Source organism: Salvelinus sp. IW2-2015, linkage group LG20 (assembly GCF_002910315.2).
Source record: "Salvelinus sp. IW2-2015 linkage group LG20, ASM291031v2, whole genome shotgun sequence".
NCBI lineage: Eukaryota > Metazoa > Chordata > Actinopteri > Salmoniformes > Salmonidae > Salvelinus > Salvelinus sp. IW2-2015.
Window position 1 is genome coordinate 21,279,239 of NC_036860.1, and position 54,104 is coordinate 21,333,342.

The 54,104-nt window shown below is 42.9% G+C and overlaps 2 protein-coding genes across 3 annotated transcripts in view; one reads left to right on the plus strand and one right to left on the minus strand.

The window, feature by feature from the left end:
* Positions 1-5,452, minus strand: part of ublcp1 (ubiquitin-like domain containing CTD phosphatase 1) — a 12,076-nt gene extending 6,624 nt beyond the window's left edge. The window contains exons 1-9 of one of the 2 annotated variants that reach the window (XM_024013734.2): positions 5,262-5,452; positions 4,548-4,723; positions 4,191-4,282; positions 3,993-4,078; positions 3,711-3,826; positions 3,413-3,511; positions 3,288-3,325; positions 2,720-2,818; positions 2,492-2,608 (exon numbers count right to left, since the gene is read on the minus strand). In XM_024013734.2, coding sequence (XP_023869502.1) covers positions 2,492-2,608; positions 2,720-2,818; positions 3,288-3,325; positions 3,413-3,511; positions 3,711-3,826; positions 3,993-4,078; positions 4,191-4,282; positions 4,548-4,701 — 801 coding nt within the window. In that variant the 5' untranslated portion in view covers positions 4,702-4,723; positions 5,262-5,452. Of the gene's footprint in view, positions 1-2,491; positions 2,609-2,719; positions 2,819-3,287; positions 3,326-3,412; positions 3,512-3,710; positions 3,827-3,992; positions 4,079-4,190; positions 4,283-4,547; positions 4,728-5,261 lie in introns of both variants that reach the window. The other variant, XM_024013733.2, reaches the window with a different exon arrangement.
* Positions 5,453-14,387: 8,935 nt separating this feature from the next.
* LOC111980511 (RING finger protein 145) lies at positions 14,388-42,690 on the plus strand. The gene is made up of 11 exons (XM_024011257.3): positions 14,388-14,564; positions 22,903-23,119; positions 30,086-30,194; positions 30,546-30,637; positions 36,727-36,962; positions 37,181-37,356; positions 37,617-37,757; positions 37,946-38,128; positions 38,729-38,876; positions 39,506-39,862; positions 40,319-42,690. The coding sequence occupies exons 2-11, from the start codon at positions 22,936-22,938 to the stop codon at positions 40,796-40,798; spliced, it is 2,106 nt and encodes a 701-aa protein (XP_023867025.1). The 5' UTR covers positions 14,388-14,564; positions 22,903-22,935; the 3' UTR covers positions 40,799-42,690.
* Positions 42,691-54,104: the final 11,414 nt, after the last annotated feature.

Below are 54,104 nucleotides of genomic sequence, written 5' to 3' on the forward strand. Positions count from 1 at the left end.
CRCAATTCTGTTTAATGTAAACAGCGAGAAGAACAGATTAGTTCACCCCTTTCGTAACATTTACAATGCGTTCTAAAGCCAAAACAGTGTTATTCAGTTGTGACGTAATATATATATTTTTTTACAAAATCGACAGATAAATATTGGGATATTATTTGACGATATATTGTATCGTTTTGACAATAATTGCAAAATTATTTTTGCACTAGTTGACTGTTCCTGCACCAGAAATGTTTGCTAATTTATAAACTGAAATATTACATTTRCATAAGTATTCAGACTCTTTACTCAGTACTTTGTTGAAGCACCTTTGGCAGCAATTACAGCATCGATTCTGGCACATGTGTATTTAGGGAGTTTCTCCCATTATTCTCTGCAGAGCCTCTTAAGCTCTGTCTGGTTGGATGGGGAGCGTTGCTGCACAGCTATTTTCAGGTCTCTCCAGAGATGTCCGTTCGGTTCAAGTCCGGGCTCTGGCTGGGACACTCAAGGACATTCAGAGACTGCATTGTCTTGGCTGTGTGTTTGGGGTCGTTGTCCTGTTGGAAGGTGAACCTTTGCTCCAGTCTGAGGACCTGAGCACTCTGGAGAAGGTTTTCATCAAGGATCTCTGTACTTTTCTCCATTCRGCTTTCCATTTAGCTTTGACTAGTCTCCCAGTCCCTGCCGCTAAAAAACATCCCCACGGCATGTTGCCACCACCACGTTTCACTGTAGGGATGGTGCCAGGTTTCCTCCAGATGTGACGCTTGGCATTCAGGCCAAATAGTTCAATCTTGGTTTCATCAGACCAGAGAATCTTGTTTTTAGATGCCTTTTGGCAAACTCCAAGCGAGCTGCCATGTGCCTTTTACTGAGGAGTGGCTTCCGTCTGGTAACTCTACCATAAAGSCCTGATTTGTGGAGTGCTGCAGAGATGGTTGTCTTTCTGGAAGGTTCTCCCATCTCTACAGAGGAACTGTAGAGCTCTGTCAGAGTGACCATCGGGTTCTTGGTTATGTCCCTGACCAAGGCACTTCTCCCCTGATTGATCAGTTTGGCCGGGCAGCCAACTTTAGGAAGAGTCTTGGTAGTTCCAAACTTTTTCCATTTAAGAATGATGGAGGCCACTGTGTTCTTGGGGACCTTCAAAGCTGCAGACATGTTTTGGTACCCTTCCCTAGATCTGTTCCTCGACACAATGCTGTCTCGGAGCTCTATGGACAATTCCTTCGASCTCATGGCTTGGTTTTTGCTCTAACATGCACTGTCAACTGTGGGATCTTATATAGACAGGTGTGTGCCTTTCCAAATCCTGTCCAATCAATTGAATTGACCACAGGTGGACTCCAATCACGTTGTAGAAACATCTCAAGGATGATTAATGGAAACAGGATGCACTCAATTTTGAATCTCATAATAAAGGGTCTGAATACTTATGTAAATAAGGTATATATTTTATTARTATTAAACCATTTGCACAAATTTCTAAAAGCCGGTTATTGCYTTCTCATTATGGGGTATTGTGTGTAGATTGAGGATTTTTTTGTTTTATTTAATCCATTTTATAATAAGGCTGTAACATAACAAAATGTGGAAAAAGTCAAGGGGTCTGAATACTTTACGAAGGCACTGTAGAATTGTAAGAATCCMAATACATAAGTATTGTGATAATATTGTATCATGAGGTCCCTGGCAAGTCCCAGCCCTAATATTCAGTATTTCTGGACATTTTTGGTAACAGGGGGTGCAGAACCCCCTTCCACCCTCCCGCTCGGGGGATCCGGGGGTAATTTTATTGTAGAACAAAACAGTCAGCTCTAGTGACTTTCAGATAGCATATTAAAACACATAAGCCATGCCAAAATGTTAAATGTTTCRAATTACCGTAAGTTTGCTTTAAAACTGCAACGTTTTCACTCAGCCTCATGGGGGGGGAAAAAATAGAATAGCATGAGCTTAGCTATAAAACTTCACTCTCTGCCCCATGGCAAAATATGTAGGATTACTAGAAGTTAACAGTTTTGTCTGACCTTTGAGAGGGGGGGACTTGACTAGTTCAGTACTGAGACTTGACTAGGTGAGGTCTGAGGAKGAATGGTGAAGTTCCTAATATSTATTCCGCACCCGTGACTGGCGTTGTCTTGAGGACGGGTGCATTGTGTTTTGTGCGCAGGCATGTTTGGCTGCCACAGTGGCACATAGAGCTAAATAACCTATAGAACGGTGTTCAAAGTAGTGAGCAATGATTTTGCCACGGCRCACCGCCACAGCTAAATGCATGCAGCGGATACACTTATTTTAAACTGGCTATAGAACTGATTGATGACAATAGCTGGTTCTTAGCAACATGTAGAGCTAGAAAAACAAATCATTATGCAGTGGGCTGGACTTTCCATACTTCGAATGGTAATAAATGCCAGTCTCCAATACGTGCCCGTCTCCAACAACCGCGGTTGAAGCAAATAAACACCCGGTCTATTAAATGAATGGACGTTTTACCATAACTTACCTTCAGTCCGTTCTGTGGGTTCATGAGGAAATTTCTGCCAATGTCGTCGAACATGATGGTGTTCCTCTTGCTGTAGAACTCACTGTACTTGCCCCATATCACCCCGAGAGGCTTCACCTGAAACACACCCAACATGACAGACTAACTGGAGACAGAGTTACATCAGGCGAATGGGACATGAATCAGTGGGATTTATGAGGTTGCATGCGCCAATGTAGGACGACTCACYTCCACTACACCCCTCTTAGGTGTGTGCACTGTGATCATGGCTGCACTGTCCAGCATGAAGGTGATCTTGTAGTTAGGGTTGTCTGTCACTCCCAGCTCCTGAGAAACCAGAGGGCACGGTGAGACAGTCACATACGCAACAACAGGAAGGCAACATCTGATCTGATGCTCTACACTACAGGTCAACACTACATTAAATCACTGATCCTCAATTTGCATAGTCTCCTCAATGGAGGTTTACATGCTGTGAAAACTATTTTTGGGGAAACATTCTGGCCAAGAAGTGTCAACACGTTAAAGGAAATATTCAAAAATGTTCTGCTTCATTTTCATCATCTGCAGTACCACCTCAAAAATCAACTCRTGAAAATTGCGCGTTTCTGTGTTTTGTAGTAAAAAATGTGGAAACATTTATCTTCCTCTATTTTTTTTACTACAAAACATAGAAACTTGCCATTTTCACATATGGTGATGATGGGGTGATGCTGGAGATGAATTTGAACATTTTGGGRAATTCCCTTTCACTGAGAAAAATACAAAAATCAACATTTCAGAAGGGAATACATACTTTCATTTTAGCATCAATCCACTTCATACTCGTGGCAGCTAGAACAAGAAAACTAATTAGGGCGAGTTAACTTGAACTTTCCATTTACTTTTCCAAAATCGAAAAACAAGGAGTTTGGTACTTACACCAAATTACAATGTCATAGTCTTCAAACGCAGAGGTCAAGAACTCATGGAGAAAGGGCCTCATGAGCTCTTGACCTGTCTCTGCACATGACTTGTGATCTGGAATGAAACAAATCACAGAGGAAAACACTCAAAAGTTTGAAGAACAGCAGGACAAGGGTTTAAAATCTTTCAATAATGATCAGAATTCTTAAACAAAATCAACAACAAAAAATGCACATTTTGAAATTGTGTAATTATGCATTTAACCAGGAAAAACAGCATTTCCCACGGCAGTTTTAATAGTCTTCCTACACACCAAACAATGTGTAGTCCACATCTAGTACTAGCAGCCTCTTTCCTTCCCTGGGTGGGTTCATCTCCTCCACTTTGTAGTCTTTGACACGGCGGGCTATCTTGGCCAAGTTCTCCTCTCTAAAGCAGCAAAGCGCATGGCATACAGTTAAAATAAGACATTGAACCGACTATGAGACATCTTAGAAAACTTACCATAGTGTCAAGCAACGTTTGAGCCAAATCAATTATTTGTATTACTGGAGCTACACTATAAATTTGTTGTCTCTGCAAAGTCCTACTATACCTGTTCTCTACTTCAATCACCTCTTCTTCWATGTCAAAGTCATTGACAACGTCATCATTCTCCGGGGGAGGTGCTAAAACGTCTTCCTTCGCAGCACAAAACACAAAGTGATTGAGTGTTACAAAGTCTTTGACATGCTAAATATAGGACATTGCTTCTGGTAAACGTCTGTCTGGGGTGGATGGAAGAGGAACCCACCAGACTCTCCTCTCTGCTGCCCATCATCATGATCTTGGTATTGGGTTTCAGCTTCAGTGAGCCCAGCTTCACGTCATCCTCTGCTGGTTTACCTGGGACAGAGAGAGAAATATTAACACACAATGACTCAGCTGTCAAGACAACGCAGACAGATGGAGAAGTCCACAATGGTGACATTTCCTAAATTCACACGTTCCACTTGCAACTAGCGATGGGAGTTTAGACGACACCGGGGTCTTCCAAGTCGAGAATGAATAAGGTATTGCCGTGCTTACGGCGAAATAGCAGCCTGTTATCGACGGCTATCACAGCGAATGACGAGAGACGTTTGAGTCCAGTCCATCAGCTAGGTCTTACCTTTTACTTTTAATCCTAGGAGTTTCTGTCTCTCTGGAAGAACCCCAGTCAGGGACTTGATAGACTGCTTGAGGTCCAGCACAGTGTCCTCTTCAGAGAGTGTACTGATGGAGTAGTCCTGTCCACCCCATTTAATGATTACAGACACAGACATGCTGGCGAAAACCTCAGACAGGCTACCTGCAYGAGAGCAGAATGAAAGCCATCAGCTAACGTTAGCTAGCTACCTACCTACATCTAGACACCATGACAGGATAGCAATCTAATGGAAATTGAATGCTTCCTTTACTTTGCCATGAAAATAAGTGATAAATGAAGTTTAATAAAGCTTCCATGTGTTAGCTAGCTATATTTGGCCATCCCTAACCTAAATAGCGAACTAGGTTATCTAGCAGAAATGAATCAGTACAGTACCTTTGTAGTTGCAACATTCAGCCCATTCCATGCAGTAAGTAAGCTAGACGTTAGCTAGGTAGCTTGCAATTAGCCGCAACACTCAGACAAAATCTGATTAAATGATGATTGTAAAAACGCACATACATGACTAACAAGCTGGCAGTAGTAACAAAACACAGCATTCGTGTCTCTCATTCATCCAGCTCCAGCTAGCCACTCAAGCTAGCTAGCAAGCTAATTCAAGGGCCTGCCATACATGGACTGTTGTTAGCTAGGCTATTTGTAGAATAGCAAAGACAATCAGATGCGTATTCATACCTAAAAATTGCGCTGTGTCACAAAACCCTTCGTTTATGTGGTGTACAGGAACACGTACTAGCTACGATGGGGAATAAATTAATAAAGTAGGTGATTTCTGAAAACTCATTCAGCGTTGATTAATCAGCAATTCTTCCTTTCTCCCAATGATGCCCGGCCCGGTTTGTGACCAAGCACGCTTGGTTTGCACCTTCCTGTGAGTGTTGTACTACTAAAATACCGACAGATGGAGACAACTAGCAAGGGGTCTTCTTCTGCTTCGGTGGGGTTTAACGGCGGGTGGAATCAAATATAATGTTGCATTACCGCCACCAACTGGACTGGAGTATAAATCACTATACTTTGAAATACAAATTAAAGGACTAACCCTACACCCATTAAAACCCAACACACATTCTACTATTTTAACCCTATCTGATCCTACATCAGGCCAATGGCCTGGGAGGACAGGACACTACCATTCAACACCCCTGTAACTCTTCTGCAGTATAATCTCGGAATCTCGGAATCTTGCAGCTACCACCACGACACCTATTTTCTGTGATTTATGTTSCATTCCTGTAGTACAGTTGATAACCTTACTGAAGCACATTTCATTTGTAGGCCTATCACTCTGTACTGGAAAAAGTCTACTACTCACATAAGCATTTTAGGATCCCTCAACCTTGATCCATCTTCCTCTACTTTCTTCACTGCCTCAGCACATGACACCTTCTGTACAACACTGACCCTGTCAACCTCAACCTGCCTCTCTCGCACCGGACACTTCCGATCCCCAGCAATATGGGCACCCMTACAGTTAACACAAATACCACTTCTTTCACTGATTCTACACATCCCTTTGTCCCATGCCCTCCTGCACACTTCTCACATTTTGGAATCTCCCTCCTACACACTGCTGCATTATGATCATTGGCACCTGAAACATCGTAGTGGATTCGGCACAAAAGCTTGTACGGGATAACTGATATATCCTAACATTACTTTGTCGGGTAACGACTCTGCATCAAAACTCAAAAGAACAGACAATGACTCTTCTGTTTCACCACTCTTGCCACCAGGTATGCGTTGCACCAAACAGCGGGCGTCACAGACACCGGGAGATAACAGGAGTTTCACCCCATTGTCATGATCAGTGGTTCCAAGTTTGTATCATAAGATTTTTGACAAGCTGATCATAGCGAAAAATAAAATACATTGCAAATAGGCTTGCGATAACTCCTGATAAAGTTGGGTAGCTACTAGCTGATATTCAGAGCTTAAATAGCCAAATTAATTAGTCACAGGAATCAAGTCTAATAAAGCCAATGCAATGGCCTTTTTTTACAAACGGTGGGCCTACCACATGGATGGGCATTCAAAAAATTCCATTACGGCCAACATGGTAGGCTACACCCCAGTAAGCACGAGCCAACGTCTTTTTGACGTCTTTTTTTGGTCCTGTCCTGACATCGTTTTTTGGTGTTTTACAAACGGTAGGCTTACCACATAGATGAGCATTCATAAAATAACATTTCAGGCACCACTGTAGGCTACACCTCAGTAAGCACGGACCGACGCAGACTCCTTTTGTACGTCATTTTTTKATGCAGTTCCGTACCGGCCTTGATTTCCACATCCACGGATATTGGTTTTTGGTCCGGTCCAGACCAAATCTGAACCAATGATAGATGTCTATGTTTGGTTCAGATTTTGTCCGGTCTGGACCAGCCTTGATTTTGCACAAACATAGATGACATAAATGACTTATTTTCAACTTTTATTCAGAAACCCAAAATTTGCCTGATTTCAAAATCTGGAAAATACATATTTCAAACGTCTGTAAAATACGTATTTTCAACAGCAGGAATAAAAAAAAAATTCAACTTTCGAAAACAAACCTGATTTCAAYATATGGTAAATACCTTTTCACCTTTCATTCAGAACCTGTCATGCATACTCCCACTCCCCCGCTCCGGCGCTCGACGTCACCGGTCTACTAACCACAGGCCCTGGCAACCATCATTACGCACACCTGCTCCCCATCATTACTCACAACTGGACATCATTATTTCCGTATTACTCTCCCTTTATTTAGCCCTCAGTAGCCATCAGTCACTCGGTAGTATTGTTTCAATTCACACTGTACACTTCTCATGTTTTGTTTATCTGTATTTCTCATTATTAAACTCATCTTCTGCACCTGCTTTCTGACTCCCGGCGTATACATAACTGAACCTAAACGGAACCTAACTTCAACGTCTGGGGAAAAAAGTATTTTAGATGTCTTTTCTACGTAAGTTTTGCGCGGGGGGGGCGTCATTTTTTGGTCTCGCCAATGGCGGCAGAATGGCAAGGACCTGTATTAACTAGATCACTAACTCTAAATATAATACCCACTGCTAGTAGCCATGTATTCATCAAACAGTAAATATAATGTTTTTTAAAAACGTTGCAGTTGTAGGCTAATACCTAGACCTATGGGCCTATTCCCTCGCTCAACTCCATATCTCAAAGCCATACCAAATATCTTGGTTGTAAAATAGTTGCTATTGAGAGTTGAGAAATTGAAATTACAACTACAGAAATCTGAAACCCTCGCCTCTTTGACAGGGATGAGGGGACTAAGCTTCCAACGCTGTGTTCTTCCCACAATTGCATTTTGAAATGTTATACGATCAGAATGCATTTTTCTCAGGAGCGCATGGGGGTGAGAGGAGAGTGTCTAACTCATCACAGCAGCAGACCCCAGCAAAGCAGACACGTTCATTACAGGAATCATGAGGATAATGCACTAAATTTACTGTTTGAACAAATCATGGTTTTAGCCGCCCAAAAAATAGGATGTTTGAGTGAGGTGACAATATAGAATGTGCTCTTACTAAGTTTATCGGTACCAACTTTCCATTTTTTAATATCCATGATCTTGGCTGTCACTAACTGATGACAGTCAGAAAGGGTCTCTTTTCTGATGTTGCATTTGACTTTGAATGGGAGTTTGTGTGACAGAAAACCATGCTGACCCATCTTGGTAGGGGGGCTAAACGTTGCCCACTGAACATTGCCCAATCAGCCAAAAGCTCATTATATATCTGATGGCCAAATCTGCCCCTGAGACAAACAGTGAATAATTTGTGAAATACCATGTTTATTGTCCTGATTCCTAAGTTCTCAAAACAATAACTCTCTGAGCAAGGAGTTCTCTTTTATAATAAAGAGGAGCTGCTGCGCATGGTCAATAGATGCTTCATCACTATGGAGCAGCTACTGCCAGCTAGCTAGTGAGAGAGACATTTTTGGAGTGAAAGGGCAGCTGGCGAGATGACGCAAGGCAGAAAGAAGGGTGCTAGGTACAAACCGCACAAACCTACGTCGGCGAAATACAAGCCGAGTACTTTGTCTTTTGAAAATGACATGTTCCTCTCCTAAAAACCCAGAGGAGTCGATGGATAGTGAAATCACAGAAATTGAAAATGACAAAAGTAAATCAAATCAAATCGTATTTGTCACATACGCCGAATACAACAGGTGTAGACCTTACAGTGAAATGCTTACTTACAAGAAAAATAAGTGTTAATTAAAAAAAATAGATAATAAAAAATAACAAATAATTAAAGAGCTGCAGTAAAATAACAGTAGAGAGGCTATATACAGGGGGTACCAGTACAGAGTCAATGTGCGGAGGCACAGGTTAGTTGAGGTAATTGAGGTAATATGTACATTAATCAAATGTATTTATAAAGCCCTTTCTACATCAGCCGATGTCACAAAGTGCTATACAGAAACCCAGCCTAAAACCCCAAACAGCAAGGAATGCAGATGTAGAAGCACGGTGGGTAGGAAAAACTCCCTAGAAAAGCCAGAACATAGGAAGAAACCTAGAGAGGAACCAGGCTCTGAAGGGTGGCCAGTCCTCTTCTGGCTGTGCCGAGTGGAGATTATAACAGTACATGGCCAAGATGTTCAAACGTTCATAGACGACCAGCAGGGTCAAATAATAATAATCACAGTGGTTGTAGAGGGTGCAACAGGTCAGCACCTCAGGTTTAAATGTCAGTTGGCTTTTCATAGCCTGTCATTCAGAGTTAGAGACAGCAGGTGCGGGAGAGAGAGAGAGTTGAAAACAGCAGGTCCGGGACAAGGTAGCACGTCCGGTGAACAGGTCAGGGTTCCATAGCCGCAGGCAGAACAGTTGGAAACTGGAGCAGCAGCACGACCAGGTGGACTGGGGACAGCAAGGAGTCATCAGGCCAAGTAGTCCTGAGGCATGGTCCTAGGGTTCAGGTTCTCCGAGAGAAAGAAGCGAGAAAGAAGAAAGAGAGAGAGATAAAGAGAGAATTAGAGGGAGCATACTTAAATTCACACAGGACACCGGATAAGACAGGTGAAATACTCCAGATATAAACAGACTGAGCCTAGCCCCCCGACACATAAACTATTGCAGCATAATTACTGGAGGCTGAGACAGGAGATGTCGGGAGAGACAGTGGCCCCGTCCGACCCAACTCACCCCCCGACAGCGCCCAGGCAGGATATAACCCCACCCACTTTGCCAAAGCACAGCCCCCACACCACTAGAGGGATATCTTCAAACCACCAACTTMCTACCCTGAGACAAGGCCGAGTATAGCCCACAAAGATCTCCCCCAYGGCACGAACTCGAGGTGGGGTGCCAACCYCGACAGGAAGATCACATCASTGACTCAACCCACTCAAGTGAYGCGCCAGKGACTCAGACCCCGTAATAGGGTAAAMGGCAGAAAATCCCAGTGGAGAGAGGGGAACCRGCCAGGCAGAGACAGCAATGSTGGTYCGTCGCTCCAGTGCCTTTCCGTTCACCTTGACATCCCTGGGCCAGACTACACTCAATCATAGGACYTACAGAMGAGATAAGTCTTCAATAAAGACTTAAAGGTCAAGACCGAGTCTGCGTCTCTCACATGGATAGGCAGACCATTCCRTAAAAATGTAGCTCTATAGGAGAAARCCCTGCATCCAGCTGTTTGCTTAGAAATTCTAGGGACAATAAGGAGGCCTGCGTCTTGTGACCGTAGCGTACTTGTAGGTATGTACGGCAGGACCAAATCGGAAAGATAGGTAGGAGCAAGCCCATGTAATGCTTTGTAGGTTAGCCTTAAAACCTTGAAATCAGCCCTAGCCTTAGCAGGAAACCAGAGTAGAGAGGCTAGCACTGGAGTAATATGATCAAATGTTTTGGTTCTAGTCAAGATTCTAGCAGCCGTGTTTAGCACTAACTGAATTTTATTTAGTGCTTTATCTGGGAAGCCGGAAAGTAGAGCATTGCAATAGTCTAATCTAGAAGTGACAAAAGATAAAATGTATACATTTTTCTGCATAATTTTTGGACATAAAGTTTCAGATTTTTGTAACATTATGTAGATGGGAAAAAGCTGGATATGTTCGTCAAAAGAGAGATCAGGGTCCAGAGTAACGCCGAGGTCGTTCACAGTTTTATTTGAGATGACTGTACAACMATCAAGATTAATTGTCAGATCCAACAGAAGATCTCTTTGTTTCTTGGGACCTAGCACAAACATCTCTCTTTTGTCCGAGTTTAAAAGTAAACAATTTGCCGCCATCCAATTCCTTATGTCTGAAACAGAGGCTTCCTGTGGACAAACCTGTGGACAAACCATCCACAGAGAYAAACTGATATCTTTCCGACAGATAAGATCTAAACCAGAACTTGTCCRTGTAGACCAATTTGGGWTTCCAATCTCTCCAAAAGAATGTAGTGATCGATGGTATTAAAAGCAGCACTAAGGTTTAGGAGGACGAGGACAGATGCAGAGCCTTGGTCTGACGCCATTAAAAGGTCATTCACCACCTTCACGAGTGCAGTCTCAGTGCTATGATGGGGTCTAAAACCAGACTGAAGCGCTTCGTATACATTGTTTGTCTTCAGGAAGGCAGTGAGTTGCTGGGCAACAGCTTTTTCAAAAATGTTGAGAGGAATGGGAGATTCGATATAGGCCAATAGTTTTTAATATTTTCTGGGACAAGGTTTGGCTTTTTCAAGAGAGGGTTTATTACTGCCACTTTTAGTGAGTTTGGTACACATCCGGTGGATAGGGAGCCTTTTATTATGTTCAACATAGGAGGGCTAAGCACAGGAAGCAGCTCTTTCAGTAGTTTAGTTGGAATAGTGTCCAGTATGCAGCTTGAAGGTTTTGAGGCCATGACTATTTTCATCATTGTGTCAACAGATATACTGTAGTATTAAAAAATGTGAGTGTCTCCCTTTATTCTGGGTCCTGGCAGTGTTGTGCAGACTCAGGACAACTGAGCTTTGGAGAAATACGCAGATTTAAAGAGGAGTCCATAATTTGCTTTCTAATGATCATGATGTTTTCGTAAAAAAAGTTCATGAATTTATCACTGCTTAAGTTAAAGCCATCCTCTCTTGGGGAATGCAGCTTTTTAGTTAGCTTGCAACAGTATCAAAAAGAAATTTTTGATTGTTCTTATTCTCCTCAATTAAGTTGGAAAAATAGGATGATTGAGCAGCAGTGAGGGCTCTTCGATACTGCACGGAAGACTTCCAGTTTGGTGTAGCACCATTTCCGTTCCAATTTTCTGGAAGCCTGCTTCAGGGCTCGGGTATTTTCTATATACCAGGGAGCTAGTTTCTTATGACAAATGTTTTTTGTTTTTAGCTGTGCGACTGCATCTAGGGTTTACGCAAGGTTACATTTAGTTCCACAGTTAGGTGGTTAACCGATTRTTGTACTCTGACGTCCTTTGGTAGGTGGAGGAAGTCTGGAAGGGCATCTAAGAATCTTTGGGTTGTCCGAGAATTTATAGCACGGCTTTTGATGATCCTTGGTTGGGGTCTGAGCAGATAATTTGTTGCGATTGCAAACGTAATAAAATGGTGGTCCGATAGTCCAGGATTATGAGGAAAAACATTAAGATCCACAATATTTATTCCACGGGACAAAACTATGACTGTGGCAGTGAGTAGGTCCGGAGACATGTTGGACAAAACCCACTGAGTCGATGACAGCTCCGAAAGCCTTTTGGAGTGGGTCTGTGGACTTTTCCATGTGAATATTAAAGTCACCAAACATTGGAATATTATCTACCATGACTACAAGGTCCGATAGGAATTCAGGGAACTCAGYGAGGAACGCTGTATATGGCCTAGGAGGCCTGTAAACAGTAGCTATAAAAAGTGATTGAGTAGGCTGCATAGATTTCATGGCTAGAAGCTGAAAATGTGAAAACTCAGTCTTTTTTTGGGGGGGTAAATTGAAATTTGGTATCGTAAATGTTAGCAACACCTCCGCCTTTGCGGGATGCTCGCGGTATATGGCCACTAGTGTAACCAGGAGGAGAGGCCTCATTTAACACAGTAAATTAATCTTGTTTAAGCCATGTTCCAGTCAGGCCAATCACATCAAGATTATGATCAGTGATTAGTTAATTAACTATAACTGCCTTGGAAGTGAGGGATCTAACATCAAGTAGCCCTATTTTGAGATAATGATATCACAATCTCTTTCAATAATGACAGGAATGGAGGAGGTCTTTATTCCAGTAAGATTGCTAAAGCAAACACTGCCATGTTTAGTTTTGCCCAACCTAGATTGAGGCACAGACACGGTCTCAATAGGGATAGCTGAGCTGACTACACTGACTGTGCTAGTGGCAGACCCCACTAAACTGGCAGGCTGGCTAACAACCTGCTGCCTGACCTGTACCCTATCTCATTGCGGAGCTAGAGGAGTTAGAACCCTGTCTATGTTCAAAGATAAAATGAGAGCACCCCTCCAGCTAGGATGGAGTCCGTCACTCCTCCACAGGCCAGGCTTGGTCCTGTTTGTGGGTGAGTCCCAGAAAGATGGCCTATCTACAAATTCTATCTTTTGGGAGGGGCAGAAAACAGTTTTTAACCAGCTATTGAGCTGTAGAGCTCATCACTCCTAACTGGGAGGGGGCCAGAGACAATTACTCGATGCCAACACATCTTTCTAGCTGATTTACACGCTGAAGCTGTGTTTCGTTTGGTGACCTCTGACTGTTTCATCCTAACATCGTTGGTGCCGACGTGGATAACAATATCCCTATACTCTCTACAGTCGACAGTTTTAGCCTTAGCCAGCACCATCTTCAGATTAGCCTTAACGTCGGTAGCCCTGCCCCCAGGTAAACAGTGTATTATCGCTGGATGATTATTTTTAAGTCTAATACTGCGGGGTAATGGAGTCGCCAATGACAAGGGTTTTCCATTTGTCAGAGCTAATGGTGRGAGGCTTCGGCGTCTCAGACCCCGTAACGGGTGGAGAAACCTGAGAWGGCTCGGCCTCTGACTCGTTACTTAATGAGCGACACCGGTTGAGCATTCTTACAGCCTTTCCTTCCAGAAGCCATGAGAAAATTGTCCAGTTGTGAAATTAGACTGTGCGAGGGGTTTATACTACTATATGTASTTATTGGTGACACAGACGCTGTTTCATCATTYCCTACACTTAAATTACCCTTGCCTAACGATTGCGTCTGAAGTTGGGCTTGCAKCACGGTTATCCTCGCCATAAAACGCTCGTTTTCCTGTATATTATGAGTACAGCGACTACAATTAGAAGGCATAATGTTTGGGCACGAAGGCACTTACAGGGTATTTCACAAATCCCAAATACATTTGAGAAGGGAGACTCTTCTTAAAAAAAACTATAGAATGGAAGGAGAGGGATTCTTCACTCCATCGACCATGCGGGTTAGTCGGTGTGCACAAACCACTTGATCCATTTCATTACTTACAGTACCAGTCAAAAGTTTGGACACACCTACTCACTCAAGGGTTTTGCTGCCAGTCAACGATGTGTTAAAAGGTGGATTTTGTGGTGTTCATTGCCACAGTTATAAATGGTATGGTTCAAATGTCAAAGAAGTAAAAGAAACTACATTATTGTGATTGCGGCATACATGTTTTKGGGACTTCAGGAGTTTACATCGGAAGACTTGCAAAGGGTACGGCACCATAAGACTGCTCGCCCTCCCAGGCTCTCCAGATCTGTTTTACTTTTTTAACAGAAAAGTAGTTTGATTCAGCTTATTTATTTACACTCACACCGGCTCCGTTTTCATCCCTCACAGTAGGTGGCGGCATGCACACTAAATTGTGCGAACTCCAATATACCATAGAATAAGGAAAAGAAGCGGCGGCAGCAGAAGACTCGATCCATGGTGGAAATCCCATCGTTTCAACCGTTAACTCGGGAGAAGACGAGTTAAAATGGTTGATATTCGACCGGAGAAGCATCCTCAAACTCACTTTAACGTCGTGAACGTCGTTCTTGCAATGTAGGTTCTTTGTTTTTCCGTGGGGYAATGTTGATAACGCGAACTTGGCTACTCAGCTAGCTTGCTAGCTAACCTGGATTGTTTTGACTCTCGAGGGACTAGCTAGCTAGCCAAGTACCTAGCATTAGTTATTTAGCTGGCTGGTTAGCGACACAATACATGCAGTTCTGCGATAAGGCGTAGCTAGCTAGCAATATTTCTAGCCAGCTGTTGCTAGATTMATTTAAGTCGTGAGCAGCTGTTGATCTCGTGCTTTATTTTTTAGTTAGCTAAACTATGYATGGTGGTCGTTTCAATTATTAAAAACATCAGGTAACGTTACTGCTAACGTTACATTGRTGTAGGCGGGTCATCAATGCAGTTTTTCGCCCGTCCCGACTCTGCTCATCTGCGTTGCTAACATACGTGATGCATAGCTAGTTAGCTAAACCACTGACTTTTAGCATCTTGTCTCGTTTTACGACCCTACAAATGTACGTAGTTGTAGTTTGGTACGTCTTGGAATATGAGATTGAGAATGTGACAATTCATCACCCTTCTTGCAGGGCACAACTAATTACGGTTAGCTAGCCGCTGCTAACGTTCGTTTGGCGAGGTTACTAAAGTTCATGTCATAAACGCTCGGAGCCCAACAAGCCATTAATATAGTGTAACTAGCTAGATGTCGGGCTAGACTTCAATACCTGTGCTAACTTAACCCTCAACATGAGGGTGATCCGGTGCCTGTATAACCATAGTTCACACCATTTCGGTTATGTAATCATATTGCGAATTGGTCTTGTTAGCTAACGTTACGTTTCTCCAGTCATCATGGGAATTGCAGATGAATGTGAATTACAAAGTGATRTAGCTAGAAAATTGTACGCTTGGTACAGTGGACCTTTATGTTTCATAATTGCATGTTCAAAAGGCCATCTGAAAATGAGGGCCAGGTGGATGGGATCTGAGGTCGTATGAATCAGTTCTATATGTAATTCAATGGATGGGATATCCACTCCATCAGTGTCTGCCTGCAAATRGAGGMCCGCACAGCCTCTCTGACCCATAKCAGAATGTGTAGGATTGCAGGAAATTACTCTAAATCAAAAGTATCCTTGCTGTCAAGAGGGGAGAAAACAACATTTTAACTTTGGGCTCTCAAAAGGCTCTGACTGCATAAACCACTGYGGCCTGCTTRAGTTCAGATTTTGTGTGGCCCCCACCCTCATCAAAGTTTCCCATCCCTCTTATAGGGTGTCCACCTACTCTGCCCAGAGTGGGTGAAAACGCACTTTGGTGATAAAATTTCACCTTATGTTATAAAATACATTTTTACCAAGACAAATATCAATTATTCGTGTTCTGAATCGTTCAGTGGGGTCTCTAACATTTTGTTAACATTCTATCCAAGAAGTTGGATTTCGTAACCTAATCCATCTGACAAGCTCTGACGTAGCAGTGCAGGTTTCTCGTAACAACTTTTGAGGATTTTACATTTTGTGGTCATCGTCTTCAAAGCAAAATTAGCATGAGTTGAATTAAATGTAAAAGGTTTTGAAAAATAAAAAGCTTGGTATACGCCAGTGGAGGCTGCTGAGGGGAGGACGGTGGAAYGTAGCGAATGGAATGGCATCAAACCCATAAAACCATGTTTGATGTTGATACCGTTCCACTTATTCCTTTCCATCCATTACCAAGTGCCCGTCCTCCCAAATTAAGGTGCTAYTAACCTCCTGTGGTATGTGCTCTGTTGACATTTCAGAGATATGCTTGTTTTTGTGAGAAATCTTTGAATTATTATTTTTTTTTTTATTAATATGAAAAGGATATACTAAAATATGAAAAGACGCCATGTCTCAAAATCAATATCAATCTTACCTCTATATTGTTTAATGTCCTGCGATTCGAGAAGAAAGATGAGTTCAACGGGAAAGTGAACATGTTAGGTAGCCAGTAACCTTAATTCTTGTGCAGAATCCAGCCTAGCTGGCGTGATTCTATAAAAAAAAATCCACTTTTTCTCTGGCCTCTATTGATTTAGTCACCCTAATTCTGTCTATCTTACAAGGGTAAAAACACCAATCATTTTTGAACGGATTATGATAGAGACATGTGGTTTGAGCCTTTGGTTTTCTTTATAGKATTATCTACACAATTAACATACTTTTACCCATTTGTCAAAAGCTGCATTTTTGATTGGGTGCTAGTTATTAGCATGTTTTTCACATGGTAGGTTAAATATAACCAACCTGTCTTACAGATCATGTGAAAGGGCAAAGGCAAGCATCATGACCATACACCACCTAACTAACTCATCAATATGGCATGAATGCTTACAGTATTTCAGGTCGATGCAGGTACAAGTTGGGATGCTTGGCTGTGTGGCAAATAGATACAATTCCACTCTTAAACGTAGCAATGTATTTTTCTTTTTTTTAATATCAGCTAATTACTTTACTACGTCTTCGATCGACACAGGTTTTTTTTTCTTCCTTCATTGCGACTAGGACATCCAGCCCCTTTTTACGTTATGGTCTCATGACACATTTAATCTTGCATTATGGAAATTGCCCTAGAAATACCGACCCAGAGATMATTTTATTGCTATTTTGCATGTCTAACTCTTTTACCATGTAACTCTGTTACGGGACATCTGTTTGGATTATCTCTATTTTCATTATGAAATATTGCATCAAATGTTATAGGGATGTTAATGGGTATCCATTAATCGGTTAGCTGCCGAAAATACATTTGACCGGTCATGCTGTCGGTCTATAGGTTAATTTGCATAATGTGGTGGAATTMAATTAAGCGGAATAGCCTATCACCTGTCAGACAGCGTGAGAGCACCTCAGAAAGCTGCTACTGGAGTGAAACGTGCTTTTACAAGCCCAGTCGTTGCGCAATAAAGAGGTCAGTGGAGCGCAAACAGTAGGGAATAGATGGATGTGGTATTTTTTATTTTATTTAACTAGGCAAGTCAGTTAAGAACAAATTTGTATTTACAATGAACGGATTGGCTCACATTCAACAAATTTGATGTAACAAAGTTAATATTTGTCAAATCTGTCATGATTGATGTATTGTAACAGGCCCAAAATGTGGTTACTAAAGTTCGATTTCGGGAATATATTTGGCTGTTTTCGCTGCATAACATTTAGAAGTTGTCCTTTTTCAGGTTTAGAAGAAGTGACTGCTAAATGCCGTTCGTATAAGCTGGTAGTATAGTTGGCATACAGAAATCGGTGGTGTGGTAGTCCGTCATTTTTAACTGTAATGCAGTTGATTGATGACGATAACATCAACATTTACTGTGGTTGACATCCATACAAGCATTATACTTAAGGCTCGGGTGGGTGTGGTATATTGGCCATAAACCACAAACCCATGACGTGCCTTATAGCTATTATAAACCGGTTAAGTTTATTAAAACAGTAAAAGCAAATGTTTCATCATACCTGTGGTATACAGTCTGGCTGAAAGCTGTGGTATATCAATCAGAATTCAGGGCTCGAACCACCCAGTTTATAATCCTATTTTWTTTTACCTCAACATATACTGAACAAAAATATAAACGCAACAATTTCAACAATTTTACTGAGTTACAGTTCAAATAAGGAAGTCAGTCAATTGAAATKAATTTGTTAGGCCCTAATCTATRGATTTCACATGACTGGGCAAGGGTGCAGCCATGTGTGGGCCTGGGAGGGAATAGGTCCACCCAGTTGGGAGCCAGGCCCACCCACTGTAGAGCGAGGCCCAGCCAATCGGAATAAGTTTTTCCCCACAAAAGGGCTTTATTACAAACAGAAATTCTCATCAGCACCCCCTCAGACGATGCCGCAGGTGAAGAAGCCAGATGTGGGATGGTCCTGGGATGGCGTGGTTACACGTGATCTGCGGTTGTGAGGCTGGTTGGCTGTACTGCCAAATTAGAAATGAACATTAAATTCTCTGGCAACAGCTCTGGTGGACATTCCTACAGTCAGCATGCCAATTGCACACTCCCTCAACTTGAGACATCTGTGGTGTTGTCAAAACTGCACATTTTAGTGGCCTTTTGTCCCYGTCACAAGGTGCGTGTAATCATGCWGTTTAATCTGCTTCTTGATATGCCACACCTGTCATGTGTATGGATTATTTTAGCAAAGGAGAAATGCTCACTAACAGGGATATAARCAAAATTGTGCTCCAAATTTGAGAGAAATAMGCTTTTTGTGYRTATGGAACAWTTCTGGGATCTTTTATTTCAGCTCATGRAACACATGGGAGCAACACTTTACATGTTGCATTTTATATTTTTGTTCMGTATAGTTTKAAATACRCAAACAATAGCCAAAATTAGGCAAATTTTGTCAGGGKGGCAACGAGGAGACTYGTGATCTTTCCCCCACGGAATCTTTCCCCCATGCGTTTCCATGKTATTTYCATTGTTTTGGTCGAGTTTCATTGACCTCTTTGCCAAATCTATTGCGCAACAAATAACAATTCTAAATGCRATCGAGTGTTAACTTTTTWAAATTGTGGCCATAAAAAYAGTTATCAGTCTTGCCATAGATTTTCAAGTAGATTTARGTCAAAACTGTAACTTGGCCTCTCAGGAACATTCACTGTCTTCTTGGTAAGCAACTCCAGTGTAGATTTGGCCTTGTGTTTTAGATTATTGTYCTGCTGAAAGGTGAATTCATCTCCCAGTGTCTGGTGGAAAGCAGACTGAAYCAGGTTCTCCTCTAGGATTTTGCCAGTGCTTAGCTCTATTCTGTAATTKTTTTATCCTGAAAAAATCCACAGTCCTGAACGATTGCAAGGRTACCCATWACATGGTACAGTCACCACTAGCTTGAAAATTATGGAGCGTGGTACTCTGTAATGTGTTTGGAGCTAATCCAATACAACACAATTATTTATTTTTTTGGTACAAAAAGTGAATTGCTTTACCACATTTGTAGCATTTTTACTTTTTTACTTACTGCATGTTTTGGAATATTTTTATTCTGTACAAGCGTTCTTCTTTTCACTCCGTCATTAAGGTTAGTATTGTGGAGTAACTACAATGCTGTTGACCCATCCTCAGTTTTCTCCTATCACAGCCATTAAACTTTGTAACTGTTTTAAAGTCAACAATGACCTCATGGGGAAATCCCTGASCACTTTCCTTCCTCTCCGTCAACTGAGTTAGGAAGGACGCCTGTATCTTTAGTGACGACTGGGTGTGTTGATACACAAAGTTTAATGAATGACTTCCCCATACACAAAGGGATATTCAATGTCTGCTTAGATTGTGAGGCATTGGAAAACCTCCCTGGTCTTTGTGGTTGAATCTGTGTTTGAAATTCACTGCTCAACTGAGGAACCTTACAGATATTTTTATGTGGAGATGTAGTCATTCAAAATTTATGTTAAACACTTATTGCACACAGTGAGTCCATGCAGATATATTTTTACATGTACCTTTATTTAACTAGTTAAGCCAGTTACAAACAAATTTCGTATTTACAATGACTACTTACCCCGGCCAAACCCTAACCCGGACAATGCTGGGCCAATTGTAAGCCGCCCTATGGGACTCCCAATCACAGCCGGTTGTGGTACAGCCTGAAATCGAACCAGGGTCTGTAGTGACACCTCTAGCACTGAGATGCAGTGCCTTAGTCCGCTGCGCCACTTGGGAGCCCATGTGACTTGTTAAGCAAAGTTTTACTCCTGAACTTATTTTATGCTTGCCATAACAAAGGGGTTGAATACTTATTGACTCAAGACATTTCAGCGTTTCATTTTTTATTCATTTGTAAAAAATAAAATAATAATAATAATAAAAATTAAAAAAAGAAACTCTAAGCATCATTCCACTTTGACATTATGCCGGGGCGGCAGGTAGCCTAGTGGTTAGAGCGTTGGACTGGTAACCGAAAGATTGCAAGATCAAATCCCCGAGCTGACAAGGTAAAAATCTGTCATTCTGCCCCTGAACAAGGCAGTTAACCCACTGTTCCTAGGCTGTCATTGAAAATAAGAATTTGTTCATAACTGACTGGCCACATTCAATTGAGAATAGTCTGATGGGTGAGAATATTATCAAGTGCTTGTCAAATTATAAATCAGAGACTGATGAAGTGTGTGCAGCCTGCGCAAGAAACAGCAGAGCGCATGGATTTCATGCAACTTTTTTTCAAATCCTCATTTGTTGTTCATGCAGCCTTAGCCTAAATGTATTGATTTATAATAGATTCTAAGGTTTGTATCACAGCCAAAGTTGCATAAATAACTCTAAATTAACCATATAGGAGGACCTGTTTCAAATGGTCACTTTGTTAATCACTAAACACAGAATAAACACATGTATGCACTCCCTTGTAAATCGTTTGGGGGAAAATATCAATTGTATTCTTACTATAAATCTATACTATAAATCTTGTCTGCTAAATKAACTAGTGTAGCCCACAGCTGTATGGCATARCCAGATCAGGGCCTAACAAGGAAGACTCAGAATATGCTATTATGTTCTTCTGAAATAGGCTACATTTTCTTCATATAATGTTTGTGTGCATTTTACATTTAATGTACTTTTCACTGCATTTGATACATTCAATAACATGATAAGAATATTCCTTAAAATGTGAGACAAATAAGTGGTTTGAGTGAGAGGAATAACTGGTATCTCCAAGTGGCCACACACCTCCAAAGTGTGCACAGTTCCTACGTAATTTCAATGCACATTTGACTTAAAGACGAGTCTTCAACTATACAGTGCTTTTTTTAAGCTCTCCTTAGCTGTGCCATTAAGGAACTAGAGTAATCACACTTTTAGTTGTTTGGGACACAGCCCTGTATCCCCGCCATCAAACAATTACTGTTGTTTACACAATCATAAAACGTGGCCATTTTAAATCGCTTTCTGGGTCATGTGGGCATCATTTGAAAGCTTGTTCAATTGCCAACGTGACAGCTAAGTTATAAAATACGATCTTRCGGTGTGAGACTTTCACAAGTCTATTCAGAGAAATGGGATTGTAAATTTGTGCATTCAGGTGTGTGTTCTGTTGTGAATTTTCATCACAATAGACAAACCGGGCTCGTTTTGTTCAAAACAACCCAGGGTATGACGCCATGTCATCTTGTAAATATACATCAAAAACGTTGACACTGTATATGACATGCGTTTTATGATATGGAAATGTGAAGTACACATTTGGAATCTCGGGTGTTTGGCTGCTTGTATGACATCAAAGCGGTATTTATTGTAATCCTCAACATTTTATCTTTCAAAATACATAGTCCTTTTAATTTACAGCATTTCCCTAACTCGGGACAACAAAAAGTGACAAAGTTGCCCAATTAGCAGGAACGATGGGGGCAACTTCTTGTCGCGTGCGGTGCTCATGTTCAGCATGGCTATCCGTCTTCCCATACAGCGCTGTCAAGCTCGGAGCCTGAGCTTTGATGTAATTTTTAGCATATTACTGTACAGCCACTGCGTTCCAATTTAGGCGCTTATCAGTGCCCAAATCGGACATTTTCAACCCGTATGTATATGGGTACTTGGCCCTGATTTGTACTGTTAAATTTTTTTTGATAATAATTTGTGGAAGTGTGCATCCTTTACTGGGTGACCTTGCCCTGCTGCTACTGTGGTATAATTATTCTGCTGCTCAATCACTTTAACCCTGATTACACAACTGTAACCAGTATCACTTTCATTGATTGGTATGGATATTGACCTTTATTATATTAGGGTTGGGAATTGCCAGGGACCTCGCGATACAATATTATCACGGTGCGCCTATACGATATGTATTCCGATTCTCACTATTCTTTATGTATTGCAATTCGATATTACAATTTGATTTTCCAAGCATTTTGCTCACTACATGTCTGCTGCAGAGAGATGAGAGAGCATGAGAAAATGCGTTTTGATCAGTCATGGAAATTAAAAGCACTGAAAACACGTTGGCTCACTATTTAAAAAGGAGAACAAGCTATAGGATGAAAAATACCGGTGTTTTGTCGCAGGTACAGCCAATTTAGCACTAGCTAACGTTATGTAGCAACAAAAAAAAAGTCAAAGTATCTATATAATATCACTTACTGTATCGATTCCCCATTCCCATCACTATTGTATGTAATCTAGTGTATATTCTTGTGTGTTTATTTTATTCTCATGTACTTTTTTATTTCTTGTGTATTTATTTTATGACTGATTTGATTTAACTTATGAAGCTCTGAAAAAACAGCTAGTTGCATTAAAAAAAAGTATATTTTGCTAGTTTTCTTTTTGTCTGCGCGCTATCATTTTATAGCACCTCAGACGACTCACTTTTTGCTCCCTCTCTTCTCCCTATCTTTCCGTCCCCCTGTCCAGTCATATTAGTGTGTAGCTTGCCGCGTCGGAGCCATGTTGGTGAAAGACAAGCTGGAGGCGGTGCTGAACGTGGGGCTGCGTGTCCCCAGCATCATGCTGCTGGAGGTGCTTTACCGCTGGGATGTCAGCTCCTTCTTCCAGAAGATCCAGAGAAGCAGTCTCAACAACAATCCCCTCTTTCAGTACAAGTACCTGGCTCTCTACCTGCACTATGTTGGTCAGTACCACCCCCCTCCCCCTTCCAGTGCTGCCCTTTTGAGTGGTCATTTATAGCATTTGTACTTTTCAACAGCATATTTTGACAAAAGCACCCATCCACTTCTGAAAAATTCATTTTTAAAAGTTGGTGTTTCTTTCTATTAGCCCATATAACATTTAAAGTCACCTCTTCACTGTTGACGTTGAGACTGGTGTTTTGCGGGTGCTATTTAATGAAGCTGCCAGTTGAGGACTTGTGAGGCGTCTGTTTCTCAAACTAGACACTAATGTACTTGTCCTCTTGCTCAGTTGTACACCGGGGCCTCCCACTCCTCTTTCTGTTCTGGTTAGAGCCAGATTGTGCTGTTCTGTGAAGGGAGTAGTACACAGCGTTGTACGAGATCTTCAGTTTCTTGGCAATTTCTCGCATTGAATAGCCTTCATTTCTCAGAACAAGAATAGACTGACGAGTTTCAGAAGAAAGTGCTTTTTATCTGGCCATTTTGAGCCTGTAACCGAACCCACAAATGCTGACGCTCCAGATACTCAACTAGACTAAAGAAGGACAGTTTTATTGCTTCTTTAATTAGAACAACCGTTTTCAGCTGTGCTAACATAATTGCAAAAGGGTTTTCTAATGATCAATTAGCCTTTTAAAATGATAAACTTGGATTAGCTAACACAACGTGCCATTGGAACACAGGAGTGATGGTGGATGATAATGGGCCTATGTAGATATTCCATAAAAAAAGGTTTCCACATAAAACTGTCATTTACAACATTAACAATGTCTACACTGAGTTTCTGATCAATTTGATGTTATTTTTAAGGACAAAAAATTTGCTTTTCTTTCAAAAACAAGGACATTTTTAAGGGACGCCAAACTTTTGAACGTGTGTGTAGATAGATTATTTTGTTTTACCCTTCCATCTTTCCCCTAATGGGAGTAAACTAATGGACAACATCTCTTAGGCTTCTACTTCCAGCTTATACATACTATATGCATTTTACGGACACAGTGTAGTTTACAGTAGTTATCTTTTTGTTTGTTTTTAGTCCCATCCATCAGCTCCACTCAACCCCTCCCATCTATCTCTGAACACCATCTATTTGCCATGTATCTTTTAACTGTGCTGTGATGTTTCACAAATGTTCTGAACCTTTCTACATATTGTAATATTTTTGCTAAGAGTATTATTATATTATTAATCGATTGACTATGACTTTTAAAATCACCCAGCCATGCTATTCGCAGTAAATAGCCCATATATCTTTAATGATGTTGTAATCGTCAGATTAGTTCTGTTTGCACTTTCCTTTATGGAGTGGCCAAGAAAAGCTAGAAATGGTGTGAGCCAATAGGTTATTTGGGCTGTAGTGCTGCAGTATCACTAGTGTGCCCTGACCAGGAAAAACACTGCAGTTGCAGTCTGTAAAACTAGGACCCAGTTTTTCATGGTTGGGTCTCATGCATATGAATGTAATTTATGGACTACTTAAGTGATAATCGAGGGGACTATGCGTTCTATGGGAAATAATGCACGATGTGGAAAGTGTGTAGCACGTCATGGCACTGCACTTTCCCGATGTTGCGTTGTTTTCCAGAGAACGCATTGAGCCCCCGAGTTCATTATCCCGCTTATACCATAGCTATAATTTGAAATGTGTTCATTTTGCCGGTAAAAATGTGTTTGGCATCCACTGAAGTAGCGAACAAGTTTACTAGATAGCTACAGCTGCTGCCTTGGTAACCAAACAGACTTGCTAGCTTAGCTATCCTAACCATCAGTCCTCGCTTACTATGAAAATCAAATTGAACAATTCAACTTTTAATTTCAAAAGCAGCTCAAACATAGAACACGTAAGAATGAACTATAGCCATTGAATTTTACAAGACTTTATAGGGAAATAATTCACGCCTTCGAATGCCCATTCAAGCCAATTGAAAACGAGTATTCAACAATGCCATGGTATAAATGCATATCGTTTAAGTTCAGCTAAGCATTTTTAAACCTACGACTGTCTTGAATGGCGTTGCATTTAAATGCCTTTAGGTTTGTGGTAGATTTAGCTAAGACAGGATAAAAGCAGTGACGCAAGGATAAAGTCTGACCGTTTGTAGTCAGCGTTGACTGTAAGGGTGAACATGCTTCTCCTAAGTTTTGTATTTCTAATGGCACGTCAACATGGGCACAGACAGTACTTCTGATTCAGTATGTCTATGCTCTGCTTGAGAGTGGGCCTGGCCCACTAAGAGCTCAGTGGAGGCAGGGTGTTGGCAGATGCTTGTTTCATAATTAAAGCATGGCCTGACCTTAGACATCTGCTGCTGCAACTGTCTGCCTGCAGTCCGACACTTTTTTTACTTTGTCGTCATGGTGAAACGTTGGCTCAGACACATTTTCCGCTCCTTTGTCATTTACCTCTGCTTTTTTCCACCATCCGAGACCCAAGTATTTTAATGGGACTTTCCGTGATGCTCAAGGTGGTATAATTAACCTTGAAATGTGCACAGAAGAGTTAAAGGAAACATTCACCCATTTTGAATGCATTCACCCATCGCCCATCGCTCCGAGATGCACAAATACGATATAACATTCAAAATGGGTGAATCTTTCCTTTAACCTGTCTGGGAACGGGGTTCCGCCAACAGCCAATGAAATTGCAGGGCGCCAAATTCAAACAACAGAAATCTCATAATTCAAATTTCTCAAACATACAAGTATTATACACCATTTTAAAGATACACTTCTCGTTAATCCAACCACAGTGTCCGATTTCAAAAAGGCTTTTCGGCGAAAGCACAACATATCATTATGTTAGGTCAGCAMCTWGTCACAGAAAGCAYACAGCCATTTTCCAACCAAAGAGAGKAGTCACAAAAAGCAGAAATAGAGAKAAAATKAATCACTAACCTTTGATATTCTTCATCAGATGACACTCCCGGGACAACATGTTACACAATACATGTATGTTTTGTTCGATCAAGTTCATATTTATATTCAAAAACCTCAGTTTACATTTGGCGCGTTATGTTCAGTAAGGCTTTGCCTCCAAAACATCCCGTGAATTTGCACAGAGCCACATCAATTTACATAAATACTCATCATATACTTTGATGAAAGATACAATTGTTTTACATAGAATTAAAGATACACTTCTTTCTAATGCAAACGCTTTGTCAGATTTCAAAATAGCTTTCCGGCTTTCCGGAGTACAGTGCTCAGCCATCAACGCAAGCTATACAGTTACCCGCCAACAAAAGCCATAAATTGCGTCATAAATCTTCTCTTACCTTTGCTGATCTTCGTCGGAATGCACTCGCAAGACTCCCAGTTCCACAAGAAATGTTTGTTTTGTTCGATCAAGTCCATCTTTATGTCCAAATAACTCAGTTTTGTTCGCGCGTTTAGTACACAAATCCAAAAGCACAAAGCGCGTTACCATTATCTAGACGAAAAGTCAAAAAGCTCCATTACAGTTCGTAAAAACATGTCAAACGATGTTTTCAATCCATTCTTAGGGTCTTTTTATCATAAAGATGCAGTAATAATACAACCGGACAATAGCGTTTCCATTACAGAGGAACGACCGGCGTGCCCAAGAGGTAAACATCCCATTGTCCTCGTGCGAGTGCCACCTAATCAAACTGGTTTTATTCGACTCCCTTTCTCAATAGAGGTCTGGAAACAACTTCTAAAGACTGGTGACATCTGCTGGAAGCCTTGGGAAGTGCAATTTGACCCCACAGACATTTGATATTAGATAGAGGCTGAATTGAAAACTACAATTTCCCACCTTTTTCTCAGGTTTTTGCCTGCTATATGAGTTCTGTTATACTCACATACATTATTTTAACAGTTTTGGAAACTTCAGAGTGTTTTCACACTATATCCATATCATAGCTTCTGGGACTGAGTAACAGGCAGTTTACTCTGGGCACGCTTTTCATCCGGATGTCAAAATACTGCCCCCTAGCCCAAAGAAGTTAACCAATACCATGCATGAATTGTATACTGTTTTGTGGTTTGCCATTGTGTGTACTTTACTAGGCATGGGGGGTCATGTTATCAGCTGGTCAGGCTGGTGGGTAATTGTGTAGTAGGCAGACGGATAGTGTGGTCCGTGCGGGAAAAGCAGCCAGCTTGGTTACTGTGACACTTATTTAGGCAGGCTAAAGGCTGTCTCCTCACTGTGTGATGGGCTAGCACAATGTGCTGTGTGTGTGGGGGGGGGGGCTGGCCCGTGCAGGGAGTAGGAGAAAGAAGTCATCCCCTCCCCCCTCAAAGAAGCCTTTCTCATCCCAGGGGAAAGGAGTGTACGAGGCACAGGCCATGATAACCAGCTCACAGGCCTCGACTATAATGCAGTCACTAGGTATGATAATTATCAATGGGAAGGAATTACATTTGTTTTTTTTACTGTAATTTTTTGATAACTTCGTATTTTGTATGTATACTGTGTGTGTACAAACTTTCCTTGACCTCACCAGTGGTATTTTTAGTGGCTTTGCATACTTGGCTGAAGTTGGTGGGTGAGACAATGAGGCTGGTATTTGCTGATGAACACACTGGGCAGCAGAGAACAGTGGACTGGACTGAACCTCAGTGTGTGTGTGCTGCTGATGTGTCTCTTGGAAAGAGACAGACTGAGGGAGAGCAGGATATTCTCTAATCTTTTATCTGTACTTCTAGGTTTCAGCAAATATTTCATATCTCATGAGGCCCTACCTCATCTTATTAGCGGTGTTCGTCATTTTGGCGCTTGCTGTAGTCTTTCTCTAACTGTTTTGCTTATGGACGATTAGGGTCAGTGTATTTATACTGCCAGCACTGATGGTTCTTTCACACCGGTCCACTCTTTGTCCTGTCTGCATGACTTTGCGTAGCAAACGGCTCGGGACCCATGACTGTGGATTAACGGCTCTGTTTTATTGCTGTCGCTGCTGTTAAACAAATTCTTCTCATCCGTGTTGGCTTACCTAATGCAGGCCAAGGAACAGGATGTGCTCTGTTAATACACATTGCTGCACCTGACCATGGCTGGAAGGCTTTTCTATGTGCACCATACAGATACTGTCAGGCCTATCCCTCCCCTATGGACTCCTGAGTCAGTAAGCCTAGCTAGGCCAATATCACCAGGACGGCCATATTACTTTTATGTGAAATAGTTTGCCCCAGGCACAGGATAATATATATTTCTTTTAGTGTTTTTTATAGTCACAGTTCATTATTTTCACTATCTGCACACAGGGCTTAATGTCCCCACAGCAGTGAGCATGTCTGGAGGAGTGGCTGGGGAGCACTTGACTTGAGTTTGTCAGGTGGGGATAGGAACCTGTGAGTTGGGTCTGTTGGGAAGCCGGGCCTCTACTTTTTGTATTCAGGCCCTGTTAAGATTTTTGGCCTGTACCAACGTAGCACACACGTAAGGTGACAATGACTGAGTGGTCTAAGGCTGTGTTCCTGACTGGCCGTAGCCTCCCTCCCTCGGAGGCGTGGGTTCTGAGAGTGCAACTGCGAGCAGGGAGCAGGAGCCTCTCCAACCAAAGCACCCCGCACATTGTTAAACATCATATTCACCATTGAAGGAAGGTACTAGGCTACTAACCAAACACAGGCTCTGTAAAGTAAGAGCTTGTACTCTTAAGATTACAGTATGGACTTCTTCTTTCAGTCAAGATTTTATCTGGTTCTGATTGTGTTCAAGGCATATCGTCAGCAGTGCTTCCTCTCCCGTCGTACCGCCACACTTCTCTGTTTTCTGCTTTGTGATGGTTGTGACTGAGCATCCAGACCAGAACAGAGGCTCATAGATAAGCCTATTGACAGCAGTGACGTGACGGCCTGGCCGGCTTGCAGAATATAGGTCCATCTCCTCTCAGGATTACATAAGCAGCATCCGGTGCTGGCCACAGGCTGAGGAGGGAGAGAGGGAGGGTAAAACGGCCCACACAAAGCTCTAATCCGTCCCTGTCACCCTGGCTGCCTGTCACAGTGAGGCTGGCTCACCCTGACTTGGCCACACACACACCACTGGCTGGGAACACTGACTCCAGTCAGGGCCCGTGGCACTTAGACTGAGAGGATCATAATCATTTTGGTTTTCGTGGGAGGTAGAATCATATCAGTATCTGTCTGTGTAGTTGCTGTCATGCCAGAATGATTCAGTCCACTGACCACTCTTTCAAGCCTCAATGGCTAACTAGCCTCCTATCCCCCACTGTTGTTGTCATGCTCCCTGCCCTTTAATAATTGTTTGGCCAGGTTAAGTTGCATGTTTGACACACACACACACACACACACTGTCTGTGCGCAGGATGGTGGAGAGGGCTTTAGAGGAGTGGGCGTGTTAGCTGTCTGCTAATGGAATCCCCAGGATGGATTGGCTGGGTGGATCTGTTGCACGCTGGGTCCAGGTCGAGTCCCTGGCGTTTTGGTGCCTGATGATTTTGTCTAGGGGAGAATCTCAATGACATACTCCTCGTATCCTCTCCCCTCGCTGCCGCCTCAAAAGGAGGGCCCTCTGACTTTTTCCCTCCATCTAATGGGTTTTGAGAAGTAGGTGAAGAGAGCGAGGACGCGAGGAGTATGCAATTGAGATTTTCCCTAGGACCGTTTTCTGCTGACTCCACTAAACCAGGCAGGCCACGCTCCACCAAGATGGCGGAGGGCAGGCAGGCAGGATTATTGGTTTCACTGTCCTCCTGATAATAGAACTCCTCTGAGATGATTGGAATAACAGTTGAGGATTATTCAAGAAGTGAATGCCAGTAGTGGACGTCCGTGTTAATAAACTATTCCTTAATATGTGTGAAACCGACAGCAGCTGAAGCAGGCACATATATTTTTGTCCCTTTAAAAACAAATAAAAACAGCCTTGTTTGTGCATTGTTCCACTTCCATGTGTTGTACTGTACAGACCCCTCTCCTTCCCTCTGTGATTCACTGTCCCGACTGACCGTCTCTGCTCTGCTGTGTGTCAGGTTACATCCTCAGCCTGGTGCTCCTGACTCTGCCTCGTCAGCACCTGGTGAAGCTCTACCTGTACGTGCTCACTGCCCTGCTGCTCTTCGCCGGACACCAAGTCTCCAGGTGAGAGAGAGACACCCACTACAGGAACTACAGCTAAAATAATCCTTGACCTGTCTACTTGTTAGCTAGGAGATACGTGTATTCGGAAGATAATTTAAAAGCCGTTAAGTGTTGCGATTTGAAGTTCTGTTTTGTAGTTGTTACATAAAACAGTTACCGGTATTACAGTAGTGACTTTCTGACCATATTATGATTCTGGCTCCGGACTATTGGTGGCTTCTACTGGCCTTGATTGTGCGTAACTCTTGTTGAATTCTCTGAGGCATGGTTCTGTGTTTAACCAGTGAGGACAGAAGACAGCAGGTGGGACTGCAAGAGCTGAGCTCTGACTGTCTTGTCTTCCTGTTTTAGGGATTATGTCCGCAGTGAGCTGGACTCCGGGTACGAGGGACCGCTCTACCTGGAGTCGCTGTCCATGAACCGTTTCTCCACGGCCCTCATAGGTAACTAACTAAACACAGTCCCACCTTCACCGCCGCCCTCATAGGTAACTAACTAAACACAGTCCCACCGCCCTCACAGGTAACTAACTAAACACAGTCCCACCTTCACCACCCTCACCAGCTAGGAGCTAACTAAACACAGTCCACTTCACCACCGCCCTCATAGGTAACTAACTAAACACAGTCCCGCGCCCTCACAGGTAATAACTAAACACAGTCCCACCTTCACCACCGCCCTCACAGGTAACTAACTTAAACACAGTCCCCCTTCACCACCACCCTCATAGGTAGCTAACTAAAACAGTCCACCTTCACCACCGCCCTCATAGGTAACTAACTAAACACAGTCCCACCGCCCTCACAGGTAACTAACTAAACACAGTCCCACCTTCCCACCGCCCTCACAGGTAACTAACTAAACACAGTCCCCACCGCCCTCACAGGTAACTAACTAAACACAGTCCCACTCATACCACCGCCCTCACAGGTAACTAACTAAACACAGTCCCACCGCCCTCACAGGTACTAACTAACACAGTCCCACTTACCACCACCCTCATAGGTAGCTAACTAAACAGTCCACCTTCACCACCGCCCTCATAGGTAACTAACTAACACAGTCCACCACCCTCACAGGTAACTACTAACACAGTCCCACCTTCACCACTGCCCTCACAGGTAACTAACTAAACACAGTCCCACCTTCACCACCACCCTCATAGGTAGCTAACTAAAACACAGTCCACCATTCACCACCGCCCTCATAGGTATAACTAAACACAGTCCCACCGCCTCACAGGTAACTAACTAAACACAGTCCCACCTTCACACCGCCCTCACAGGTAACTGACTAAACACAGTCCCACCTTCACCACCTCATAGGTAGCTAACTAAACACAGTCCCACCTTCACCACCGCCCTCATAGGTAACTAACTAAACACAGTCCCACCGCCCTCACAGGTAACTAACTAAACACAGTCCCACCTTCACCACCGCCCTCACAGGTAACAACTAAACACAGTCCCAGCCCTCACAGGTAACTAACTAAACACAGTCCATCCCACCACCCTCATAGGTAGCTAACTAAACACAGTCCCACCTTCACCACCGCCCTCATATAGGTACTAACTAAACACAGTCCCACCGCCCTCACAGGTAACTAACTAAACACAGTCCCACTTCACGCCTCACAGGTAACTAACTAAACACAGTCCCACTTCACCGCCGCCCTCACAGGTAACTAACTAAACACAGTCCACTTCACCACCGCCCTCACAGGTAACTAACTAAACACAGTCACTTTCAACAACGCCCTCACAGGTAACTAACTAAACACAGTCCCACTTTCACCACCGCCCTCACAGGTAACTAACTAAACACAGTCCCACCGCCCTCACAGTAACTAACTAAACACAGTCCACCTTCACCACCGCCCTCATAGGATAACTACTTAAACACAATCCGCATCCGCCCTCACAGGTAACTAACTAAACACAGTCCCACCTTCACAGGTAACTACAGTGCCTTCAGAAAGTATTCACACCCCTTGACTTTTTCCAGATTTTCTTGTTACAGCCTGAATTTAAAATTGATTAAATTGAGATTGTTTGTTTTTGTCATTGGCCGGGAAACACTATACCCCATAATGTCAAAGTGGAAATATGCTTTTAGAAATGTTTACAAATGCATATGAAAAGCTGAAATGTCTTGAGTATGAGTATTCAACTCCTTTATGGCAAGCCTTAAGTTCAGAAGTAAATATTTCCTTAACAAGTCACATAGTAAGTTGCATAGACTCACTCTGTGTGCAATAATAGTGTTTAACATGATTTTTGAATGACTATCTCATCTCTGTACCCCACACATGCAGTTATCTGTAAGGTCCCTCACTACAAAGATGCAGGCGTCATTCCTAACTCAGTTGCCGTAGAAGGAGGAAACCGCTCAGGGAATTCTAAACAACAAATTGACAGTGAAAAGGAAGGAAGGCTGTATAGAATAAAAATATTCCAAAACATGCATCCTGTTAGCAGCAAGGCATTAAAGTAATACTGCAAAAAAATGTGGCAAAGCAATTCACTTTTTGTCCTGAATACAAAGTATTATGTTTGTGGTAAATACAACACATTACTGAGTACTACTCGCCATATTTTCAAGCATAGTGGTGGCTGCATTATGTTATGGGTATGCTTGTAACCGTTAAGGACTGGGGAGTTTTTCAGGATGAAAAAGAAACGAAATAGAGCGAAGGACAGGCAAAATCCTAGAGGATAATCTGGTTCTGCTTTCCACCAGACACTGGGAGATTCATTCAGATTTCAGCAGGACAACAACCTAAAACACAATGCCAAATCTACACTGAAGTTGCTTACCAAGAAGACAGTGAATGTACCTGGCCGAGTTACAGTTTTGACTTAAATCTACTTGAAAATATATGACAAGACCTGAAGATGGTTGTCTAGCAATGATCAACCACCAATTTGACAGAGCTTGAAGAATTGTGAAAAAAATCGAATGCAAATTTTGCACAATCCAGGTGTGGAAAGCTCTTATATAATTACCCATAAAGAATCAGCTATAATCGCTGCCACAGGTGCTTCTACTTAGTATTAACTCAGGGGTGTGAATACTTCTGTAAATGAGATTTCTGTATTTCATATTCAATTAATTAGCTACAATTACTAAAAACATATTTTTCACTTTGTCATTATGGGGTATTGTGTGTAGATAGGTGAGAAAATAATACATTTTATCCATTTTGAATTCAGGCTGCAAGACAACAAAATGTGGAATACGTCAAGGGGTATGAGTACTTTCTGAAGGCACTGTAACTAAACACAGTCCCACCTTCACTACCAACCTCATAGTTAACTCACTAAACAGTCCCGCTGGGCCACAGTCTCACAGGTCTCGTACCAGCCTCTTACACCCCCACACTTCTCTTACCCCACTTTCTGAGAATCTACGAGTCTCTTTGTAGTCGCCCTAAAGTCTGCTTTTACTCGATAACACGGTGATTGTGCACTTCCATCACTCACATTATTTCATATATATTTTCTTCGACATCCTTCTATTTTCTTCTGCGTCCTTTTATCAATCCGACGCCTATCTTTGTCTCTGAGTCTGCTGTTTTTTTTCCCCCTGTCTGGCCATTGTACAAATCTACCGGTCTTCTGAGTGTTCGAGCTAGTTTCATTTGCCCTAGAACCTTTTCAGACAAAGGGAAAGGCCGTGTTCCTTTGCTTCATCCTGTCAGGCAGAAGGTAGGCGGCTGAGGAGAGAGGGGAGGAGAGTTCAGGGGGTTGGCAGTGGGTGCTGTATAATCTGACGATCTGAGGTGCCGTTTGCCGCAGAGCTCCTCGCTCTCTCTCGCTGCCAAAGGTGCTTCCACAGAGTGAGAGTGTGAGTGGCCACAGTCTCCAGTACAAAGGGAGCGCTCACAACTCAGGCAGGCATCTGTCTTTCCTCGTGCTTTCTCGTTCTTGCTCACTCATTGACGTATTTCTTGTTGTGCTGCTTGTCGTAAGAGTGTCAGGTGTTCTGTAGTGCGACTAGTGTCTTGTCAGGTTTTATGTTACCGGGGTGTGGGTTCTGCCTCTTCTGAAAATACAGCCGGCCCACAATAGTGTTAGCTTCAGAGCTCAGTGAAAACCTGAAAGCCCAAAAGGGGAAGAAGCGAGAAATGAGTGTCATCATGAATAGGAAGCCTTCCTGTGAAATGACTGGCAGTTACGCATTGGTCTGTTTCTGATGCTGAGAAGATTCATCCTTCTCTGTTACTCAACACTGCTACTTTGACCAGTTGAAAACAGCAGCACACTTAGATGTCCTCCAGGGATTTTATGTTATTACTTTTACTGTTGAAAAGTGATATAAAGTACACATACTCAAGAAAATAAAGTTAGTAACAATATTGTGTTTTTAGACACCATTGCAAGCTTCATGGCGATCCGTGATGTCATCGGCCTCCCCCCTTGCTTCAGGAACGATAGAGGAGCAATAGAGAACAAAAGAGGAAATTCCCCCCCCACTTGTGTTATGTCATTACTTACCTGGACCACCTATTGAAATCAAATTTTATTTGTCACATACACATGGTTAGCAGATGTTTATGTGAGTGTGGTGAAATGCTTGTGCTTCTAGTTCCGACAGTGCAGTAATATCTAACAAGTAATCTAACAGTTCCCCAACAACTACCTAATGCACACAAATCTAAAAGAGGTGAATGAGAATATGTACATGTAAGTATATGGACGAGCGATGGCCGAGCGGCATAGGCAAGGTGCAATAGATGGTATAAAATACAGTATATACATATATGAGTAATTTAAGATATGTAAACGTTATTAAAGTGGCATTATTTAGAGTGCATTGTATAAAGTGACTAGTGATCCATTTATTAAAGTGGCCAGTGATTGGGTCTCAATGTAGGCAGCAGCCTCTCTGAGTTCGTGATTGCTGTTTAGCAGTCTGATGGCCTTCAGATAGAAGCTGTTTTTCAGTCTCTCGGTCACAGCTTTGATGCACCTGTACTGACCTCGCCTTCTGGGTGATAGCGGTGTGAACAGGCAGTGGCTCGGGTGGTTAATGTCCTTGATGATCTTTTTGGCCTTCCTGTGACATCGGGTGCTGTACGTGTCATGGAGGGCAGATAGTTTGCCCCTGGTGATGCGTTGTGCAGACCGCACCACCCTCTGGAGAGTCTTGCGGTTGAGGGCGGTGCAGTTGCCGTACCAGGCTGTGATACAGCCCGACAGGATGCTCTCGATTGTGCATCTGTAAAAGTTTGTCAGGGTTTTGGGTGACAAGCCAAATTTCTTCAGCCTCCATAGGTCCACAGCGCTGTTACGCCTTCACCACTGCTGGCCCTTCAATGTGGATAGGGGTGTGCTCTCTCTGCTGTTTCCTGAAGTCCACGATCATCTCCTTTGTTTTGTTGACGTTGAGTGAGAGGTTGTTTTGTTGACACCACACTCCGAGTGCCCTCACCTCTCTTTAGGCTGTCTAGTCGTTGTTGATAATCAAGCCCACTACTGTTGTGTCGTCTGCAAACTTGACGATTGAGTTGGAGGAGTGCGTGGCCACGCAGTCGTGTGTGAACAGGGAGTACAGGAGGGGGGTGAGCACACACCCTTGTTGGGCCCCAGTATTGAGGGTCAGCGAAGTTGGAGATGTTGTTTCCTACCTTCACCACCTGGGGGTGGGATGTGTGTGTTAAGTAAATCAGGTGTTTAAATGGGGTGAAAATGAGACTGGTGTGCCACTTTAAGTAACCAGTCCCTCCCTCTTTGTAAAATGTTAGGGAAAGGATCGATGATTCCCTTTGGCACGGTGTGCTGACTTGGCTTGGGACAGTTGTTTGAACTTTGGCCTTTTTAGGTTCAATCACATAAGTACTTGTTACTTTTCTCTGAAAGACAAGTGGGATAAGCTGTCTGATAGCCAAGTGTTTGGGTAAGGCTACTCTCGATGCACATTCAGCCATGAGTTCTGACTGCTGTATTGCACAGTTGCTTTCTAGGGACACTCGAATCTTCACGCACGCTCTGCAGGCGGGTCACAATGAGGGTTCGTGTTTTCCCAGTAACACAGGAGAGCAGTAGGCAGGGACCTCTTGGCCTAGTCCCTAGAGTGTTAGGGAACATGCTGCCTCTCCGTGCTGTCGTCACCAGCCTCAGGGATGTCACACTCCAGCTCCTGGAGACAGACTGGATCTGACGTTATGGCTTCACTATGTCTCATTCCATCTCTCATTTCTCTCTGGTGTTATGACGAGTCTCTTAGCTTTCTAGTGCAGTCACATGCTTTAGCACTGTATCGTCAGAGTTAACTTGGGGCACGGTAGCGGTAAAGACGCACGTGCTCCGGGCCTCAATGAATTCTTGAGGTGCCTTTTTTTTGCCCTTATTTGTCCTTGAGGGCGTCGCACATTTTGACTTCGCATGTCACATCTTGGAACACTCGCCCTTTAAGATTCAGCTGTTTCATGTTACTACACAGTTCAGATACGGTGTGTGTTCCTATAGACTGGGCGTTCACCTGCAGTGTGTTAACCCCGTCCCTCCTGTGTCCCCGCCTCTCTCTCCAGCTCAGCTGGTGGTATGCACCCTGTGCTCCTGCGTCATGCAGACCAAGAGGATCTGGCTGTTCTCTGCTCACCTGCTCCCCCTGGTGGCGCGCCTCTGCCTGGTCCCCCTGGAGACCATCGTGTTCATCAACCGCTTCGCCATGATCTTCACGGGCCTCGAAGTCATCTATTTCCTGGCCTCCAACCTGCTGGTGCCCTACAACCTGGCCAAGACCGCCTACAGGGAGCTGGTGCAGGTAAAATAGTCTGCGTGGCACTGAATTATTTCCACGCCAGCTAAGTGTCTGCTGGCTCTAGACTGGAGGAGATTCAATGACTACTCTACCACCTGATTGTCACTTTTCTTTCACACATAAGACTGTAAATCTATCAGTTTGCTGCTGTCTCTGTGTTTTTATTTCTCATAGCTAACAATATCTGTGGCATCCTCTGTTCCATGTCCTCCTGTGCCCAGGTGGTGGAGGTGTATGGGCTGCTGGCTCTGGGGATGTCCCTGTGGAACCAGCTGGTTCTGCCCGTCCTCTTCATGTGCTTCTGGCTGGTGCTGTTTGCCCTGCAGATCTACACTTACTTCAGTAGTCGCGACAAGCCCACCTCCAGAGAGAGGTTGCTCTTCCTCTTCCTCACCAGGTGAGACAGGGCACTGCTTCCTAGAACACTAGAAACCTTTTTTCCCTTCTCTCGTGGAATCCCGAGAAGTTGGAAACCTCAATTCGATCTGTTTTGCCGGAACTTTTGCACAACACAACATTATTTCATCTGACGTTCTACAATTTCAGTCCTTTATTATGTCTGTTTGTCGTAATCAAAGAGAATGTGACGTGCCATCTATTACAAATACATACATGATCTCTGAATTGGTTTAGTGAGTTTTCTTACTGTCCCCTCAGTATTGCAGAGTGCTGCAGCACCCCCTACTCCCTGCTGGGCCTGGTCTTCACCGTGTCCTTTGTGGCGCTGGGCGTCCTCACCCTCTGCAAGTTCTACCTGCAGGGCTACCGGGCCTTCATGAATGACAACACCATGCATCGGTCAGTCAGCCGCATTCTCATTCAGCCCATTTTATGTTGTGTGTTTATGCCCGGTAAGTGTGTTATTTGACCCATAGCTTGAACAATCAGGAATCTTTTTTTATTTAATTTTTTTTGACTGAAATCACCACATTATTTATGAATCTCTCTCTCTTTTTTCCCCCCCGCTCTGTCTCTCGCCATCTCAGGGGAATGACGGAGGGCATCACGCTACTGATCCTGGCTGTGCAGACGGGTCTGATTGAGCTGCAGGTCATCCACCGAGCCTTCCTCCTCAGTATCATCCTCTTCATCGTGGTGGCCTCCATCCTGCAGTCCATGCTGGAGATAGCTGACCCTATCGTACTGGCTCTGGGGGCCTCACGGGACAAGTAAGACACTCCAGGCTGAGTTGGAAATGTCTCACTACTTTGACCAGGGCCTAGGGTTGTGCGGTGTCCAGATTCATAAGGTCATTTAGTTTCTGTACCATACCGGGGTATACGGTATTACCAAATACGCACACAAGAGGCGCTATTACTTTTTAAAATATCTACAGTATATTTTACAAAAATAAGTACAAAACAATTTAGGCAACAGGGATCTTCATCCAGGAGGGGATTGAATGTCTCTGCTGTAACCAAGAAGCTTGATCTAGCCACTCAACTAGCAAGTTAGCAAACCAAATGCATAGCTGAAGACCTGAGCTGAATATACATTGATTTCTTATAACTCATAAGCAGTGGCGCAGCATGCAGCCCCCGCGAGGGTATTGAAAATCAAACGGTATTGAAAGTGACATACGGTATATCGCCCAAGCCTATCCAGGGCCCATAGTGTCATCCACATCCGCAAGAATGAAAAGATCAGAGAAGGCCTCGCTTTCACATGGAAGTCCGTCCAAAATGCCACAACTACATGATTCAGTTCAACACAACTTTACTAAGAGGTGTTGTCCTAGTAAAAGCTCTGTCGGTTGTCGCTCTGTTCAGGAGCCTGTGGAAGCACTTCCGGGCCGTGAGCCTGTGCCTGTTCCTGCTGGTCTTCCCAGCCTACATGGCCTACATGATCTGCCAGTTCTTCCACATGGACTTCTGGCTCCTCATCATCATCTCCTCCAGCATCCTCACCTCCCTGCAGGTACACACACACACCTTAAGCTCTGTCGCCATGGACACACCCATACACACACACACGCTGTAGTCTGTCCAATTCAAGAGTTCCTTTTAGCCACTGGTACACTGGATCCTTTGTCCGTTTGTTTGCAGTAATGACATAAGAACACATCAACAATGTTTCATATGTAAGGTAGATGGCTTTTCCGTTAGTGCTGAGATATATTGCACAGGTCCGTGATGGTGATGTGACGGGCACGGTAAGGACTGTAAGCTCCCGTATCTGTGCCTGCTATTCCCTGGCCACCTGTGAGTATATATTCCCTGTGAAATATGGAAAACCCTGTGAGGTTTCAGCAACCCACCATCTCAGATTGTTCTGAAACGGTTTCTGTAGTAGAAACCGATAAGATCAGCATTCCAGCAACATTATTTTGTTAAAATGTGGTTCTGGTGCGTTAACCTTTAGAAGATTCCGGTGCGTTGACTATCTCTGATAGAAAAAAGGAAGGCCGCAGACCTTACTACTTTTGTTCTATATATTACCTGTGATCCTAACCCTTGACCCCCAACTGCTTGCCCCAACGTGAGAGTGACTTCTAGTGTCAAAACAAGTGAAACGAAGCACCCACACTCAATGTCCTTCTCCCCTAGGTGCTGGGCACCCTGCTAATCTACATCCTGTTCATGGTGGAGGAGGTCCGTAAGGAGCCCGTACAGAACATGGACGACGTGATCTACTACGTGAACGGGACCTACCGGCTGCTGGAGTTCCTGGTGGCGCTCGTGGTGGTGGCCTACGGCGTGTCTGAGACGGTGTTCGGGGAGTGGACGGTGATGGGCTCCACCATCATCTTCATCCACTCCTACTACAACGTGTGGCTGCGTGCCCAGCTGGGCTGGCAGAGCTTCCTGATGCGCCGAGACGCCGTCAACAAGATCAAGAGCCTGCCCACCGCTTCCGACCTGCAGCTGGAGCAGTACAATGACATCTGTGCTATCTGCTATCAGGTGACGGAGTGTGTGTGTGTCCGGTGTGTGTACATGAAGAAAAGTGTGAGTGCATGCTGTTTGAGAGGGCACCATTATTGTTCTGATAAATGTGTTTTATAGCCCTCTTCTGGTATGAAGGGGACAATGCGTCTAGAGGGGATATGACATGGGTTCTGACTAGGGTTGTAAAATTCTGGTAACTTCCTCAAAATTCCCAGGTTTTCCAGAAATCCTGGTTGAGGTATTCCAGATTTTTTGCTGATTCCGCAATCCGCAAGTTTTTTTGGAAAACCTGGGAATTTTGGGAAAGTTACCTAAACATTAAAAAGAAAAATGATAGTTTAGTTTGAATAAGGATGTGTACTGTGATATACTTCCACTTATCAGAAAAGCATCATCAGGCATTGTAGCAGACTCTTCTGTGGTTGTCCGTAGTCCTTCGGTAGTTAACCAGTATTCTGTCTCCCTTTCCAGGACATGAAGTCTGCCGTCATCACCCCCTGCAGTCACTTCTTCCACGCTGGCTGCCTCAAGAAGTGGCTCTACGTACAGGAGACCTGCCCCCTCTGCCACAAACAGCTGAAGAGCCAATCACAGCCCACCAATGCCACCGCTGCACCCGCCCAGGACATTCTTCCAGCCAATCCCAACCCAGCAGAGGCTGGGCAAGGAGAGCCAGTGGCCAGTGTGGCTGAAGGGAACGAAACGGTGACTCAGAACGGTGTTCCTGTTGAAGAGAGCCAAGCCAGATCCTCTTCCTCCCATGCTAACCCTGACCCAGAGCCTGAGGGCCAGGCAGAGGAGGCAGGTCCGTCACAGGGCTCAGGGGAGTCATGTCTCAGGCATCGCCAGCCCCAGCAGTCTGCCTCCTGCCCTGAAGCAACATCTTCCACAGCATGTGCAGCTGACCTCCAGTTAGAACTACAACGGTCTGCCAGCCCCTGCTGCCTCTGAGCCTCGCTCATGCACGCCTCCTCACACACAGCTAAAGACTATTCATCCTCAAGTGGCTAATACGTACGACTTCGCCATGACAGGTTAACTGTTGGACTTTCCCTATTGCCACTATCCAACACCTTCCCCTTAACAAACTCATCTATTTGTTGCCTGTTACTTAAAGTATGGTCTTAAACGTCATTCATTAACATTTCATGCTTACTTCATTTCATGGTTAATTAATTTCATTCAAGTACATTTCATGGTTATTAATCCTATAGGATTCCAGGTATGAAGTCTGACGCAGACTTGAGTGGTGCCATACTGAACCTCCATATAATTTCACTGAGAAATCTGCATCGATTTCTCTCACTTAGCATCAAAATAAGTAAGTAGCCTTGCATGAGCCTTGGCTTGTGCTAGCCGGAACGGCTCATAGGAGCAGGAGCCTATCTCCTGTTTCTGTAGCGTGAGGCAGGTTGATGCACAGGTACACCCCCTGGACAGGACGCTAGTCTATCGCAGGGATTTACACTCAATCGATCTTTTAAACTCTTGAGTGCCAAGCAGAGACTCATTGGTGTCCCATTTTTTTTTATCTTTAGTGTATGACTCGGGCCGGGGATCGAACTCACAACCTTCCAATCTCAGGGCGGGCACTAACAACAAGGCCACTGAATTAGATGAACAACAAAATGCATCTATTTGGCAGTTGACTGTCATTATACTGTACATCTATCTAGCGTAAGACAAAACACAGTCAAAATATAACATTTGAGATTTCATTAACTCTCATTCAACATGTTTCACACACCTTTTCCCCTCTTTAGGTCACTAACGTTAGCTCACTATTTTGCCACTCCCAAGTGTTTTCCCCTCCTTCCGACCCTGGTTGGGCCTCGCCGACCCTCTTGTGGCCCACCCTCCCTCACCTTGTTCTGCTTGATGATCGGTTACACAACAACCATTCGAAGTAAGGGCTCAGGGTGGGAAAGGGCGTCGTGTAGGTCGGAGACACAAACACTCACCGGGATGTGTGGTTGACATTCATATACTGAAGAGAACAGACAGAGCACTTGATGTAGAAGCTTCATACGCACGCTTAGGCTTGCACGCTGTCACCATCTGGTAGCTGTAGGAACCTTTATTTTCATGATATGTAGCCCACGTGTTATGACATTTGCACTAATGTCATTTATAGCGACGTTCCAAAGTAGTTTTTTTTGTCAGGTACTAAATATTTTTGGTTTGTACGAGGAAAGACCTATAAATGTGTGTGTGTATATAACCGTTCATATATTATATGAAAATGACTTTTTGATATGCCTGCCATACAGTGTTAAAGCTGCACCGCCCAATATGAAGTGATCTGAGGCTTTTGTGAACACGTCAGTGCCCTCTGTAGGTATAAGTGTGAAGGGTTGAAGATCACAGATTGAGAGAGGTGTCAGCACTGAATTTACCTTCAACAGTATTTTTTGGGCATTTGTTACAGTTTTGAGAATGAATACATGTTATGTATGATCAAACTTGTAAATGCTCCATTTGAATTAATTTGTAGCGAGTTGGTGGCTTTAGCACATTTTCTTGAAGGTAAATTGTGAGAAGCGGCTAAGAGTGTGAATAGTATTTTACATACATCATGATATTGACATTTGAAGAGGACTTCTTTTAGCATTTGAAATGCTTTCCTGTTTGGGATTTTGTTTCTTTGTGTTGAAGACCTACAATTTAATTCTGTTTTGATAGTTTTTTGTCTTTTCTCTTTTCTTTTTTTATACAAAAAAACGACATGCTCTGTGAATGCTGAATTCCAGTCAAGTTTCTGTATTGTTTGGTGAGAAATTTGCCTGGTGTCGCCTTTATTGTACAAAACTGAATGTCAAATAAATTCCACCATCCAATTTGAACCTGCAGTCTGAACTAGCTCTTAGTGTTGTTGGTTTGATTATTAAAGATGGAGATGGATAAGCCACAACCTTAAACATCACCAGACAAGCACTATCGTGGCTGGAACCTAGTCTTGCATAGCTAGACCTCAATGATTGCGGAAGTAAGCAGTCTGGCTCGAGACTAGCTGGAACCAATCATTTATATATACACTAGATGACTGATAGGGTGCGCTGTGTTGAAGTCGCTGCACCTCCATCCTGGCACTCACCCACAAAATAAATAAATAAATATATATGTTTAACTCAGCAAAAAAAGAAACGTCCCTTTTTCAGGACCATGTCTTTCAAAGATAAATTGTAAAAATCCCAAATAACTTCACAGATCTTCATTGTAAAGGGTTTAAAAACACTGTTTCCCATGCTTGTTCAATGAACCATAAACAATTAATGAACAATTAATTAATGAATGACGCTAACAGCTTATTGACGGTAGGCAATTAAGGTCACAGTTATGAAAACTTAGGACACTAAAGAGGCCTTTCTACTGACTCTGAAAAACACCAAAATAAAGATGCCCAGGGTCCCTGCTCATCTGCGTGAACGTGCCTTAGGCATGCTGCAAGGAGGCATGAGGACTGCAGATGTGGCCAGGGCAATAAATTGCAATGTCCGTACTGTGAGAAGCCTAAGACGGCGCTACAGGATGGACAGCTGATCATCCTCTCCTCTCAGTGGCAGACCACTTGTAACAACACCTGCACAGGATCGGTACATCCTAGCATCACATTTGCGGGACAGGTACAGGATGGCAACAGCAACTGCCCGAGTTACACCAGGAACGCACAATCCTTCCAGCAGTGCTCAGACTCCGCAATAGGCTGAGAGAGGCTAGACTGAGGGCTTGTAGGCCTGTTGTAAGGCAGGTCCTCACCAGACATCACTGGCAACAATGTTGCCTATGGGCACAAACCCACCGTCGCTGGACCAGACAGAACTTGCAAAAAGTGCTCTTCACTGACCAGTCGCGGTTTTGTCTCACCAGCGGTGATGGTCGGATTTGCGTTTATCATCGAAGGATTGAGCGTTATACTGAGGGCTGTGCCTGCAGCAGGATCGATTTGGAGGTGGAGGGTCCGTCATGGTCTGGGGCGGTGTGTCACAGCATCATCGGACTAAGCTTGTTGTCATTGCAGGCAATCTCAATGCTGTGCGTTACAGGGAAGACATCCTCCTCCCTCATTTGGTACCCTTCCTGCAGGCTCATCCTGACATGACCCTCCAGCATGACAATGCCACCAGCCATACTGCTCGTTCTGTGAGTGATTTCCTGCAAGATAGGAATGTCAGTGTTCTGCCATGGCCAGCGAAGAGCCCGGATCTCAATCCCATTGAGCACGTCTGGGACCAGTTGGATCGGAGGGTGAGGGCTAGGGCCATTCCCCCCAGAAATCTATTCTTGTTCTGAAAAAATAAGGCTATTCCATGTGAGAAATTGCCAAGAAACTGAAGATCTCATACAACGCTGTGTACTACTCCCTTCACAGAACAGCGCAATCTGGCTCTAACCAGAATAGAAAGAGGAGTGGGAGGCCCCGGTGCACAAATTAGCAAGAGGACAAGTTCATTAGTGTCTAGTTTGAGAAACAGACGCCTCACAAGTCCTCAACTGGCAGCTTAATTAAATAGTACGCGCAAAACACCAGTCTCAACGTCAACAGTGAAAAGGCGACTCCGGGATGCTGGCCTTCTAGGCAGAGCTGCAAAAAAAAGCCATATCTCTGACTGGCCAATAAAAAGAAAAGATTAAGATGGGCTGAAGAACACAGACACTGGAAAGAGGAACTCCGCCTAGAAGGCCAGCATCCCGGAGTCGCCTCTTCACGGTTGACGTTGAGACTTTAATCCTTAAAGTATAATTTTTTGAGATGACTGTTACTGTCCTTATTACAATAAAACATACTTTAAAAATGTTAATTTAAACATTTAATTGAGATGCTGCAGAAGTCCATTAATTCCTATGGACAGACTGCTCCTACTGTGGAGTGCCAATATGGCCGACCAGTGGCTTCACAGCCTCTCAATGGCCAATGCATGCATCGGCAATCAAAGGTTTACAGTGCATTCGGAAAGTATTCAGACCCCTTGACATTTTCCACATATTTTTCCCCCTCATCAATCTACACACAATACAAAGCAAAAACAAAGCAATGACAAAGCAAAATGACAAAGCAAAAACAGGTTTTTAGAAATGTTTGCAAATAGAAAACAGAAATATCACAGCCTCGAGTCTTCGTGGGTATGACCCTACAAGCTTGGCACACCTGTATTTGAGGAGTTTCTCCCATTCTTCTCTGCAGATCCTCTCAAGCTCTGTCAGGTTGGATGGGGAACGTTGCTGCACAGCTATTTTCAGGTCTCTCCAGAGATGTTCGATCGGGTTTAAGTCCAGGCTCTGGCTGGGCCACTCAAGGACATTCAGAGACTTGTCCCAAAGCCACTCCTGCATTGTCTTGGCTGTGTCCTTAGGGTTGTTGTCCTGTTGGAAGGTGAACCTTTGCCCCAGTCTGAGGTACTGAGCGCTCTGGAGCAGGTTTTCATCGATCTCTCTGTACTTTGCTCCGTTCATCTTTCCTTCGATCAAGACTAGTCTCCCAGTCCTTGCCGCTGAAAAACATTCCCACAGCGTGATGCTGCCACCACCATGCTTCACCGTAGGGATGGTGCCAGGTTTCCTCCTGACGTGACGCTTGGCATTCAGGCCAAAGAGTTCAATCTTGGTTTCATCAGACCAGAGAATCTTGTTTCTCATGGTCTAACAGTCCTTTAGGTGGCTTTTGGCAAACTCCAAGCGTGCTGTCATATGCCTTTTACTGAGGAGTGGCTTCCGTCTGGCCACTCTACTGTAAAGGTCTGATTGGTGGAGTTCTGCAGAGATGGTTGTCCTTCTGGAAGGTTCTCCCATCTCCACAGAGGAACTCTGTGCTCTGTCATTGTGACTATCGGGTTCTTGGACACCTCCCTGACCAAGGCCCTTCTCCCCCGATTACAAAAAAACATTAAAAAAACTAAAATACCTTATTTACATAATTATTCAAACTCTTTACTATGAGACTCGACATTGAGCTCAGGTGCATCCTGTTTCCATTGATCATCCTTGAGAATTTCTACAACTTGATTACAGTCCACTTGTGGTAAATTCAATTGATTGGACATGATTTGGAAAGGCACAAATCTGTCTATATAATGTCACACAGCTGACAGTGCATATCAGAGCAAAAACCAAGCCATGGGGTCTAATGAATTGTCCGTAGAGCTTCGAGACAGGATTGTGTCGAGGCACAGATCTGGGGAAAGGTACCAAAAAAATATGTGCAACATTGAAGGTCCCCAAGAACACAGTGGCGTCCGGTTAATCAATCAATCAAATGTATCTATAAAGCCCTTTTACATCAGCAGTTGTCACAAAGTGCAGATGGTTGAAGATGTAAAATAATTATGTTGGTCTTATGTGTATGAGAAAGGGAATCCAGATTCAGCATTGGAAATATTTGTAAAATTACTCATGCCAATTGTAATCATATTTTTGAATAAAAGTAATAATGAAAGAGGAGGATTGCTGTTTTGAATTTGGTCATGTGTGTGGGAGAGGTGGAAAAACGTATCCATAAAAAATAATAAGCCATCCGGTATAGACAACCTAGATGGGAAACTATTGAAGATGGCAGCAGACTGTTTTGCCACCCCTATCTGCTATATCTTTAACCAAAGCCTAAAGGATTGTGTGTCCACAGGCGAGAAAGGAAGCTGAAGTCATTCCACTACCTAGAAATTGTAAAGCACCCTTTGCTGGCTCGAACAGTCGCCCAATCAGTTTGCTGCCTGTTCTTAGTAAGACGATGGAGAGAATTGTGTTTGACCAAATACAATGCTATTTTTCAGAGAACGGCTACGTTCAGCATGCGCATAGAGAAGGGCACTCAACTTGTACTGCACTGACTCAGACGACAGATGATTTGTGAAAAGACACGGATAATAAGATGATAGCTGGAGCCTTCTCGTTCGATTTCAGTGCAGCCTTTGATGTGATTGATCAACAAATTGTTATTGAAGAAACTCACTTGCTATGGCTTTACATCACCTGCCATCACATGGTTGCAGAGTTACTTATCCAATAGAACCCAGAGATTTTTCTTCAATGGAAGCTTCTCTAACATCACATATGTACAGTGCGGTGTCCCTCAGAGCCTTGGGTCATTACACTTCTCTATATTTCCAAATGATTTGCCACTGGTCTTACACAAAGCTAGATTATTCCACACTACACGTCAGTGCCCTATTGTGGAAAACTCGATCCAAAGATAAGGCAGAGTCATTTATAATTATAATATCACATCTTTAAAACATACGAGTAGCTGCAAGGTAGATCCCTCTCTGATCACAGTCAGGGAAGGAGCTCAAAGGGTAAACGGTTACATATTCCTTATATAGTGGGAGGGGATAATACAATCATATTGTTTACACAACGATTATTTTATACAAGCAACCGTTCCAGAACACAATGGCCTTGTGTTAGGTTGCAGACATAACAGTGGTCTATGAAATGCATGACATCACAGTTCAGAGCATAACACTTAAAGAAACAACAGTTCACCCCAATTCTGCCACAAGAACCCAAAGCCAGTGAATGTGAATCCACTGAAATTCCAAATAAGGAGTTACAGTCAGTATCAGAATGGGTGATTCATAATAAACTGGTCTTAAATACTGTACATCTAAAACTAAAAGCATTGTATTTGGTTTAAAAACATTTTCTAAGAAGTACACCTCAGGTGGATTTGTGTATAAAGGGTGTGACCATGGAGGAAGTTGAGGAAGTTAAACTCCTAGCTACAGTTGAGGTCGGAAGTTTACATACACCTTTGCCAAATACATTTAAACTCAGTTTTTCACAATCCCTGACATTTAATCCCAGTAAAAATTCCTTAGGTCAGTTAGGATCACCACTTTATTTTAAGAATGTGAAATGTCAGAATAATAGTAGAAAGAACGATTTATTTCATCTTTTATTTTTTTCATCACTTTCACAGTGGGTCAGAAGATTACATACACTCAATTAGTATTTGTTAGCATTGCCTTTAAATTGTTTAACTTGGGTCAAACATTTCGGGTAGCCTTTACAAGCTTCCCACAATAAGTTGGGTGAATTTTGGCCCATTCTTCCTGACAGAGCTGGTGTAACTGAGTCAGGTTTGTAGGCCTCCTTGCTTGCACACGCTTTTTCAGTTCTGCCCACAAATGTTCTATAGGTCGGAGGTCAGGGCTTTGTGATGGCCACTCCAACACCTTGAATTTGTTGTCCTTAAGCCATTTTGCCACAACTTTGGAAGTATGCTTGGGGTCAATGTCCAATTGGAAGACCCATTTGCGACCAAGCTTTAACGTCCTGACTGATGTCTTGAGATGTTGCTTCAATATATCCACATCATTTTCCTCTCTCATGATGCCATCTATTTTGTGAAGAGCACCAGTCCTTCCTGCAGCAAAGCACCCCCACAACATGATGCTGCCACCCCGTGCTTCACGGTTGGAATGGTGTTCTACGGCTTGCAAGCCTCCCCCTTTTTCCTCCAAACATAACGATGGTCATTATGGCCAAACAGTTCTATTTTTGTTTCATCAGACCAAAGGACATTTCTCCAAAAAGTACAATCTTTGTCCCCATGTGCAGTTGCAAACCGTAGTCTGGCTTTTTTATGGCGGGTTTGGAGCAGTGGCTTCTTCCTTGCTGAGAGGCCTTTCAGGTTATGTTGATATAGGACTCGTTTTACTGTGGATATAGATACTTTTGTACCTGTTTCCTCCAGCATCTCCACAAGGTCCTTTGCTGTTGTTCTGGGATTGATTTGTAATTGTCACACCAAAGTACGTTCATTTCTAGGAGACCGAATGTGTCTTCTTCCTGAGCGGTATGACGGCTACGTGGTCCCATGGTGTTTAGACTTGCGTACTATTGTTTGTACAGATGAACGTGGTACCTTCAGGCGTTTGGAAATTGCTCCCAAGGATGAACCAGACTTGTGGAGGTCTACCATTTTTTTTCTGAGGTCTTGGCTGATTTCTTTTGATTTTCCCATGATGTCAAGCAAAGAGGCACTGAGTTTGAGGGTAGGCCTTGAAATACATCCACAGGTACACCTCCAGTTGACTCAAATGATGTCAATTAGCCTACCAGAAGCTTATAAAGCCATGACATAATTTTCTGGAATTTTCCACGTTGTTTAATTTTTAAAGGCACAGTCAAGAAATTTGCGGAGTGGTTGAAAAACGAGTTTTAATGACTCCAACCTAGGTGTATGTAAACGTCCGACTGTATAACATTGAACGGTCAATTATCATGGTCAAGTCATATTGACAAAGTTCTTGTGAGATGGGGAGGGGTATGTTATAAAAAGTTGTTATGCGTTTTTGAAACGAAAACCAACTGTACTAGTTGTTTAGGCTCTGGCCTTGTCCCATCTTGGTTACTGTCCGGTAATATGGTCAGGTGCAGCAAAGAAAAACCGAACAAAGCTGCAGCTGACACCAAAACAGAGCAGCACGCCTTTCCCTTAACTTCACACACAGAAATAACATCAACAACATGGATGCCAGTTTCTCCTGGTTGAGAGTTGACAACAGATGAACTGCTTCTCTTCTAGTTTTTATCAGAAGTATTACTGTAATGAAAATTTCAGATTATCTGCATAATCAAATCACATTCAACACAGACACCAATACATAACCCACAAGATATGCCATCGTGGGTCTTTTCACAGTGCCCAAGTCCAAAACAAATCCACGTTATCACACATTATACAGAGCCATGACATCAAACTGAAAAATTACTTTAAAAAAAAAAGACATTACCTTTAAAAAACATTTCATGGAATGGCAGTGACTGTGAGGGGACACACAGAAACACACTAACACACACATCATTTTTTGTTGTTGTATTGTTGGTACTGTTATTATTGAATTTGTTGTTTTGTATTGTTTGTATATCATTGTATTTGAAATGTCCGTGTCTATCACTGTATCAGTGTTTTGTGTTTTTGTGGACCCCAGGTAGAATAGCTACTGCTTCGGCAAAAGCTAATGGGGATCCGAATAAGCCAATAAACCAGAGATACTGGAATATATTGACCTCTTTGGTGGAACTTAGCTAATGACGTTAGATACTGTTATTGCTGGTTGCGTAGGTAGCTATCTTTTGATCAAGTGAGGCAGGCTAGCTGAAGTTTTAAGAAACGCTAGCGTAGCTAGATAGATAGCTAGCTACCTCATTAAAAGTCAGTTAGGTCATAATTCAAACACATTTCTTATGTATTGTCTAGCATACAAGTCGGATTTGCAAGTTAGTTTAGTGCTCATACAAGTGTATTGTCAGGGGCTGAACTAAATAATGTCTGCAGCATCGTGGTAACTACTCTGAGTCTGTCTGAGTCTGACTAATACAGTGAACTAGGAGAAACAAACCATAATGGCTTCACCAGCCTGAATCTAATCCAATCTGGAGCTACAGTCAGTCTACATCTGTAAAGCATATAATTAGTGTTTCCACTAGTTACCACAGCCACAAAGTCAAAAATGACTATATCGTAAAAATTCAAGTTTAAAAAAAAAACTTTTTGTCTTAATTTAGGTTTGGGTTAGGCATTAGGTTAGCAGTGTGGTTAAGGTTAGAGTTAAGTTTAAAATAATATTTTAACCCCCTAGAGTCGATGTCCGCGTGCCAGGGGAAATCTAATTGGCATAATACAAAAATCCCTATAAAAATACATTCAGGTTAAGCTAAAGGTGTCTTTTTTGGGGGGCATTTGATGCGTCTCAATCCACCAATGTTCTGCATCTGAGGTTAAAGGTGACAGAGCTAGAGTGGTGTTTGTCAGACAATGAGACATCCCGAAAATCGGTCTTCTCACCAAATCGCCTGAAGCATCCGAACGGTTTGTCCTACTCTCACGAACACGCTGGTGTTCTCCGTTTTACTCTACGACCCCCACAAGGGTCTTGGGACTCATCTGGAGTCATTTCAGCCGATCTGCCAACTTCTGTCTGTAGTGTCCGCAAAGTTTGGGCTACACACTAATATGAGGTCAGAACACGTACATGTCGGTTGTTTTGCTCCAGGATGCCCACAGGCCTCACAAGACTCGTCTGAAGGGCCCCCGGTACCAGTTGAAAAAATTTACGGAAGTATACAGTGAGTATCCAAAACATTAACTTTTACTTGGTACTCATCCCGGATCCGGGAGCACCCCCCACAGTAAAAAAGCTGACTAGCATAGCCTAGCATAGCGTCACAAGTAAATACAAGCATCTAAATATCATTAAATCACAAGTCCAAGACACCAGATGAAAGATACAGATCTTGTGAATCCAGCCATCATTTCTGATTTTTAAAATGTTTTACAGGGAAGACACAATATGTAAATCTATTAGCTAACCACGATAGCAAAAACACAACTTTTTTCTCCACCATTTTTTCCCTGCATCAGTAGCTATCACTAATTCGACTAAATAAAGATATATATAGCCACTAACCAAGAAACAACTTCATAAGATGACAGTCTGATAACATATTTATGGTATAGCATATGTTTTCTTAGAAAAATGTGCATATTTCAGGTATAAATCACAGTTCTACATTGCAGCTGCAATCTGAAATAGCGTTGGAAGCAGCCGGAATAATTACAGAGACCGACGTCAATTACCAAAATACTCATCCTAAAACATTTCTGAAAAATACACAGCCTACAGCAATTGAAAGACACAGATCTTGTGAATCCAGACAATATTTCAGATTTCTAAGTGTTTTACAGCGAAAACACAATATATCGTTATATTAGCATACCACATGAGCTAACATCACCCCGCATTGAATCAAGGCAAAAGGGGTGATAACGTTATCGCCACCAAATATATAAATTTTTTCACTAACCTTCTCAGAATTCTTCAGATGACAGTCCTGTAACATTCATATTACACAATGCATATAGAGTTTGTTCGAAAATGTGCATTTTTAGCATCACAAATCGTGGTTATGCAATGTAATCTGTCAAAACATGGCATGCATTCTGGCCGGCACCATCTTGGAAAGGCACCTATGTTTACGATTATTTATCGATTAGATTGAGTAAAAAAATACAGGTTGGACAGCTAATGAAAGATGCATTGGTTATTAATGCAACCGCTGATTTAGATTTTTAAAATGAACGTTACAAGACAACATTGTGAGTTACAGCCAGACTAGTGCCGCAAAAAATGGCCGACAACTGCGTTTACATTTTTCCACATAAATACGGAATAAATCATAAATAACTCTTACTTTTGGACGAGCTTCCATCAGTATCTTGGCAATGTGTCCTTTGTCCAAAATAATCGTTGCTTTGTTGTAAAACGACCTCTTCAACTTCGGAACTAGCAGCTAACGATAGCTACACGGCACAACACATGTCCAAATCCTCAAACGCAATACTAAGGAAATTCCGAAAATAGCAATATACTCGCATAAACTGATATAAATCGGTTTCAAATAACTTCGTTATGATGTTCTAACACCTATATCGAATTAAATCACGACGGATATATCTTTGATCAATAAACGAGAGCTTTTGAGCATGCCATTCTGAGGTCCTCCCTTGCGTCCTGGCGAGCGTCCAAAAGAAGGGACATCTCACTCCATTGCGTTTTATAAACTCTGAGAAACACGTAGAGACGCCATTCCACTTCTCATTGGTTACTGACATCCAGGGAAGGCGGGTGCAGTTCATTTCGATCCATAGGGCATACACAGAGCTTAAAACTGATCCGAGATCAGAGACTATTTTTCAGAGCTTCGCATGTCCTGTCATGATTTTCGCTGTAGAAAGAGTTCTGGTTCACCCACAGACATAATTCAAACGGTTTTAGAAACTAGAGATTGTTTTCTATCCAATAGTAATAATAATATGCATATTGTACGAGCAAGAATTGAGTACGAGGCAGTTTAATTTGGAAATGTAAAAAAAAAAATAATGCTAACAGCTCCCCCTATTGACAAAAGGTTTTAAGAAACACCTGCTCTTTCTATGTCATACTGTAGACTGATCAGGTAACTCCAGGTGAAAGCTATGATCCCTTATTGATGTCACTTGTTAAATCAATTTCAATCAGTATAGATGAAGGGGAGGAGACAGGTAAAAGAAGGATTTTTAGGAGACATGGATTGTGTATGTGTGCCATTCAGATGGGCAAGACAATACATTTAAGGGTATGGCAGTAGGTGCCAGGTACACCGGTTTGTGTAAAGAACTGCAATGCTGCTAGGTTTTTCGGGTGTATCAAGAATGGTAAACCACCCAAAGGACATCCAGCCAACTTGACAACTGTGCGAAGCATTGGAGTCACCATGTGCCAGCAACACTGGAACTCTTTGGACACCTTGTAGCATCCATGCCCCAACGAATTTAGTCTGTTCTGAGGACAAACAGGGGGGGGGCTCAATATTAGGAAGGTGTTCCTAATGTGTGTTATACTCAGTGTATATGGAGACTGTTTAGTGCCAAAATAAGGGGTTCAATACATGTAAAAAAAAATATATAGCTTAGTAACCCCCCCAGCTTAGACTGTTAAGGGTTAAGAATAGAAATTGTAGAAAAGACGGTCTGCATGGCTTTGTGGCTGTGGTAACCAGTGACGACCTAGAATTAGCTTGACCCAAGTTACTGCCCTGATGACACAGATGGCTTCACCAACAACTGTAATATTTGTTACAGTATGTGAAAAGTTGTATTAAAAAATACTCGGTTTGATAAACTAGTAGGTTAGTTTACCAGCCAAGCAGATACAAGTAGGGGAGTCATTTTAGTTGTGAAGTGCATTATCAAAAAGCTTTGTTCTTTCTTTATAACAAAATGCAATTTACCACTTGGCTGTCTATTGTATCACCTTGTCACAGGCCCCACTAAGGTGATTATTTTAAAAGGCTAATTGATCATTAGAAAACCCTTTTGCAATTATGTTAGCACAGCTGAAAACTGTTGTTCTGATTAAAGAAGCAATAAAACTGGCCTTCTTTAGACTAGTTGAGTATCTGGAGTATCAGCATTTGTGGGTTCGATTACAGGCTCAAAATGGCCAGAAACAAAGCACTTTCTTCTGAAACTCGTCAGTCTATTCTTGTTCTGAGAAATGAAGGCTATTCCATGCGATAAATTGCCAAGCAACCGAAGATCTCGTACAACGCTGTGTACTACTCCCTTCACAGAACAGCGCAAACTGGCTCTAACCAGAATAGAAAGAGGAGTGGGAGGCCCCGGTGTACAACGGAGCAAGAGACCAAGTAGATTAGAGTGTCTAGTTTGAGAAACAGATGTCTCACAAGTCCTCAACTGGCAGCTTCATTAAATAGT

What these genes read in the sequence shown, in the direction of transcription:
- LOC111980511 (XM_024011257.3), top strand. Translation starts at nt 22,936, where the DNA reads ATGTTGGTGAAAGACAAGCTGGAGGCGGTGCTGAACGTGGGGCTGCGT. An exon ending in TCTCTACCTGCACTATGTTG is followed by an intron (nt 23,120 to 30,085) that starts GTCAGTACCACC and finishes GCTGTGTGTCAG; the next exon opens with GTTACATCCTCAGCCTGGTG. An exon ending in CTGGGGGCCTCACGGGACAA is followed by an intron (nt 38,129 to 38,728) that starts GTAAGACACTCC and finishes CGCTCTGTTCAG; the next exon opens with GAGCCTGTGGAAGCACTTCC.